This window comes from Anoplopoma fimbria, chromosome 5 (genome assembly GCF_027596085.1).
Source record: "Anoplopoma fimbria isolate UVic2021 breed Golden Eagle Sablefish chromosome 5, Afim_UVic_2022, whole genome shotgun sequence".
Lineage (NCBI taxonomy): Eukaryota > Metazoa > Chordata > Actinopteri > Perciformes > Anoplopomatidae > Anoplopoma > Anoplopoma fimbria.
In genome coordinates, this window is record NC_072453.1 from 5,656,873 (window position 1) to 5,728,961 (window position 72,089).

A 72,089-nucleotide genomic window follows, 5' to 3' on the forward strand; every position below is an offset into this window, starting at 1 on the left:
TTGTTCTAAAATTAGATTTCATGCCAGAGAGTAAAAGCTACAGCAGGAAAATGTGTTCTTTGTCTTTTGTCTACAAGAGTTTACTTGATATGCTGCAGTTTAGCCAAGTGCCAAGGAACAGCTAATGTATGATAGTTAAAATCACAGTGGCTAAAATAATAATAAAGCTGCGTTTTATTGGTGTTACTGTACGCATGTGCAGCAGGGGGTTTGCACAAATGTGCGTATGTTTCTGTTAATTCCTGGTTCAGTGGACAGGGCCGAGTAGATCATGTTTTATGTCCGTGAAAGGTCATCTGAACCCAGCAAGGCTCCTGGTTGGATTTTAAACAGACCAAACTGTCTTCCTCAGAACATACTGGCTTCATAGCAACTCCAAGCTCCATGGCAACGGCTGGCTCTGTCGTCGCTGTGCAGCGAGGGCACGGTGTTAGAGCGTGCTGTGTTTCATATTCAACCAATGTCCTGCTCTGTATGTTGGATTAATATTCATGGAAATTCAACACAAGGCTGACATCTAGTTATTTTGAGGCCACTGATGTTTTTTTATTTTTTATATCTTGTGTATTTCCATGTTCACAAGGCTGTTTCTGTAGTTCTCATATTGTTTTCCTCAGTATTTTCCAACTATTGCAGACAGAAAGCCTATTGAGTCAATACAGAATACAGTAACCAGAGATAAGTGTAATGGGACTATAATGGAGCATACTGATGCACTCGCTCTTTACGTTTGCTCTGCTCTACAACAGCCACTCCATTTCTATTATCACACATTCACATCAGGAACTCCACATAGCATCCCACTCACCAACCCCGTCCCATCAGCTCTCAGCATTGTTTCAAAGGACGCCTTTAGAAGACTCTGTGGAACCATTCAAACCACGAAAAAGAGTTGAGCTCGAAGATGTTATAAGTATGTAGGATTAACTTCCTCAATAAAATGGATATTATGAGGCAGAAGAAAAAACATAGTGTTAATGAGAAAAGTGGAATAAAGTGGGGGAAAATCTGGGTTTTTTTCTGGGACAGCATGGTAAGGAAACAAACAGGAAACTGGGAGATAAATTGCAAATTACATTCCATGTGTGTTGTGTGGGTTAAGACTGGGGGGTTGTAGAGCAGAGGACTCTGGGGGCAGCAGCAACTGCATTTGGGTCTTTGTCCTCATAGTTCACAGAGACTGGTGTAGGCTTACAGTCGGGTCTGGGGAAAACACATTGAAAGGCTGGGAAGGCTTATTTTTTTTCTACTGTAACGCTGGGGCAGGGACAGAAAATAAAGTACTCTGCTGGTAAAAAAAAAAAAAAATCAGATACAACTTTTTGAGCATTTAAAATTTTCATCACTTGGCAACTCTAGTATGAGTATAGAGTCAGCCGTAATAGTTATAAGATAAGATAAGATAAGATAATCCTTTATTAGTCCCGCAGCGGGGAAATTTGCAGGCTTACAGCAGCATAGAGTTAAAGTGCACACAAGAGACATAGTAAAGAAAGACAAGGTAAAAATAAAAATAAAAAAAAAGTATTATAAATAAGCAATAAAAACAGTAGAAAAACACAATAACTGAAATATAATATTTACAGACAGAAAAAAACTATTATCAGCAGTTACCTGTCAGTTCAATAACACATAACTCAGTATCAACTGTCACTTTTCCAGAGTGACACTTTTCAGATGTCAAAAGAGTGGGTCTAAGACCCACTCTTTTGGATCAGGTGCTCTCTAGCCCTTTTGCTTGGGAATTGATCACATAGAGCAAAAAAAGGGGGAGTTCAGATTGCTTGTCGGTTGTTGGTTGGTTGCTTTAAATTCCTCTCTGCTAAAATCTCTCTCAGGACGTTTGTCTTGCGTGGAGTCAGGCCAGTCAAGCTGGGTCTCGATCGCATGGATCTGTTCCACGTCAGTGTCTGTGCAAGATGCTTGTCTTGATAAGGCAACAACAGGATGTTGACACTGTATACACTGGCATGTTGTGCGCTCACCTTTGGGCTGGAAAGCACTAACTTACTAGATAATATGAAAATGCTAACACAAAGTTTAAGCCTGGATTAACTCTGGGAACATGTGAGTTTCCAAATGTACGGGCCAGCGTTGTTAGAGTGACAGACGGAGATGTGACCTTCAACTGAGATAATGAGTGCTGCATTGCCATCCTTGGAAGCCACCTTAAAGGCTCAATGTGCAAGATATTACCAGAAGTTTAGTTTAAAACATTCAAAAAATGAACTAACATATAAAGAGAGGTTACAATTTCACTAAGTGACGTCTATGTGTTGTGTTGCAGAGATATACACTGAAATGAGCCTGCTAACCAACTAGCCACGGCTCACACTGTCTTGCCCAGACTCACCACCGATTTAATCTATGCACAAACTATCAAAATGTACACGGACCATACAGCCAGTTTGTGTACACACAGATGGCTAATGTCAACTATAGGCCAACCCCACCCGTGAAGATTATAGGTAGCAGTGTTATGTTTTGGATCGTTTTGGCCATTATTCTCAGCAGTTTTGTTGAACGTTGCATATTTTTGCTGTTAGTTCGTAGTTTTCTTTTTTTTTATAGCTGATGACTGTACATTTAGATTGCATGGTTTGTATTGACTGGAGTAGTAGAGGTCAAATGCTGACTCCCATTTGTTTGAGCATATAGCAACATCTTACAGATTGCACCTTTAACCTGTTGATTGTAATGCGTGTTCTCTGTTATGTTAGATACTTCCTATTTACTGGTATCAAAAAGGAAGTTACATGTGGTGTAAAAGTGGTATATGGTTTCATTTGACAAAAAACAGGCACACAAATACCTGTGGACACTTGAAATGAAAGTTGGAAAGAACATCAACACCTCTAAATTCATGTTTTTTCTTAAGGCCCACAGAAAGCTTTCACAGTTGGCCAGTGGAATGTGCACAGTGAACTCCATTCCCCACATTATTTCACTTGGGATTGGAGGAGAGATTACCTCTGGGTGAGAGAAACTCCTGGAGCGTGAGGAGATGCAGAGTGGGAGCCCGGCTCATCAATTAGAGGAGGTCAGTGATGCCAGATGTAAGCCAGGAGTCAGCCAATAAAGCAGAGACGATGAAAGATCGCACATTGCTGTGAAGACACGAGCAAAACGGAGAGGAGATGGAGCTGCAGCTGGTCTCTCGACACCAGGGGGTTCCTAAGAGAGACAACCAAAAAAAAGGGGGAAAGTGGGTGGAGGGGGATTCATGCAAAGGACAGGATGCTTTAAAAAACTCTGGCTTGTTCCGTGAACTCTCTAAGGGGTTTAAGGGTTTAATGAATCGCCTATTGGGAGCCATAAGTCTGAGTGAAAGGCATTGGAGCGAGGGAAGGGGTGGCTGTCACAAGAGTGCTCACGTGAGGGCGGTCCATGCGTCTATTAGTTGGCCTGGAGGAGTATTGACAGGAGGCCTGACTCTCAGAATATAGTCGATCCTACACAGAATATCTGTGGAGAGCTATTGCAATACATACATTTAATTTATAGAGTTAACCAGCTTGAAAATGCTTTTATATTCTCTTTCTTGCAGGTGATAAGTTCAAAAACTTTACACAAGGACCATGCAGTGCTGATGTTTATTGAGTAAGCCCTTCCGCTAACTTACATATAATATAAATAGGGTGCATTTGGAACTAATGGCTGTCTTTTGTGATTTTCTTTCATGCTCTTAAATGGAAAATAAAATACTGAAAGTAATTTATTAATAAACTCATTTAATTGTTGTTTAGAATGAGATTAAAAAGAAATGGGGTTTTTTTTAATACTGAACTTTAATTTAAAAAATGATTTATATATGAAAGTGTTGATGGAGGTATTGATCAAAATATATACTGTAACATTGTAATATTGTATGAACGTTTTACAAAGGTATGGATGAAAACAAAAGTCACATACATCAACTCTATATTGCACACAAACCAAACTTTTTTTTTCTGACTCGTGGAACTCAGATTTTTATCAGAGAGAGAGAGAGAGAGAGAGAAACCGAGACAGGGAGGGGGGGGAAGCGAGATACTGAGGTTTCACACAGCTAACCACACTCTGCTGTGTCTGAATTCACGTTGTGCACTTGTTTCAAATGTGTGTGTGGAGGGCAGAAAGAAGGGGAAGGGAGGGCGGCAGAGGGAGGCAGAGGGAGGCAGACACCGACACCTAGGCAGTCACACTGAGGGGGGGGGAGACAGCCGGCTCTCAATGGGCAGGTCTCTATGAAGCGCAGCTATACCTGTCGGAGCTCATTGCCGGAGACTGCAGTGCCGGACCCACGCTGATCGTGGATCTGCGGGAAAACACACTGCTTTTGCGAGGCATAAACAGCCCAAACATGTCTCCCAGACTATTGCTCTGCGTCGTTTTGGCTGTGTACCACGGGACGCGAACCTGCAGTGGATTTAACATAGATGAACGGTTCCCTGTGATCAAAGAGGGGAAAACCAAAGGGAGCTTCTTTGGATTCTCAGTAGCTCTGCATCAACAGACGGTGGGCTCCAGAAAGTACCTGTAAGTTATCAAGCTATGCATGTCCAACAAAGTACTTCCACTTCTTTCTCCTTTTGGGGTTAATATTCGCAGACTACGCACCTGCTTCAGACCAGGTGTCGTGGCGAAAAAAACAACCTATTATCCGACTCAGAGGAGCATATTGCGCCCACGTACTGCGCAAAAGCCCCGATGAAGCTTTGGAGTCTAGTTTATTGCGTTTAACACCTGTGGCCCGTCTGTAAACTGCGCTTTATTGCTAAATGGTTTTCTTCGCAAGACACACTTCCCTTTTTACTACACGCGAAGTAGTTCCTCTCAAGGCAACCACCTGTTAATCGGCAGCTAATGTAGACTATTTAGGCCTTTGGACATTTTTTAGACCAATGGTGGGGACATATTTGTGCCCCTGTCTTATTTGATGAAAGTCATCGCGGCGGAAGTTGGTACCTGGGTCTGATTTTTTTTTTTTTTTTTTTGGGGCATAGCAGTCAACGTAGCATCAAACAGGGATCTGAGTTACCACAACAAATATGAATATGAAACAGAGTTATCTCTTATAACACACACATTCTAGTGTTCTTTATTTTTCTGGCTGTCATGTAACTGTAATACCTGTAATCATCCAATGATTGCAAGTGCAATTCTCAAATTTAAACTGAATCCTATGGTTGAAAACGCCGAATTGACTAAATTGTATATTATGTATACTTATATTTATCTATATCCATAATCCCTGTTCTTTGTGAGGAACTTTAGCTGCAGGTGAAAAAAATCTGATCAGTTTATGGGTTCCCATATTTGACTCATCTCGGTCTCCTTCAGTACATATTCATTAACGAATACACAGGAAGCTGTGACCACGCCTGCTCTACTTTCTTTTCACCTATACTGGTGCTGTAACGTTCAGCTGAGACACAAGTGGGATTGTGTTTCGCAATAAAGGTAGTCATTGGGCTGTAACACTTTTTTATTACAGAGATATAAATGCTCTTGAAGATTTACATGAAAGAACATGCTTCTTGTTTAGGATTAGTTGATGTTCCGGGACAAGAATGTATGTGAAACATCTTTCTAATGTAAGATACTCGAACTGTTTCATAGTTGAGTGAAGGAATTCCCTAGGCCAATTAAAGTGGCCTCCTCATCCTTCCGCATCCATGATCACACAACGTGACCATAACTTGCTGTTATCTGTGTCCTCAGGGCACACTTCCCATGTGTCGTCACCAGTGGAGTCAGTCAGAACTCAGTTTGTCAACCAAATCCCTGCAGAGATTTTTCACGTAGTTTATAGAATAGTTAGCAGTGTGTCCCGTTGACACTTGATCAATGTGCCATCTTGGCCCTGTCCCCAGGGGGATGGAGTCACTGTCCACAGACTGCAACCTTAGAAGGGGACCACATGGCCTTTGGTAAAGAGGCTGGAGGCCTGTGGGGACAAGGAGGCTGTAAAAAGTCTCATCAGTTCACAGCTGGAGGTGCAAGTAAATGTGTGCTTAATTCTACATTGCAGCTTTTCATTTGGTAATTAATGATTCATTTCAGTAATAAATGCTGCAAACATCCCCTAGATGAAGTTAATAAGGAAACGTGTAATACATTTCGTGAAGTACTTTCTTAGTTAGATGAGAAGATCAATACAACTCACAAAGCACTTAGCTTGTTTTAGCAAAAAGACTGGAAACAGGGAACAGCTAGCTGGCCCTGTCTAACAACAAAATCCACCGACTAGCATGTCTAATGCTGCTTTCCACGAAAAGTCTGAGTTTCTATTTGTAGACTCAAGGCAAATCCATGTACTTAACTTCACATAGAAGCTGTTGTCTGACGTCACACAATATTCTGTATGTAAATTGATGTCAAAATATGTCGTCAATATTATTGGGTAGCTGGTTACATTAAACAATCTCTGAAAGTGTTTCATTTATATTTGCAAGGAGGCTGTAACTGCTGAGAGTTCAATTGTTTGTAGGCCTACACTTGTCAAAGAAACATCAGTTTGTCACGGTAAGCCATGTTTTTGATTAGCATCATGCACCTCAGCTCAACTAAAACGCATAGCAGTGACTTCATATTTAGCATTCAGACATAAGTGTGGTATCTATCTTCTCATCTAACTCTCGGGGGGTATTTTTTTTTTAATGCAAGGAGTAGTATATTAATTTCTTACAATGTTACTGTGTCTCCCATCTCAACAGCTCATTTGTCTGTGAAACCACCGCTGAGTAAAGACAGTCCTCCAGTACTCAGACCTAGTTGTGTACATACTCTGTGATTCTGTAAAGACACATCACAATGTGCTGATGGTGTGTCTCATGTTTGACTTGGAGTTGGTTTTACAATGCTGGCTGTTTCCTCTGTGTTGTCTGGCCTCTTTTGTGGCCTTATGTCTGTCTCACCGCATTACAGAGATGTCACATGTTTCCTCTTCATGTTGCAAGCCAGAGTGTGAATGTTTGAAAAAATTCAAGAATTTAAACCAGTCATGACATGTACGATGTTTAAATTGGCCATTCTTTGCTCACGCATGAGTCAAACAGAGTCCAGGATAAAAGTCAACACAGAGGGCCTCCACTCCCAGTTCTGCAATAAAGGGAGAGCAATAAAGTTTTTCCTTAACCTCTTAAGTTGAAAGCGGTTATCTAATTAGTCTGAATCTAGCAGTGCATATTGGCTCGACTGAAGCAATTTAAAAAATGTTTTTCTTTTAATTCAGGGGGGTCATGACCATTAAGTGGGCCAACATTGCTTCTTCTTGGGGAAGGGCTGCACCTGAGCTATCTAAAAGCTACCTGAGGCCAATTTGTACGGGGCATTCACCTCTCCACTCCACCCTTCCCTTTGACTCACCCATTTATTTATTTCCTGTGAGGGCTTTTTTTTGTTCTCTGTTGTAGCTGGGAGGAAGGACCGGGTAGTCAGCTGGCCACCTATTGGCTCTTCCAGTCCCCTGACCCTATGGTATGCTTGGAATGTATTACCCTTCTCTGCACAGTCACAACCTGCCAGGTTTCAGGTTGAGACAAGACTGGACTGAGTGATTCTTGGGACTATTGTGGAACACACACAAATCCTCCAAAATATAAAATCCTTCTGTTCATCCTTCAGCAGACAAAGATTCCTAAATTGTACGGTTGGGAACCTCCGCGACCCCAGAGGAAGAATTTAATTACTCTAAATGATAAATATATCTAATCAGAGTCGACAAGCTTTTCTAGCTCATCTCTGTCTGAGTGCAGTTCCCCGAGGCCATGAAAGTCAGCCATTTAATTTGACGGGGCCTTCCCCTTTCTGCTGTAAACTGCAGATTAAACTTGCCGACCAGCTGTAAGGTTTATAGACACACAGTCTGATGTTTGGTTTGAACATGCATGAGTACATGCTCTGCTTTCCTTTCAACCACCTAAAGTTTGACAGAATTGAACACCTGATTCCTAAAATCAAATTTCTGTTTTGTAAAGTTAATGTGAGGAAGAGCAGCAGATGACGATGGTCTGTTGTACAGAACCTGCATATTTAACTTCAGCTTAATTCTCTCAAAGACATAACTACTGGAAAGACATTTGAGTGCACAGTGAACAATCACCCCATGTTACAATGGACTCAGATAGTGACTGAGTGCAATAGTATCACTAAAATTGAATGCTCCAATGTGTGACATAACATGCTGTTGCACAGGCTAGTGTAAGTGATGCAGGTGGGTATGTCCAACTTGGCTTTGATCCAACATTCCCCCTCACAGAAATTCTAGTGGTCTTTGTCTCTGAATTGGACCTATCAGAGCTCTAGTGTCTTGCCACAGTGAAACAATTCCAAATAACAATCTTGTGTTGTTAATGAGAACCTCATACATGTTTTACATGAGAGCCAGCTGGGAGTTGTACCTGATGTGTCTCTGTGAAAAAGGGGTCATAGCCTCTGAAAGAATGTGCTATTACATAGACATGAACGTACTTTTATTTTATGTCTATTCGAGATGTACCCGTAGCTAACTGAAGTAAAAGCGTAAACTGTTTTCACTATGTTAATACATTGTGAGCTTCATGGAATACGATATAGTGAATATGATTTGCTAAACCCTCCTTAGTCACGTGATATGAATATAATGATTCTATTTTATAGCATTGAATTACATAGAAATTGATGATCCAGTAAAAAACTGTAGGATTTAAAAGAAAGAACAAAGATTCAAAAAATGTTACCACTTTCTGATAAGGCAGTCAGTTTATTTTTAATTCATGTTATATTTTATTGTTGGTTACCTTTTTCTAATACGATGCCCTCTACACAGGGATTATAAAATCATCTTAATTGATGTTGAATAAATCATTTACTAATTGATAAGGACAACTTTTTGGTTGCCAGGTTGTAAAAACTCACTATGATTGGTTCGACCATTTGACCAATGATTTATAAAAAACATGACGTGATTGTCCAATCGGGAAATATATTCATGAACAACTTATTAACACTGCAGTCTTGATTATTAAAACTCTTTATTAAAGACTAATTGACACTTTTAACCACAAACATAATGGCCTATTACTTGGTAACCCAAAATTAGCGGTAATGGCTTATAGCTATGAAACATTAGTCATGGTTTATTAACCATTAATACGATTAAAAAGTGGTCTCCAACAATAAAAACAATGAAAACCAGAAAATGTGTGATAAGTCTGTGTTGGTAGTTATTTATACATAGTTTTAAGTACTTTCTAATTTAATAGAGGCCAAGCCACTGCAACTGTTCAGGACCTCACCAAAGTTAAGTGCAAGTGTGTCCATAGTGACTGGTCCTAATCTGTATGGTATTTATTGGCTGTGTCCAATCAGTTGGTAATGGCATGGGCTGCATTTTGTGTAGCAGCCGAATGAATGACGCCTTCTAATAACATGTTGAAATGGATCCCAGCAGGACATCAGGGCTCCTGCTGATCTCCACAGAGGAGATTCTCTATGGTGGGGCTTTCATTGGAAATACCTGCAGTGAAGACTGCTTCTATCCAAACAGAACTGTAAGAGATACCCCTTTCCTCCCCTGCTTGTACTAATGCCCTCAAACAGCATGGAAAAGAAGCTGGTGTCGCTGGCCTCCGGGCTAATGAGGGCTACCTGCAGCTAGGAAAACTATATGCTTCAATACCTTTCCCTCTTCATGCCATTTTTCATCTTTGAAGGCTAAACGATCCTGAAGTATAGGTTTACACTTAGTATTCTTATGTGGCTGTCAGTGAATGCGGCAGTTCGTTGTCAGTCCTTAACAATACAAGATGTGCTGAAGATATGGTATTAAATGCCTCCCATTATATCATTTATTGGTAAATAAAAATAGTAGAATTAAATAGATTAGGCAAATATCTGTTCCACTGGTGTTTTGTGGCCATTTTTGTTCAAGCCTCAACAGGTTAACCAGATGTTTCATGCAAGCACCTGCTCTGCTTTCATATAAGATTAGTAATATCTGAGTGAAAACTTGGCACTACGCAGACACGCTAACAGCGCTGCTGTCTGCTTCATTACAGCTGTGCGGTAGTCTACCTGTAAACCCCATGCTCCCCCACCCTCTCCCCCCTTAACGTACAGCTGGGGTCAAAATGTTAATGGAAATGCTGTTACTGATACTGCAAGTCTCTAGTCAATTCTGCTATGGCTGCATGATGTGTCTGCTGGTGTCACTAAGAAACATGTGTCCAGGCTCAGTCCAGCTCTGTGTGTTCGTTCCTGTTTGCATGCATACATTTGTGTGTATTATTTCCTGTCAGTTTAGTTGGGTGTATGTTTGTGTGTGTTTGTTAATCATGTGCAGCAGTGCTGTGCTGTCTGCATCTGCAGCAGTGGGGGTTGCCAGTCTGACATCATTCATCCAGCGACACTAGACTCCGGGTCAGGCATAGTTAGCAGATCAACCTGCAGACATAAGCCAAAATAACATTGGCTTTGTCAGACAAGGTTTTACTCGTTACTAATGAAAAGCGAGTTAGTTTATTATCAGGGAATGACCTGCCATGTTTAATTTGTCACACTGGGTCGAAATGAGTTTGCTCTCTTGTTACTGTTTCACCATTGGCAGATGGTGGTCTTCAAACAGGATGTTTGTCCAGCTGAGATTAGACTGGTGTGTGTGTGTTTGTAAGGAATGCAGGTGCAGACTGATATTTTATTTTATTTAACACTCGTCAATTGTTTCATTTCTTTTTTGATCAACAGTAATGTTTGCATTGCATTTCATTTTTATCAAATGTCTTCCCCTTTTGACTAAATTATGATGCCAGGATTTAATTTCCTCTAATTGTCATGCATACGCAGTCTGCTTCTTTGTTTAAAACATCTCACATCACCATCAGCACCATACACTATGAAAGTGTCATTTTTACTTGACATTTTGGCTAAATTGTCACTGTTACATTCATGCTTATAGAGCATATTAAATTGTCTCACAGATTGACAGGGAAGAGAGGGTTTTTCACCTTAGCACTGAACTCGGTGAGCTCAAAGAAGTGTGACTGAGAAACAAACGTTTCAAGGCTTTTAGACAAACAGATGAAAAAGGATTCAGTATTCTGACTGTATCCCACCAGGCGGACAGCTGTTTTCGTAAAATCACAGTTTAACACGAGTGACATGGTTTACCGGGTGTGCATACAGTTATTCACCACTGACTTCCTTTCCATCTGTTTTGCTAATAATTAACACCCTCTGACAGTTATACGGAAGGATTTGTCTTAATATAAGCTCCTTGTTTTACACCAATGAAAGTTTGGCCTTGGATACATTTGCCGTGTTGTGTTGTGGGAAAGTATCCAAATTATTATCTTATAATTGAAATATAGAGAACATGTTGAGGTACTCAGTTTCAAAGATGCTGTTATGGCAAGTCTGTTTTCACCACGTTTCTACTTGCAGCAGGTTGATGTATCACTGTTTGTCCAGAGAGGACTCATCTATTAGCCATGTTTTGTACGTGCAGACACACATAGTCAGTGTGTTAACAACTAGGCGTGCTTTCTGTGAATAATCTGATAGCAACGTCCTTGCCCACCCCCACCTACGGCTTTGTGAGTGTTTCCTGAAAGTACAAAGAACTGGATTTATCAGAATGCTATTGTAATACAGTGAAACCACACACACACACACACACACACACACACACACACACACACACACACACACACATCACGTGACTTATTTCCCCCTATAGGCAGCACAGTAATGGTGGACCAAGACGTAACACACCATGTCTCTCGTCTTTCAGTGCAGTCATTACAAGAGCATTAAATGATTTAGACCTGGTCTGCTGTTGTCCTAGTGCTTAATTCAATCTGCGGATATAATTGCTCCATTCAATATTATCTCCATTTTATTTGCTAAGTGGCAATGTTTCCGTGGAATCGATATGAGTCACCTGTAGTGCACTAGCTTCATACCATCCTGAAAAATATTGAGGTTGCCACATGGGTGTCTGTGTTTGTGTGTCTGTTTAATGGATTTGGGAGTAAGAGTGAGGATTAATAGCATTTTTGTGCGCCTGTTCCTTGCTTGTACTTGTTCGGCAATTTGGTGACCAGCCATGTGCTACAGTGTCGAACGGAGAGGGGTTAAACAATTTAAGTGGTACGCTGGTGCTGAGTATGATATGTGCTGTCTTGGACCAGGCCCCATCAGCATGTGATAGTTTTGTTACTTAAAATGGTGGAAGCATAACCCTGCATACCTCTTTTACTCATAGTCTGCTTGTTTGTTTCACTTATGATCTTCAGCAAGCAGAAATATCGAATTACATAGAAAAAGAGCACATTACAGCAGTGATGCCAGTAGATAGAGGAATTCATCATCCCCAGCAACTTGCACATATGCCTGTTGCAAAATAACAAGCCATATTTTGCACAGTCTGCCAGTTAGTGCAGTGAAAATTACCAAGATCGTTTGATATGGTAACATTGGCACACATTTGACCCTCACGGTTCTCTTAAACTTCTTTCTCCTCTTCACAACGCTGGACTTCCTCTGCACTGTTCTACCAATCCAACAACACCTTGTTACCAGGGCGAACATCTGCGTGTGTCTACTTGTTTCCAGTGGGTCTGACAGTTACCAGACAAATCATTTTTAAAAGCAGAAGAGGTAGAGCTGTGGATTTGCCTCGATTCACAAAGTACGTACATTTTGATAGAGGAATTACACTTATCATGATTTCTTCTGTCATGTGTGAGAATGTGCCGTTTATCTCAGTAGTTCTTAAAAGAGTTGCATGGCTGATAGTGAAAAACAGGCCCTGAGGTGTTCTAACATGAAGCTGAAGCTTTTTTCTTTTTTCTTCGCCCTGAGGGCCACAGCCACACCCTGTGACAAACAGGTTGCCCTGAGCCTTATCTGGAGAGGTGAGCCATCACTTGTGTAAGGCTTAAAAAACACCCCCACAGCAGTTATAAGTACTTGGTCTCTTTGTCAACCACTTTCTCTTACTTACCCGTTTTATTATACCTTTGACATTCAAGGCAAGGGCCTCAAATGTCACGGTCAAAACTTGTGAGCCATTTTTTGACATATATTGTCTCATCACCCTCGTGTTCAGACTGGACCCAGGTGAAGATGAATGTAATCTAAACAGGATATTTCTGCTCCGCTGTAAACACGACTGACTGGCCCTGCACATTGTCTCTTCTTGTTAATCTTGCAAAGGCCTGTGAGATGGAGAGAAAATATCATCCAAAAGGGGTTTAGTCATCTTTAATTAAGTTGTGTTTCCTGGTTTCAGTGCTGTTCATGTTATTCTGAGTCAGGAGCCGTCAGTTGGGGGGGGGGGCTTGAGAGACTATGGCTTAGTTTTAATTACCTACCAGAGAGCAACATGTGCTTTGTTAAGTGTCTTATAGACAGATGTCTGTTTACCAAACTGACCTTGTCGTGTTTTCTCTTTTTCTCTCCTGTGAGACAAGGAGCAATCACCCTTTTTGCTCTCCACTCCCTTCCATCACTCCCTCGCTTTTTCAACACCTCCTCCCCCTCCTTTGTTATTGGTGCTGTCAGGAGCAGTCGGGATTAAAATGGCTTAATAAATGGACCTCTGTTTTTTTAACTAAACACTAATGATATGATCATATAGTAGTTTATCCAACTCCCTTCCTCTGTGTATTTCTTAATTCTCGGTGTTAAGAATCCAGGGCGCGCTCACCTTGGCTGGGTGTGTTCCTATCACTTCTGAGGAAGAGGGGGTGCATTTTAACATGTCCTCAGAGTAGGAATGTAGCTCCAGGTTACCCCTCCTTCCTTTCACTGGGCCTTTGACAGCCTGTTTATGAGTAGGTGATGAGCAGGGAGGGAGGTAGGAGGAGAGCACTCAGGACAGGATATGAGGTGTGTTTTCAAAGAAGAGTCAACTCTTTGTGACTCATGTTTTGGTGATTTTTACATGTGATGATTCAAATCCCCACACATAAAGTGACAAAATTGATGTCTTCAATTTGTTGAAATTAAAAGAGGTTTTCATCTTTCATCTCATAATAAGTGATATGACAGATTACACTTTGGCTTTTGTGCTGAGTAAACAAACAATATACAGTATAAGTATTCAATTAGAAAGCTTTCGAGGTGCCTTAACCTACCCATGCTAGCTGTTTCCCCCTGTTTTCTAGCCATTGTGCTAAGCTAAGCTAATAGTTGGCTGGCTACAGCAACATATTAACCTCACTGACATGAGAGTGGTATCAATTTTCACTTCTAATTCTCTCCAAGAAAGTGAATATTCCCAAAATGTCAAACTGTTCCTTTAATTCTATGTTACCTTCATGAAAATACCACATCCAAGGTTTTGGAGCTGTGTCGTCACTGTATGTCAAACCTGATGCGTCAATCAGCAGTGTTGAATTTCCACAACAAACAAAGGTGACCCACGTGGCTCTGATGAGACGGTGAGACAGTGAGTATGTTTATGAGATCGAGCTGGATCGAGTATTTGTCTCCGGTTTGCTGCAAAAACCACGCTGACAGCCAAGATTACCCAAGCCTCCCTAAAGCATGTGTGATTAGCGCTGGACTCTGTGCCTCAATAAGTCCTTTTTTTCTGTGTGTTCAAAGTTCACACTTACTGCCCTCTGTGTTTTATAACAGTCTTGCTTATTCTCTGGGTTGACCCTGTTTCTTTCCTGTTCCCTCTAAATGCGTTGGATGTCTTGCTTGGTTTTTCCCACAAGGATTGCTGACCTTGTAAGTCAATGTTTTGAGACACTGTGCCCTTTTACAGCTGAAAAACATTTTAGGTGGCCATGACTTCTGATTTAAAGGCTATTGAAAAAGACAAGCGAGTCGTGTATGCAGAAAACACACACACCTAACTGCTGACATTTTCTGTTGTATGGGAGCCCACACACACATGTAGGGTAGATTATGGAAGGGGTTCTGCACACTGATTCTCCACATATCAGTCATTCCCACTAACTACTACAAACCTCTGTGGAATCTCCACTGCTGTCTACATTACTGAATGATAGTCTGAACCAAGGACTCTTCCTCCCAGTCAACTGTAAACTGTTGGCTCTCAGAGGTCATCTTTAGCTCTAGCTGTTTGTCATCACTGTGGCAAGATAATTGATTCATTGCTAATAATGCCCATCTTGTAGCAGATCACTTGTCTTGGTGACCACATTGGTCTTGGTCTACTGTGTCTTGGTCTACTTTTCAACGGATAAGTAATATGCCTGCCACAGCTCCTGAACTAAGAATAGAATCAGAATCAGCTTTATTGGCCATATATGCGTACGCATAGATGGAATTTGAATCCGGTTACTTGCGCTCACTAATACACAGAAACAGACAAATAAACAAAAAATCAAGGAGGTCCAAGAAAACTATTTTGTACACAGAAATATAAAATGCAAAAGTGTATATATATCAACATAAAAACACAAAAAGCAACGACAATGAAGTGTAGCTAAAAGTGCAAATATGCAGAGTGCAAGGCTGCTTGAATAAATATGTAAACAATTTGGATTTAAAGTTACCGGGTTATTGCACATGGATTTGTACCACACAGAGAATGATTGATTAATTGTTCATGAGAGTGACGGCCATAGGAAAAAAGCTGTTCTGGTGTCTGGTAGTTATGGTGTTCAGTGCTCTGTAGCACCTACCAGAGGGGAAGAGTTGGAACTGGTTGTGTCCAGGGTGTAATGGGTCTGCAGAAATGCTGGTCCAAAAAATGGTCAAGTTTTAAATCGTAATGGGGTAATTCGATCTAAGCTCAGCGGTGGAAGCAAACTCACATGACTGATTTCCATGCAAAGCCAAACTTTCTTGCATCTTGTCAGGTTCAGGTGACACATCAAAGAGAAAATATTTGTGTCTGGAGATGTTCTCATGATTAGATTGCAAGTATTTATGGGGGCATTATGTCTATTCATGTGAGTGTAGATACAGAAGGCTATGGTGGAGTGGTACAGCCTGGAACACACTTTTACTATGTTTATGAAAACCAACCACATAACCCGCGAGTAATGTGTGAGCGAGGGCACTGCTCACTACGAGAAATATGTTACTTAATCTATGGAATATTTTTTATCATCTTGCTCAGACATCAAGTAGTTCAGTATGCCTCGTCCTTCTGTCATGTTTTGCCTCCGAGAACATAATAATCAAGTTGGAACTATGAAGGGTTGGCTCATGAAAGACATTTTTGATTTGAAGGCACAATGACCATACTGTAGGTGTATCTTTAAGTATACACCCATTACCTGTATTAAAACTGTCTTATCTGTGCGTGTAAGGGTCGGCCCACAAGCTTGACTCAACACTTTCCCCTGTTCACCACTGCCAGCACCATGTCAGCATCCAACCAACATTGCGTGAACACATCCAGAAAGTTTGAATGAAAAGAACACACTTTATACGGCTCTATGCTTTTGTTCCCACATAGTACAGCAGGCCATCTGTCACACACACACACCGTAAACAAGATTGTCGGAGTACCCCGCCCTCAAAGTGGAGCTAATAAATCTTGTGCTGACAGTAAATAGTGTGTCCAAGCGCAGAGCCTTGTGGAGGGAGTAATCCCTCTACTTCAAAGTTCTGTGGTTTGTTAAAAGGTGCTGATGTAGGGAGTGTCTGGGTTGAGTGGACAAAAAGACCAGGTCCATCACCAACATGCTAGTCTGTGTGTGTGTGTGTGTGTGTGTGTGTGTGTGTGTGTGTGTGTGTGTGTGTGGTGCCCAGACTTGTCACGGGTCATGCTCTGACTGCTCCACTCTTCCCACTATTAATTCATAGGTCACGTGAACTGGGTCACTCTTTGCGCGTGTGTGTGTGTGTGTGTGTGTGTGTGTGTGTGTGTGTGTGTGTGTGTGTGTGTGTGTGTGTGTGTGTGTGTGTGTGTGTGTGTGTGTGTGTGTGTGTGTGTGTGTGGAAACTGAATACATACTACTGTGTCTAAGGTGAAAGATGGAAGCAAGATGCTCACATTCAAATGTACTGCAACTCAAACCTTTTGGATTTTCTGTGTTTAAACTACAGGAATTATCCGGGGAATCATCTAGCTTTTTTCTTTGCTGCTGTTGCAATATTTTGTATTTTCTAACAAAATGACAAAGGTCTGATATCATCTAATAATATGTCTCTGTCTTTCTGTCCAGGCTTCTTACAGGAGCACCCAAAGAGAAAGCTGAATCTCTACCAAATGTCAATGAAACAGGTGCCGTCTACTCTTGTCCCATTACAACAGACACCACCGACTGCACCAGAATGGACCTGGTCAGCACAAGTAAGCATGACGCATAGCTCTCCGATGTGATTCTTCATTTTGACATTTGACAGGGGAATGGAGTATTGTAACAGAGTTTCTGTACAGGTCCAGTTAGTGATTTAAATGAGCCTGAGTCACACAGTGAAGGTTTTCGGCTGCAGTCCGCACCTGATCCGACTCCCAAGATGAGGGAGAGCGTTAGCATTGATGCCAAAACAAGACAAAGTCTAAAGCCATGCTCGCTGCTCTGTGAGGCTACACAGCAGTGAGCTAAGTTTCAAAATGCTCAAAGTGACAATGTTAACATGCCAATGTTTATTAGGTATGAACTTGACCTTGTTCACTAGCTCAAATGAAAAAAGTAGAGCTGAACTCCTACAAGTCCTATAATTGAAACCAACAGAATCTTTTGTATTTTTTACTTTTCCCTGTCTGGTTGACACATCTTTCAAACTCCATGACCCCAATTTATAATTCATGCTTTCTGTTAATTAAAATTTGATCCCTAAAACCAAGCCAAGATAGCTCTGAGGAGGTCATCAGGGGTCACTTTCTCAGACTTGTCAACGCTTCCCTCAGAGCAACAAAAGACATTATACAAGAGTTTTCACAGGCTGATCATGATGAGTAAACTTTATGTGTAAAATCAATGGAGTTTCCTTTTAACAAAGAGGTTACTGTAGGAGATATCCCTGATTGCAAAAGGAGGAACTGTAAATAATCAGCCAGTTTCAAACAATCTCAGTGTCTAATCCCCGGCAACTCCTGAAGTATTCACTATTCATTTGCTGCACCTACACGATGAGCTTGAGGATATGAAACTCTGAAAGCGCATCTTTTCTTAATTGAAGGTTATGAACTGATAGACTTACCGCTCTACTACCTGGAGGTGAGTAGGCCCCCAGGAGGCTACAAGTAAGAACCATAATAAAAGGATTCCTCACCACTTTTGATGTTGAAGTTGCAGTGACTGTTGCTGCAGTCACAGCACATTTTTGTGGTTATATTTGTCAGGGCATGATCCAGGCTGAATGAAGCTTGACTGTTTGGGTTGGCATTCCTGCTACTATATTCACCATAATCATGTTGAATGATTTTTTTTTCTATATAAGGGATTATATGATTAAGGTTATGTATGATTTGTTTGGTTAAAATATGACACTGAACATTAACAGTATGAACCTGGTTTTTAAATTCAGGACCAACCATTTTAATAATCTGAAAGTGAAATGGTATTTCTACACTTTATTTCCACTTTCATAGTAACATTAAAAACCCTTTAATGTAATTCCCACCTCTGACCTATACACAGCAAATCCATCTGAGACAGTGGAGGGCATGTGGCTGGGTGTGACAGTGGCCAGTCAGAGAAACCTGCCAGAGGGACGCGTGCTGGTGAGATGACATCCTGTTTACTCTATTAGTCAGTGTGGCAGGTGGAATATTATATATATGGTAACATTTACTGCAGCACTGAGAGGACATGGGCTTGATATAACCCTTGTATAAACCCCTCCATAATGGAATCTTGGTCATACGTAAGATATTATAATTCTCCCAAAAGATCTTTCCTTTTTATAATGATAGGGAAAAAATATTTATTTTCACGAAAAAATATTCTTGAAATATATATAGGTATATTGGTATAAATATAACCATTTTACCCTTTCCATTTCTTTAATGTTAAATTGTAATGTAGTGGACCTCACATCTGACACTTCCTTTATTGCTGGAAACTGCAAGGAGGGCTCCATTGTCTTATTTAAAATCAATTTATCCATTGTTAGATTTAAAAAAATTGATTAGATGGTGTATGTTTAGCGTATTTTGTATTTATTTCCTATTATATAGGAGCAATGTTCTAAAAAAACAATACATGGCTCACAAAAACAGACCTCATCCTACTACTGCACGCTAAGTGTGTAATGCAAAAAGATGCAATACTATCGTAATGAGCAGGGATTTATATGCTTTTTGTTATTTTAATTCCAGCTCAGATTCAATCATATGTGTACATTATAAGAAGTGATCGCCAGATTTCACACGTAGTAAGTTAGAGCAATTACACAGTCCATAATGTCCCAGAATACACACTCTTCTCTGGTGTCCAGGCATGCGGGCATCGCTATGTGAAGATTATCGCCGGAGAGGACCAGCGACGGATGATAGGAAAGTGCTATGTCAGGAGCAACAACCTGACCTTTGACTCCAGTGATTATTGGCAGATTGAGCCATATGAGCTCTGCCCCACGGTTGGCGACTTGGAGACTGAAGTTTTGTGCAACATGGGCATCTCCGCCGGCATAACAGACAATGATGTCTACTTTGGAGCCACAGGCAGCTATGCGTGGCAAGGTGGGCACTGAAGAGTTAACCCCAAAAAGAGTGTGTTTTGTTACTTAACACTGAAATAATGGGCTGGTTTCACAGACAGCGATTAAACCCTTTGCAAGTCTGCTAATTCTAGTGTTAGTCTAAAACTGGGATTATTCTCTGTCTGGGAAACCTGTCCTTTGTGCATGAAGCAGACATAACATTGTAGTTTAATCCCGCTTTTTTATAAAGGAAATGTTCATGTAATGCGGAGAGATCCAGATCCAACGCAATTCTGGGACACTATACACACAAACTTTGGACAATTTGGACAGCCGAAAAGCCGATACAGTTATATTGGTAAATATACAGTACAATATACATGTTTTTGAATCATATAAATATATAAATTCATGGACTTTCCCATCCTGCAAAGGCATCTTACCCCTCCCACTGATGTCAGTTTACCAATGAATCTTAAATGCTTTCTTACGCAGGTTACTCAGTTCTTGAAGAGAGGAAGCTGCTAAGCCGTGACACCTACACAGTGGTGACAGGGGCTCCCAGATATGAGTCCAAGGGCTCTGTGATGTTGGGGAGAATGACTCGAGAGAAAAAAAACATCGAGCCGGTGCTCATCATCCCTGGGGAACAAGTGGGTTCGTACTTTGGTAACAGCCTGGCTGTCACCGACCTCAACAATGACGAGTGAGTCTCTGAACACCACACTGAAAATTGACACTTTCTTTAGCTTCTTGTTTAAAATATAGTACTTTTAGAAATTGTCCATGCTGGGAATCAATTAGACTTTCTTCTTTTAAATTAATTGGACTCAGATCAGTCTCAATATTAGAAGGATTCACAATGTATTTTGTGATACATTTATCTAAATATAAAAATATATACAAAAATAGCTGTCATTTAAATAATGTAAAATATCCACTTTTATAAAATACAAGGTTAATAAATGTATATCTGATGCATTCACAAAAATGGAAAATCCACAAATATTTGTATTTGAAATTTTCATCAGGAAATTATTTGTAGGCAATCAGATGTCTACTTCCATGTCATCCAATCACGTAAGCGTAGCTTTGAGGGTTAGATTCAATTTAATCGTTGCATATGCGCAGTCTTCATTCATGAACAGAAAGGTGGACAACAAACCTACTACATCCAGCTGCCCGGGGAGAGTGTATGGAAGTACCGGTCAGTCTTTGCGAGCATTATTTTTTATGTTTGAATAATTGATGCTTATGTTAATGATTTGGCATTCAACACCAGCGTTAGCTAACAAGTTGTCTATATAATGCTAATAGACAACCTAGGAGATAGCTATACATAAATCTAGTAACGTTAACGTAATTGCATATTTTCACCAGGTAAGCTATTTGCACTGCAAGTGAGTTAGCACCCCGTATGGTTATGTCGTATAACGTCACTAGTTTTATATTATGGCTAGCTAGCTAATGATCCTAGGTTGTCGGTTGTCTATTGGCATTATCTAGCTAAGTTGTTAGCCAATGCTTGTCAAATGCCCCATCACCAACGTTGCAAGCATTCATAACTCAAACATATTTAATCATCCACGCCGAGAGGGTTAATACTTGCACTTGGAGCAGACGCCATGTTGAGGTTGACCTCTGACCTCCAGGCAGCTGGATGTAGCAGAGACGCTGTCTGAACTGCCTCTGGTTGTAGTTAGGCCGCTATGTGACCACATTCAATCTTACCCTCGAATCTACACTTATGGGAATGGCTGAGTCGGAACAACTGATTAACCACAGATAATTCCCTATTGAAAAAATGCAGGGGAGTCTCTAAATGCTCCCAACACAAGTACAGGGAAGTCGACACAAGACAAGCAGTTTATTAATGTAGGTTCAACAGTCTGTATTTTAATGTAACAACATCCAAATATGTTTTTGATGAAAATTGCAAATACTTTTAAATAAAAGAAATTGTGGATTCTATCACATTTATTAAAAACAAGCAATACATTTGTGATATTATTTTTTTTGATTTGTGGATTTTCCTACATTTATATACAATGATAACTGTTTTTGTGGAGATAGTCATTTATATACAAATCACAAAATACATCTGTAAACCCTTGTGTGTGCATTCATTCATATTTAGATGGATCTGACTCCTTGGGAGAAGAACAAAAGCAAAGATGTTATATTTGCATGTGTAAATGGATCGTCTGTAACTCTATCGTGTCCTTTTAAGCTGCCTCATGCTCGAATGCTTTGTAGCTATGATCTGCCTTATTATGCGGCGGATGCATAACACTCATGTTGGTAGTACAGTAGAAAAGCTGTCCTGTGTTTGTCATGATGGTGAAATCATGGGTGTCCCTAACTGCACAAGTGAAACCTTGTTTGGGCTGTAAGATTTTAGGGAATACAAACATTTGAGATCCAAAGAATATACTATTTAGGATGTCATCTTCTGGTATATATGTGTATGACCGCAGGTATTTGCATATTAAAGAATATTTTTGGACATTTTCTTTGCTTATTACAGCTGGAATGACTTGATTGTGGGAGCCCCATTTTACTTTGATCGCATGAAGGATCAGGGAGGAGCAGTGTATATCTTCATGAATGAGAATGGATCGTTCCAAAAGACTGCAAGCATGGTGCTGAAGGGTCTCTCGGCCTCTGCATTTGGCTTTGCAGTGGCTCCCATCGGTGATGTCAATCAAGATGGATTCCAAGGTATGACTCTAAATGCAATATTTGTTTTACACTTACTAGACTAGCAAAATAAAGTGAACAGGTAACTGAAAAGTTGAAAAAAGGCTAAATAATTGCTCACAAGTTTATTGATTTAAAACAACTACAAAAATGCAGATATTTGTTAATTCATAGGTCAAGTTTGTTAAAAATGTAGTTTTAAAAAAATGACTATTATTTTGTCTACCCCTGTGGATACTACTGTGTATTAAAAGGTGGTGATCTAACTGTTCTGCTATAAAAAGTATGGTAAAGAGGAAGCATTCAGTTCACCATTGAGACTTTGTGTGATTGTTAATTATCCCAGCAGCGAAAGGAAATGTAGCCTACTGTGTTGCAGTTTGGACTTAAAAGTTTTACAATTAAGCAGTACTATGCTACCACCTAGAGGGCAATTATATTCCATACACAGACCTCCCTTAGCCTCTACTCAGCATAATGCCTTTGCATTTTATCTTTTAATGTTTACCTCCATTGTTTTATGTCTGCAGACTTTGCAGTGGGAGCTCCATTCCAGGACACAGGAAAGGTTTACATATGGATGGGAAGCAAAAAGGGAATCTCGAAGGAGCCCAGTCAGGTTATATTCGATTAAATGCCACGGATGCCCTTCAGACATGCTCTGAAAGCTGCAGGTTTATTGTGTTGACCTCCTATTTGCACTCTGTAGGTTATTGAGGGTAAGTCAGTGGGAAATGGAGGATTCAACACATTTGGCTACTCCATCAATGGAGGGATGGACATGGATGAGAACAGTTATCCTGACATCTTAGTTGGCTCTCTGGACGACCGCATGGCTCTGCTCAGGTACAAATAAGAGAGATACTAAACAGAATATCGAATTATTCTTTTTTTTCTTTCTCTTGTTGAAATTGATGGCGTGTGTCTGATTGTAAATGATAATGATATATGATATAAATTGACACAGTTTTATTATTCTTTCCCTTCTTTTCAGGGCTCGTCCAGTCCTCCACTTAACTAAAACCTTCACGGTCGAGCCAAAGATTGTGGACCCTAATAATTGTCCTGAAAGTGCACCATGGTGAGATGTCTCCTCAGAATATCTCATTCTGAAACAGGCAAATTTGATTTAGTTTGAAAATACATTCATTTTTCTTTGTGTTTTACAGCATCACAGCGACTCTGTGTTTGTCTTTCACTCCAAGCAATGGAAACAAAGACTTCAAAAAAAATATCAGTAAGCAGTCTTCCTTTACTTAAATCACAGATTGTTTTCCAATTACAAATCATGTAATGTTAAGTGCATGAAAAACTGGAATTTGCATAAAACATAGGCTGCAATTTTTAATCTACATGTTTATTTATAGTTACAAACTGTGGAGATACTGGCTTGCTGTGTGCTTGTTATAGTGTCTGCTGTAGTGTTCTATAACGGACTGTGTGTTTTTCTACTTTGTAAAGCGGTGAATTACACGGTGCAGGCCGACGTGGAGAGGAGAAGAAGCCCTCGTGTTCGTTTTCAGGAAAAAAATGTTGACACATATACCGGCCTCCTGATCCTGCCATCTCCCAAAACCAAGTGTCATGTTCTGAAACTGTTTGTGGTGGTAAATCATCAATACAAATGCACCTAATTGTGATTGTATGTGTGTGTGTGTGTGTGTGTGTGTGTGTGTGTGTGTGTGTGTGTGTGTGTGTGTGTGTGTGTGTGTGTGTGTGTGTGTGTGTGTGTGTGTGTGTGTGTGTGTTAATTGATATGCCTGTTCATGCATTTGTAAATGTGTGCTTTATTTACAGCTATGGACAGGGTGCTGTTGCCCAATAACCATGTGATAATTAATATATGACTCTTGATTCTCCAGGCACCTGTGAGAGACAAACTGGAACCGGTGGTCTTTTCCCTCAGCATGTCCTTGCATGAACAGAAACCTAAAACCAGACGTTCCCTGCAGAACCTTGACTCCTACCCAATTTTCAGTCAAGAGCAGAAACTCACTCAAAGAACTGAGGTATGGCGTGGTACATCCACTGCATTCGTAAGTCACTATGTATAGCCTATGTGACACTCCCCCGGCATGTATGATGCAATATTATGTGTTCCATTTCCTGCAGATTAACTTTGAGAAGGCCTGTGGCTCGGACAACAAATGTAGCAGTAACCTGCAGCTAACAGCCAAGTTTGTTGACGAAAATGATAAGCCTTACCTCAGGTGAAATGGAATTCTCAATTATTAAGCCCTCTTTGGCTGATATGGGTTTTTAAAGCTGTTACACAAATAGCCTTTTGGGGACATTTGTGGAAATATCTTAAGATTCTTCCTTGTCAAGATTTAGATGAGAAGATTGATACCACTACCGTAAATATCAAGCAAGCACAAGCAGCAGTGATAGCCTATAACAACTGGAAAGAAGAATATTACATGTTATATATGTTTTTTTTGTATTTCATGCAGTTAACTTTGGACAGTGCAAGGCTAGCTGTCTCCACTTGTTTCAAGTCTTTATGCTAAGCTAAGCTACTGACTCCTGGCTGTGGCTTCATATTTAGTTCACAGACATAAGAGTGCTATTGAGCTTTTCATTAATGCTCTGCAAGACAGTGAATAAGTATAATTCCCAAAATGTCAAACTATTCCTTTCAATGTCAATGCATAGTGTCTTTATTAGAATTTGCCCTTTTGATATGTGTAACAATCACAAAACGTATGCAAAACGTATGCACTATCACAGTTAATTAGCTGTCACCGCCAAATCCTGACTGTAGCAAGCAGTACCTGGAAGTTAATAGGGCCATTAATGTATTTATTAGCAAAATGATTGTAAAAAATGTAGTGAAGAAATAATACACATAACAAATGTATCCCTGTGTTCAGACATGGCAAATTCCAGATGCTTCAGTTCAACAGCAGTATAAAGATAATATCGCTGATGGTGGAGGTCACCAACTTGCATGGTGAAGACGCCCACCAGGCAGAGATCAACATCACCGTCCCTGATGCACTGAGTTACGCTGGCGTCAGGTCGCCGGTACGTCCACTGGAGGGCAGCAGATGACTAACAAATGTCGAATTTATTACTCATTTCTTCATAGCATGTGTTTTATTACACTGTTATATCTTTATGTATGTGTGTCATCAGAATGTAATTATTTGTTCACTTTCTCAATATGCAGATTTCTTTGGCTCAGGAACACAAAGTACCATGCTCTGTGGATACTGTGTATGGTACAGTGATTTGTGAGCTGGGGAATCCAATTAAAGGCAATAAAACGGTACGTTTGAATTGATTTTTCTCTCATACATGTTTTTCCTCCTCTGACACCTCTCATTCTCTTGCAACCATTATCAGGTGTCACTTGTCGTCAAGTTTGAGACCTTAAGGATCAATTTGTACACACAAGAGATTGAATCTCAGCTCCATCTGTCCACGTAAGTGTTTAACATTGATGCATGATTTTGTTCCTTTATATTGAAGGCTTGCGTCCCAGTTTAGATTTCACAGTTCAGCATTTTGCAGCTGTTTTTTTTTTTTAATGTAGTGTAAAATGTAAAGGTGCATTTTGGCTCTTGCGGCTCTAACATACAGTAAATAAAACACTGGCACACAGTGTAGTAATAAGGGTTGTTTCTTTAGTCTTAGTGAGCAGAGTGACCTGAAGCCTGTGCCTGTGGCCCTGCTGATTGAAAACACCATCCTCCCCTCCTTCCTCATGTGAGTCCCATTACCTAACATGACTTCCTGTTTATACAGTAGAGACCACAGAAAGGCCATGGACACTGAAGTAGTTAATGTCACAGCACTACATTTTCACTTGAACAGTGTACAATCATTTTTAACTCTCACCCTGTCCAGAGAGAACGCGCTGGTAAAAACAGAATTCAGTGGGACGGTGATGGGCGAGTCAGCCATGGTGAACACCAGTGACGTGGGCAGTCTGGTGGAGTTCACCTTCAATGTGAGTCACCATCACCACTCAGACTATATTAGACCTCCAGGATTGTATATTGCATCTATAATATGTGTGCTACCCACAGCTCCCTCTTCTCCACCCTGTCTTCGAAGCCAAAACTTTAATTCTTCAGAACTTTAATATTGTTCGGGGAAGGGATTGTTGTGTTGTGTGAGCCTTGGTTTGTGGTTTAAGCATGACCAGGGGTGGTTACTATTTAGGGGTTACAAAGTGAAGCCCTCTTATTCCACACCATATTGTTATTTTATTGTTATTTCTCACCATCTGTTGAGGGTTTTTACTGAAGTTTCCATTTTTTTGTGCTGCTGATTTTTTCACCACTAGGTGAACATGAGGGGAAAGCCCCTGGGAGACCTGGGGACCCTGGCTGTGGATTTTGAGTGGCCCTTTGAGGCAGCCAACGGCAAGTGGTTGCTGTACCTGACGAAGATTTCTGTTAAAGGGGAATCAGAGGTGGAATGTAACCCTCCTGGAGCAGTTGTCAACCCACGTAACCTAACTGTAAGGCTCTTTTTATGCCTGTGCTCTGGCGACCGCCTTGGAAAGAGGCATTGTCTTTTCAATTTGTCCGTCCGACCATCTGTATGCACGTACACGATATGTCAGGAACACCTTGGGGAATTTCCTCAAATTTGGCAATAGGCATGGATATAAAAAGAGCAAAACTTTCGCACACCAATAAGATGACAGGCGCGTAATGTAACCTGATGAAGGTCTGTGTACCGAAACATTGTAACTAAATATATCTATATGCAAGTGAAGAAGACAGTGTGCGGGAGTTGTTTTGTTCTAACAGGCATGGATATGAAAAATAAATTATGAAAATATCATGTCAGGATTATCCTGGCCAAAATATGTGAGATTCACAACATTAACCTGATAATCATCAAAAGTGGCACTTAAACATACTGGAATCACTTTACCTCACATGTTGTTTAAAAATATTTATTATTATATATTTAATATTTTTATTGCATTACTATAAGATTTTATCGCAATCCTCGCAACCTCCTGAAACCTCCTGGGTTCATATTCACCTTTGATACATGCTATTCTCATCTAATCTTTCCTATCTCTGATTTACTGTCAGCTTTGCAAAAGCTTTTCTGTTCTTGTATTTTTTTATAGCTTACTCCTGCCCTCACCCAAGACATATGCACATCCCAAATATCCCATTACTGAAAAGCCACAAACACAGTTACATATAAACAGAGAGGTGGCTTCAATAAAATGCGTAAAACAAATAACAAGACAATGTGTCTACAGACATGCTAGCATCTCAGTGAGGCTGGCAAAGCAGCACTTTAGCAAAATGCTAATGCCAGCATGCTAACATGCTCCTAATAACAATACTGATGTTTAGTAGGTTTTCTGTTCACAATGTTCACCATCTCAGTTTAGCATTTTAACATGCCAACACTTGCTACTTAACAAAAAAGACAGCATGGGCGACTGTGAACGTGAGACTGACGTTGCCACGCTGCTAGGCGTCAAAACTATGTGACAGTTAATCACAGTTTAATTTTGTTTGTTTGCTGCCATTGTGCTTCTCACAGGCTTGTTGCGTGAACTGTAATTCATCCTGACGTGAGTGAACTGAAGCAGCCTGAGCTGTATTAGTAAAAGTCAGTAGTGGAAAAGGGTGTGAAAATGGTCTCAAAACCAAACCACAGATGTTCAGAAATACATTTTGAAAAATGTTTGTGTCGCCACATCCAGACCTCACAGAGCCTCAAATAGAAAGTTATAATGCGTGCACCCTGGAAATAGACAATACAATTGACGGTGCTATTCTAAGAAGATTTTGGTAATGTCTATATCAAAACCAGTAATTACCAAAAGCCCTCTTATGTCATGTCTCTGTCTCATCTGCTTCCTTATTTAATTTTCCCTTCCCACTCTTTTGTCTTCCAGTTGTCAGGGAGCGGACGGAAGCGCACTAAACGACAGATCGCGGTGGATGATAATGATACACCAAAGCCAAATGCTATTGAGCCACAGGCAGCCATCACATTGCTCACTCCTCGCAAAGAGGAATTCCTGTTGGTAAGAAATGGATCTGGCTTGTCAAGAACAGGCTTTCATGTGTCATTTGAAGTACATATATTATATATGATCAAAGACATTGGATATCTGCACAATATTGCTGAATGGACCAGGAAAAAGTCTGGGGATCACCAAAATCAGTAGAATTCATTCCCTATGAATGATTTATATTTTTAACCAAATGTCATGACAATCTTCATGATTGTTGCTGAGATGTTTCAGTCTGGTAGGCCGCTAGTGTGGCTGGAAACCTCTAGCAACGACCTACTTTTACTCAACATATTCTTTGGTAAAGAACGTATCACTGAGTGCACAAGTGAATCTTGTACTGTACTGGCTGGGCTGTCCTCCAAAACCTTTAACCCCTATAACAATATAATTTACTAAAAACACAAGGGCTTCTAGACATGAAATAGAAATTTCTAAACTGTCAAAGTCTTTTTGAGATTGTGTACATCCTGAAAATCTGCAAAAGCAAAAATTGTGTCACTGTCCATGTTTGTGTAATCGTTGTTCTTTGTCCTTATGTGTTGAAGGAATGCTCAAAAGGTACAGCGCGATGCGTGAAGTTCACCTGTCCACTGCTCAACGTGACGGATTCAGCCAAAATTTATGTTCGGTCCCGTTTGTGGAACAGTACGATGCTAGAGGTCAGCTCTCCAGTTTTACACACAGACACACACACATACATGATCAATCATTTAATAAAATTAGCCATGGCGTCCTTTGACTTCTTTTTAAAAATGTTTTCTTGCCGTTTGTGTGTGTGTTCCTGCAGGACTATCCCAACGCTCTGAGAATTAAGGTCAGAGGTCAAGCCACTCTAAAGCTCATTACAGATAAACCAACCCTCAAGATGGACAGTCAGACCAACATGGTGTGTGATCATGATGATGACGATGATGATACTTGTTATGATATTGATGATGATAATGATTTCACTTTACTCTCGCCACCTTTCTTGTAGTTCACAGTAGAAATAGAACCCCTGGAGGGCGTGGAGGCACCCTATGAGCTCCCGCTGTGGATCATCATCTCTGCAGCTGTAGCTGGAATTGTCCTCCTGGGAATAATCATTATTATACTATGGAAGGTGAGCCTGCAAATCACTACTGCACTGATTACAGTTGTACAAATGTTGTATTTCTGCAGACACAGACACCAAATAGCCCCGAATCTCTCAACATTTACTTTTTTCATTTATTTTTTTCATCAATAATCCTTTTTGGATTATATGAGAGCTGTTGACCCATTTTTTCTTAATGATTTATCAACTCCATATTGAGCCTTTAGTCTAACCTTTGACATGAACCCTCCTCCTCCACCCCCAGTGTGGCTTCTTCCAGAGGGCCAGCAGGAGGGAGATGTATGAGGCCAAAGCCCAGAAGGCTGAGATGAAGATCCAGCCCTCTGAGACAGAGAGGCTCACTGAGGACTACTGAGGCCCCCATGGGTCCCCAAACAGAACACACCAGTGGGGCTTTTGGGTAACGACGCCCATACAAATGGATTTTTCTATGGATACTCTTACTTAAGCTTGGGGTGTTATTTGACTTTCTTATGACTTAACTTTCTATTTAATGTCCGCTCCTTGTGTCTGCCTAACTTCGCTTCTGTTTCCCTTTCAGGCTATTAGTGTGCGCTGCTGATCATTTTATTTCATGTTTGTCTTTACTACTTTGATCGCCCTCTCCATCTTACTCAGCATGGGTCTAACTTTACTTCACTTGGTTTTCCTCAGACTATGAATCCTTAATCTCATTCTCAATTTGTCATCAATCCCAGCTCTCCTGCTGTTTAAGTGTATCCTCTTTAATTTCACCTCCCTCTCTCTCTGTCTCTCTCCCCACTAGCTTGGATTCTTCAAGCGAGCCATCTACTATCGGATAATGCCAAAGCACCAGGGTGTGAAAATTCGAAAAGCTGAGCGGTATCAGTTCAATCTTGGATTTCAGCCTGAGGAGCCACAGAAAAAGTATTGGATCACCAACTGGACAGAGATGCAGCATTGCTACTACTGAGGCCTTCACTTTGGGCCCCAAACCACTCACCGTCACACTGGGTTGACACGGGTCAAACAAAGAACATTCGGCTTGGTCAAGACACGTGCATCGACCAATTGTAGATAGTACAGTCACATTTTTTTATGATAATTAGATTTTATTTCATCTTTTTTCAGTGCAATATCTTGAACAGTTTATTTTAGAGATTGTAATTTGGTAAGTATTTTTGATGATTGCATTGTTGGAATTAGGGTTGCATTCCAGAGCAAATTGTAAATTTAATTGATTATTGTGTTTGCATATATGTTTCCATTTGATTTTTTTTTAATCCTCCAAGCCAAGTTGATGGTCATTCAGTATGTTTATTTCCACCATGTCTTGTTTCCCTCACAGGACTGATCTTCTCTGTGATTGTGTATGTTTTCCTGCTCAGTCCCCGGGTATCATGTGAATGTCCATGTCAGTGTTTTGCAAGCATTACATAGACTAGCATCTAAAATACAGTTATGGTTGTGGCACTGCCCTTTCAAAAAGTGCCTTTGCGATTTTTAGGCTATGTAGAAAAAATATTTCCTGGTTTCAGGGAATAAAAAAACAGAGAGGTAAGGAGAAAAAAATGGAACTTATCATTGTTGAATAACATTTAGCCCAGCTTGACATGAAAAGAGTCATCCAAGCACCCCTGCAACAAGTTGAAAAGCAATAGCTTCTTGTCTGTATGTAAAATAATCAAACATGTGTTGATATGATGATGGGAAAACAGATTATTATTTATTACACTGTCTTGTGTTATTACAGTAAAGAACTTATCTTTAAAAAATATCACAATAGGGAGTCATGACACTGGAGTAAATAATACATGATGTTGTATTATGTCTAGAGACTGTAAGCTCTAGCATAGTTATGTTTTAAATTGTACATAGAGACAGGTTAGCAAGGAATTGACTATTTGAATGAATGCATACGTCATTGGCCTTTTTTGTTTCACTGTGCCTAAGCTTTTAATTGTTGTATGAAACAGTAAGCGGACACTCGTATTGTTTCCAAGCCTTTGTGATCCGCATTGAGGTCAACCTGCAGCACTGAAAGTAAACTGGACCAGGAAAAGACTGTCACTGAGCAGTTACTGATGGGACTAAGTGTTGCGTTACCACTCTATTCTGTGTTACTTGAGAGCCCACAGGCTGTGACTGTGTTTGTTACAGAGGCTCCATTGACTCTGTAAGTATAGAGGGAAGGGCTGACACCAATGCACAATCTCTGTCATGCAGTTGTTTTTTTACTGTGTAGTTTTACTGTAATTAAATTGTTTTTAACAAACTTTGCAATTCAGTTGCTGCCATAATATCTTGTTTTGAATGAAGGCAGAATAAAGATTTAATGTCTTTATTGTAGAAATGCAGATTCAACAAAACAAAAAATCTACAACATAGAAACAAAATACAATATTCAAAAATATAAATTCATGATAATCATATTCTTCTCTAAAAATAAAAAAATGTTAGTATAGTATGTCTTACAAAAGTCGTATGTTAAAAAACACTTAGTTTAAATGATAAAAGTCTTATAATGACATGCTATACTAAAATTATGTTTTATAAAAATGTAGTATTTTCTTTCATATAAAATATCATATAATCTTAAAGTATAGTATGCAAACAAAATCCTCATCAAAGATGTCATTGTATAATTCATAAAAGGTCATTCTATAGTGTTTTAAAAAAGGCATTCAAAAGTCATAGTATGTTGAAAAGAAATCGTGAATAAGTAATAGTGTAAAATGTTGAAAAAAGTCATGACATAGTCAAGGTATGGCATTTTGGGATAAAAAACTGGTCATAGTATAGCATGTCAAAGAAAGTCATTAAAAAGCCATAGCATAGTATGTTGGAAAAAGACGTGAAAGTGTCAAAGTATTGTATCTTGGAAAAAGTCATAAAATGGTCTTAGTATAATATTTTAAAAAAGTCATTAAAAAGTCATAGCTTTGTATGTTGAAAAAAGTTGTTAAAATTATGTCAAAAAAGTTAAAAAAAAAAAAAAGTCAATAAAAATGCATAGTATAGTATTTCTAAAAATGTAATAAAAAATTCATAGTATATTAAGGCTAAAAAAAGTCCTGTAACAGTCGTAGTATAGCATGTCAAAAAAAGTCATACTATAGCATGTTGAAAAAAGACATTCAAAAGTCATAGAATAGTATGTCGAAAAAGGTCATTAAAAAGTCATAGTGTACAATGCGAAAAAAGTCAAGAAAAAGTCATAGTATATTATGTCAAAAACAGTCACAAAACTGGACGTAGTCACACGTCCCTTACTGTCAGCTTGATCTGGTCTGTTTTTAATACATTTATTGTCTGCTGATTCGACCCAAACAATATAAGTTATATGAGAAAACGACCTTTTGTTTTCTTGTGATAACAAAATTAAAAAGAAAAAGTCTGAATTGTGTCCGTTTTGTACGGATAGGACAACTCTGCATAACCAGTCTGTGTTATCTGAGTGCCCAGGTTGTGACTGTGGCTGTAACGGAGGCCTCCTCGACTGTGTGAGTAAAGAGGGAGGGGCAAAAACCAATACAAAGATTCTGTTCTCTGTTGAACTTTTGTTCTTTTACTGTGCAGTTTATATGTAATTAAATTGTTTTAACCAACCTTTGTAGTTCAATTAATACCATGATTATTGTGTATGATCCAAAATATCTTGTTTGAACACATAGGCAGAATTAATATGTAATGTCTTTATTGTAGAAATGCAGATTCAACAACAAAAGAAACAAAATCAAATAATTAAAAATGTAATCAATGACTTTAAAAACATTATTTTAAAACATTTCTTCTCTAAACATTCAAGTATTTCAAATAAATTACAAAACTGCAATGTTCTTTTGCATAGGCAAAAATATAATTTGACTCCAAGTGTATACAACAAATATACAAGACTAGATAAGGAGGCAGACCAAAAAATCAGATGTACTATACAGCACAAAAAACACTGACGTTCATGGTGAACATGGTATAGGTGCTAGCTGCTGTTAGCGGCACTGATGACTAGTCCTTTTGCTTGAGCTCCATCGTTGATAAGGACTTTTCAGGCTTTTTTGACCTCCTGTACTTATAGGCCAATAGGATGGTGGCCACCAAGAGGACCACACCAAGGACCAACAGGACCCACTGGCCAGCTACGGCAGCTGCGCTGTCCACACTCATACCCAGGAAGTCCACTTCCTGGATTCGAGCCTCAGCTTCACCTGGAGAACAAAAATAAAAAGTAAGTTTTGACGGTTTTTCACTCACTTACAAACTCACTTATTCACATTTAACAAGCTGCAATTCTCCACAAGGGGATACTGTTCAGTCATTTTAGACCAGTTATACATAGTCCTACTTGGGAAGAAAAGTAAGAGCGGGAGCAGTTCCAGGTTAATTGCAGGAATCCTTTTGTTGAATTCAATAGCTTTTAAAAGTGTCATAGTATAGTAAGACTAAATATGTAAGCAAAAGGACATAGTATAGTATGTCATAAAATATGTCAGAGTATAGTAGGCCATAAAAATGTTATTATAATATGTCACAAAAATTTGATAAAGGATGATAGTATAGTTTGCCATTACACATAAATAATGCAGTACGTCATAGAAAATGTCTTAAAAAATGTAATCCTAAATATACCATAACATTTTTTTAAATGTCATGGTATATACAAAAGAAAAGTCATAACAATTTTCATAGTGTATAAGGTGAAAAAATGTCCTAAAAAGTAACAGTATCAAAAAGTCGACAATTTAGAAAGTAATAAAATGTCTTATAAATATAAAATTTGTAGTTTGTAGTTTAATAGTCATAGCATAGTATGCCAGTAAAAATGTCATAGTTAAGTCTGTAATAAAAAGAAATCATAGAATAGGATGCCATCATTATTAAAAATAGTATGCCCTAGAAAATAGCACAGGAAAAGTCATAGTACAGTATGTCATAGAAAAAGACACAAAAAATGTAATTAAAAAAATATATAAGTACAGTATAAGTAAGAAAATGTCTTAAAGTTTTGAATGTCAAACCATTTCTTAAAAATATCACACTATAATTTTTCATATAGTTCATTTCATAGTTTAGTAAGTCAAAAAAATAATATAAAAGTCATAGTACAGTATGGCATAATTCTTTTTAATATAGTATGCAATAGAAAGTGTCATATAATATGTCAAAGTAGAGTATGCCATAATGTTAAATACTGTATGTCTTAGTATATATATATTTATAACTTACATTATACTTGTTACATTATACTTTTTTATGGCATATATATATATATATATATATATATAAATATATATTTATAATACAGTATGCCATATATATATGTATATATATATACATATATATATATACATTGAATTGTCTTAGTATAGTGTGTCATAAAATGTATGCCATAAAATAATTTTGTAAATTTCCCCGCTGCAGGACTAATAAAGGATTATCTTATCTTATCTTGTCTTAAATGCAATAAAATATGTGATAGACTATGTTCTAGTATAGTATGCCATTTTTTTTATAAAAATATATTATTTCACAAAAAGGTCCTTAAAGTCATTGAAAGTGTGCCATATCAATGTCATTAAAATATGTTATACTATATTATACTACTATACAAAAAATAAAAACAAAACGTCAACATTTGCAGCTTTAAAATCTAAAAACTACACAAAAAAGCAAAAACAAAAGAGAAATTTATGCTGAAATACGGCTTGCAAAAGTAGAAAAATTGCATAGATATTACTCTTCCTAGATGGCGCTCTTCAACATGTTTATATTCTTAAACTTCTGCGTATTTTGTATTAATGACAATGTTGTTGTTGACCCTCAAATTACCTTCACAAAACAACTCCAACTTGACTGTATGTTCTCCAAATTTCTGTGTTGGTATAAATTCCACATACTAGTAATCAAAAAGGTGAAAGGCAGGGTAACTTACTCCTCGTTGAAACAGCATAAGCTAAGGAAACAAAATCACTTTAATTGACCTACACTATATTCTTTTGTTCATTGTTCATTTTTGTATCTAAATTATTTTTTTCTCTCTTGATCTGCATAACAGTTGTGTTCTCTTCATAGCCCTCTCTTTTACTCTGTTGCTAAGAATCTAATCAATCTAATATGTACACATCCTTTCAGTAGGATCTCATCAGGAGGACAAGAGGAGCAGAAGATTGATTTCACTGTAAGCCGCAGAAGAGGAGAAAAACTAAAATAATGCCTCTGTGTCAAAACATTGTGCTATTTTTTTCCTGGGATGGAGTTCAAAAAAACATTTGGCATGGTGATTGGAAAACTCATTGTAATAATGAGCTTTTTGTACACAAAGCGAAAGGCTTGCCTGCATGCGTGTGTTTTATTCATGAAGTATCAAAGTATGTTGATGCACGACGTTTTGGACGTACTTGAAGGTTTCCAGTCGTACTCAGGCCACCCTCGAACATCATTGTTCTTGTTGTTTTCTTCCTCCAGCCACTGAATGAGAGGTTTGAAATACTCCATGAGAGGCTGGACACTCATTTTGGGCTGGCCGGTGATCATGGTCATAGCCTCGGGCCAGGGCTTACTGAAGCCAAGCTTCATCACATCACTGCAAACAACAACACGATAAGGGTCAGAGAGGAGGTCGGAGGTGACAAGGATCAGTAGCAAGAGTGTGTTCTAGACATAATTACACACATTTGACTTTTAGGATATTTTTATGGAAACACTTTAAGTGGGTACTAACCCCAGCAGCTTCCCAGCTTCTTTAGACTTGTAGATATCGCAGGTATGTAGAGGCCCAACATGCTTGGCAGCATCACACAGAGACTTGTGGAACTGAAACTGGATGACGAAGCTAACGAAGTACCTGATTGAAGATCATTAAACATGTACTGTCATGACTTTGCTTTAATGTCAGGAGGAAACAGAAAATCTCAAAACAAACTGGCTCTGTCACCTCAAACCCTGGTAATTCATTTTATTTTTTGCCATGTTTATCTTATCTTTCCATAGTTCATTAGAGTGTGTTTAAGCTGTTATCAATCTATAGTGCTCAATTATCAGGTGCCCTGTTTGTTCTGCCAAAAAAGGGAAACTTTACCTCACGTATGGCACATTAGCAGGGATGTGGAACTTTGCACCTGGGTCAAAGTCATCCTCAGTACGGGTTACAGGTGGACACAGTCCCTGGTACTTCATTCTGCAATGCAATAAAGTTTAATCTAGTTTTTATTTAAGTATATCATTTACAAGTGTATTAATCTATGACACAATCTTTATAACGCATACTGATTAACTTCAGTTAAAATGCTGGTGAACTTTACCTGAGGTTCCACCATTCTTTATTGTACTCATCCGATGGGATGCGCCCGTCAAATACTTTCCATCTCCACTGATCCATCAGGTAGCCAAAAGGTAGGAAGGCGATCTTGTCAAGCGCCATGCTCATGAGGAAGTTGATATCACTCTCTACAGGAGGAGACAAAAACACCAGGATCATGAGCTGTTTTATAACATCACATGCTTTCTACAGAACTATACAATACTCATAGTCACTCACCATCGTTGTTCTCAACTTTGTCCAGGAGGCCGATGCTCTGCAGATGTTTGGGCGTGGACACTGACAGGGCTAACACATCGCCAATGGCCTCATGGAAGCCTGGGTTCGCTCCATCACGGAAGGACACGGGCTGATCTTTGTACTGCAGGAAGTACTGGACGTGGCCCATCTCATGATGCACCGTGATCAGGTCATCCATAGTCACAACTGTGCACTGTTTGATCCTGATGACAAAAACAAGGCCATCAATTTCACATCTTATTGGTTTCCATGCACTTAATGGCTGAAAATGTCTATTTATATATATATATATATTTATTTTGACCGGGACAGTTCATAGCTTCTTGGCTGTAACAGCTGTAGCTAGGTTTTGGAAAGCACACTTTTTTTTTTGACGGCAGAAAAAAAAATCTGTTAAGTTCTGGAAAAAAATGAACCTGAAGTCTTTTTTGTTATAGAAGTCCCATGCAGAGGCGTGGCACACCACCTGGCGTCCGTCAGACGGCTTCTCCAGCATGGATTTGTCCCAGAACTCTTGTGGCATTGGCAACAGACCCAGAGAGGTGAAAAATTTGTCTGATTCCTGGAACATTCTGGTGGCGTTCCAGCCCTGTACAGGAAAATAATTTGTGGATGTAAGTGAGTAAATATGAACAGTTTTTCAGGCAATGAGATATTTGTAAAGTGCAGTGTAAACATATAGTGGTTCTAAAAGGATCAGAGGTAACATACCCTTGAAAATATGTATTCACTGTCTCCATCTATAATGCACACTTCATGTCAGTTATGGATGTTTGCTGCTGTTATTGGGCGCACTTAAAAGTCTCTGTATTCATCCTCATTCTGCTTGAACCTCCACTTTGGTCTGCATCCGAGTCTCATTTCACTGAAACAAACTGATCCTTGACCTCTGAAGTGGTGGAAGTGTGCAAATGCGCGCGAGTGTGTATGTGTGTTCTTTGGGTGTGTCCTCTTGGATTCATGTGTGCAGGCTGGCTGTGATCGTAATGCAACAGCTAGCTCATGTGTTTATTCACCTGTGAAACCATAGCAGGAGTGGCGTCAACCTGCGTGGCATCTGGGTAAGGCATGGCCAAATCCATTATGCCAGACCACGTCTGTGCCCACATGTTGCCTGAAAGGACAGAAGACAGCATTCCTATATTTTTTTTCCAAGTGATTGGGCAAGTCATCCTCTGCTCTGCTGTTATTATACCAAGTGGGATTTGTGGCTGTGAATCGGTCCAATCGCTAACCGCGAGGAACTGTCACACAAAATCTCACGCTTGACGCCTCTGAAAGCAAATTAAATCTGTCCTAAATCCAAATGCATCTACAGCCAACCAGAATATCAATGGGGTATGCTTCCACACAAAAGGAGAGTTTAGGCTAGAGTAATCCTGTAAATTCCAAAGAGAAATACTGACTGAAGTGTGGTTTTGACCTATGAACTTAGCCTTAACTCCAGAAAGCCTGATATAATCAATGGAAAGTTTCTGAAGGCCGGTAGCCCTGAATATTGTACTTAAACACAGTGTAGCATTTCGAGAACCAGTCTCAAAACTTCCCTCATGTTACCTACCCAGCAAATGAGCAGGAATGGGTCCCTTCAGGTTGATGTGCTTGGAACCATACTTTTTGTACAGAGCCCTGCGGACATAGGCGTGCACATTCTGATAGAGTGGTTCCAGCTCCCTCCACAGAGCCTCCAGGTCTTCCTCGAAGCTGGGGGTTTCATACAGGGAGCGCCAGAAAGCCCCATTGTCAGAGTGACCTACAGACAGTACCATTAAACATAATAAACATTACATTAGTTTTATGCAAACTTTTGAAGCTGCTCCTGAAGCAAAAAAAAATCCTAAATGGTGAGTTTAACAATAATAGGGGAACTTTTGTTGTTTATGTTGTGCCAGTGGGCAACAAAACTTACTAACTAAATCAAACAGTAAGAAATAGCAGAGACTCCAGGAAGGTACTGGTCCTGACCAGGAATCAAAGTTTTGGGATTTAAGTTTTTTTTACTGATTAAATATACAAAATATAACTTGCTCTAAAGATGCTGGTAGGTGCAGTTTTAACAGCCCCACTCGGAAAAGAGAAATTCTCTAACCGAATCTCGAGGTAGATGTATAATTACTCTTTAAGGTCATACCATTGAGTTTGGCAGCTTCGTTGGCCAGTTCAACATATTTCTTGTAGTCCTGGCGAAGCACTTTGCCAGCAGCATCTCTCCATCCTTTCCAAGCAAACAACAGTTCGTCATAATCCCTGGACTCTGCCATGATCTTCTGGAGATCTGAAACGGATGATTCATTGTTTCTTGTGAAATACTTAAGGGCAAGGTGATATTTATTGCACCTTTTACAGTAGTTCTATTATTTTAAAGCAGCTAAATGTTATTACATGCATCAGTAACCAATTATCAATAATCAATTTGCCATGTCTTGTAAATATTAAGCAATTACTGCATGGTTTGCCCTTATGCTACATTTTCTTCATTATATATTATATTATTATATTATATCATTGTCATTTCTATTTTTTTTCCAAGATAAACTCTTCATACTAGGATTGGTAATTATTTCATAGTCTTACCTGGATCCAGCGGATGGCATTTCCCATTCTCTTTGCACACCTGAGCCACACTGTACTTGGTCTCCATGTTGGATAGGAGAGTGTTATACTGAAAAGGTAAAGGCATCCACCAAGCATTAGATCCCACAGAAAACATCATCAATTATCTGGTTTGGATATTTGGCAAATACATTTCTAAAGGTTGCTCAGGTGGAGGGAAGGTGATATGAGCATGTAAGGGAGACAAATTACTCTAAAAAATGAATAATAGTATCACTTCACAATTATGTTTAATAAATATATCGATATTAGCTGCAGTTACTTCTTTTTTTGAGTTCTTGAGTTGGCTGGTACTTGTTTGATGTATGTGTACAGATTCTACAGCTCTGTGTCTGGTCCCTTCACTACAACACTACAGTTTGCAAATATGACACACAAGTAAATAAGTTCATGACAGCTGGCTCAAACCTTTTGTCCATCTTAAATAATCAGAGAACAACAGTTAAATATTGCAAATAAAGAACTTTAAGGACCATTATTGTCCTGGGACATACAGCTAATTTAACTACCTGTAAGCTCTAACTGTGTATTCTGGGTTAGCATCATTTCTGCTTCTGGCTCCCTAGTCTTTAGTTAGCTAGATAATGTTAGCTAGATTGATCCAACGGACGTCTTTCAACATGAGAAAGTGCCACGAACAAAATAGCCTTTAACAAAGCAACGTCACTGGTTTCCAGCGAGTGGCTGTTCTTTCTCAATATATTCCACACATGAGCTCATTGTGGCAGTGTACTTTCTGTATCCCTGTTGCATTTGCATTGCCGATCGTTTGCTTTGGCAAACATCTCTTAGTTTTCTGCGTCTGGTTTTCTGTCCATTGTTGTCAACAAAGAGCAACTTTCCAATTCAACTCTACCAATTTATCTGCCTTTTGGAGCAGCTCTGTCTTGAATAACTAATTGTAAAACTAAAACCAAATGCTCCACACCTCTTCCAGTTTTGCCGTGGACAGTGCAGCCCTCTCAATGTCGCTGAGTTTATTGATGATGCGTTTGACCGAGCCGTCCTGGAAGTCAGTGGTGTCGTACTGACGGGCCTTCTGTCCATACTTCAGGGTGTGGGCTGACATCTCAAGGTTCTTCTCAAGCTAGAGAGGAATGATTAAACACTATTTGAATTTTCTATTTTTACGTTAAGTGTCAGTGGAAACAGGTGATTGGTTGGATGGATGGATGGATCGGTTAAAAATGCACAAATGGTTACATGGGTAATTACGTACATAGATACAGGCATACATGGGTTAATTACTAACTTTTTTAAGCAATCAATTGATGCCTCGAATTAATGCACAAAATCAACATAAGATGCAAAACTCCTTCACATTTGATTGATGATACATGATGCTTGAACAATGTTAAGGTGATCTCCGTGGAGTCATTTTGTTAGAGGCAGAGGGGCTCACCATTGCCTGCTTATTGGCTTCGTTGATGTCTGTGTTGTACTTCCAGGAGGCCTCAGTGTAGGCGTTCCACACCACCTCAGCTGTGCTGTTGTACTCATTCAGAATTTTCTTTGCATCAAGCTCATCCGTGTTTTTGTCTGGGTAAACAAAAAGAGAAACATGCTAGCTGAACTATTGTAAAAAAATCCATGTAATCAGGTTTGGAAATTTCAGCTAATTTACAATGTGTGAATTATGATTATGATTATGATGTGTAAATGTCTTGGCTTTCTTACGTGTTGATTTATTTAGAATAGTTCTTATATTATATTATTTCCTTTAAGATTATGTTAATGTATATCACCCTCTGGTTCTGATTCTGCTATTCATTCTGAGCAGTACACTTACCTATATCTTCAGGGTAGCCCTCAGGGATGGGTGGGACCCAGTTAAAGTCAGGCCATCCCAATGTCTCACCCACATTTTGCTTTTCCAGCCATGTAATTATGGGTTGAAAGTATTTCATCAGTGAGGTGGCATCCATCTTTCTGGTCCCAATAGCCTCCTGAAGCACATCAGGCCAAGGTTTAGAAGAGCCAGCCTCGAGAATTTTCCTGGACGGGGTAGAGGTAATAGTTTTACACCTTCACCGCTTCCCTAAATCCATTGTCTATGTACTGTGTAATAAACAATGGAGACCCAAGCAGGTGACGTACTTTAAAATGGCCCCAGCTTCTGCGGAGCCGTAGATGTCGCATGTGTGCAAGGGACCCGTGTGTTTGGCTGCCGCGCACAGTTTTTCATGAAGCTGGAACTGCAGGACGAAGCTGACAAAATACCTGCAGGGAAAATACTTGATGTCATCTCTTCAGTGCATTATATTTACAATACTACAAACAAAAAGTCAAAAAAGACAGAAATCATAATAAGACTTGACATGATAGTCCCTGCCTTTTGGTTTAAATCTTTCCTACTTTGATATACTGACTAGACTAGTACAAAACTAAAAACGACCCCTTTAGGTTTAGATGATAAGACTGCTATAAGCATGTGTTTCTGCTGCAACAACACAAAATGTGTTTTTTTCTTTTTAAGTGGGTGTTTGACAACTTGTCAGTCCTCACATTGTTAAAAAAAACTGCTAGGGTCAGAAGCTTTGCCTTTAGAGGCTTCCTGTTATTGTAGGGTTATTGCACCGTTTAAAACCACACTCAAGTGCCAGTAATTTTGTCCACATTACAGCAAACAATACCTTAATTCCCTGATCACCAGTCATTCCTGCATGTCCATTCACTTTCCATAATTGACATGTTTCCCTGGTGCCTTCATATGTGAGCACAGGCACGTACACAAATATACTCACACAGTTAGGATTGTGCACTAAAAAGGCTAAATGTTATGTTTTTTTTAAATCTGTACAAGTTCAGCTAATCAGACATCTAGAAATATACTAAATACAATTCATGAAAATATCAATAGCCCAAGCTGATTGTGTGTAAACTATTACATAGTGGTGTGGCTGGACCAGGAGGATACCTGATGTATGGCGTGTTTCCAGGGATGTGGTATTTGGCCCCAGGATCAAAGTGCTCCTCTGTACGTCTGGTGGGTGGGCAGATGCCTTGATATTTTGTCCTTTAAAATGAAAGAAGAGATGTATTTAACAAAGAAATTTGTTCTGGAAAGTTATTCTGCCTATAATGATTGTTTTTAATCACACACGCACACAGTGTGAATGCCAGCCAGTACAACCGAAGTATTCTTTTGTAACTAAGGAGCAGGTTCATAGCATGTTTGTGGCTGCAGCAGGCGGCACATGAGGTAGAGCGCTTGTCCCGTAACCACAAGGTTGGTGGTTCAAACCCCTCTACCAGCAACATGCTGAGGTGTCCTTGAGCAAGACACCTAACCCCAAGTTGCTCTCCGGGCGCTTCATTGCAGCCCACTGCTCCTCTGGGATGGGTTAAATGCAGAGAAATAATTTCACCATTGTGGGACTAATAAAGGCTTTATTATTATTATTATTATTATTTTCAGCGAAAAAGCTGAAAAAGACGTACACAAAAACTGTATACTACCTACTAAGCACCAAACAGCAGGCAGACAAAGGCAACTGGGGAATATTGTGGAGCATTTAGAAGCTACAGAGACAGATATCAGGAGGAGGTAGAGACCAAAAACAAAGCAAAACTAGAAAGGTGCACTTAGTAGAGTGAGGATCACACAACTCTCATTTTAATCTAGGCAGATGTCTGCAACGGGTCTGTGCAAGCAGCTGTCAGGTCCGTTTCACAGTCGTAACTGCAAATTGAAGAGTGTATTTAGGCCCTGAGTCAATGTTTATGATATGCGAGTAAACGTGAGGTTGATGCCCAATAAAAAGGCACAGAATTACAGTATTTCTGGCTACAGAGTAGCGGCAGGGGATCGGCTGAGTTATTACTTGTGGGGCCGGTTAAGAGTAGTGAGTGAGGTGAGAGTTTAAGTCATTTTCCCATCACATCTGAAGATTCAAACAAACGACTTTATCTAACAGGTTGGCTTAGCTTAGCATAAAGACTAGGATCAGTAGAAAACAGCTACTAGCAATAGCTTCATATTGAGTGTAAATATTGTATTATCAATCTTCTCATCTGACACTCAGCAAGAAAGTGAATAATCACACTTCCAAAAAATATAACTATTCGTTTTACATAGAATATGTTGTAAGTTTATTAAGCCTGTGCATAAAGGTCTACCTGAGGTACCACCAGTCAGCGTTGTACCGCTCTGGTGGTGTGTTTTGACTAAACACACCCCATCTCCACTGGTCGATGAGGTAGCCAAAGGGAAGGAAGGCTATCTTCTCCAGGGCCATCTTTAACAGGTAGTTGGTATCAGTTTCTGGAGAAAAACAATAATGAAACACATTTTTAAAAACATTTACTGACGAATAAGATATATAAGAATTCATGTTGAAAGTCATCCACATCTGTTTCATGGGAGAGTATTTCAGTGGCTGGGATTTTATTAATTCTATCTCCTTACCAGGGTCAGAGGTCACATTTTTCAGAAGTTTAATGGCTTGCAGATGTTTGGGTGTAGAAACAGAAAGAGACAAAACATCGCCAATAGCCTCGTGAAAACCAGGGTTGGCTCCACGACGGTAGCCCACAGGCTGGTCTTTGTACTGCAGGTAATATTGGATGTGCCCCATCTCATGGTGTACGGTAAAGAGCTGCTCCATCGTTACTGTGGTGCACTGCTTGATCCTAAAGAGAGAAATGACTTTCTATTATCAAGTTTTATCAACAAAATGAGCAATGAAGTTCATATGGTGGAGTAATGTCTACCACAGCAAATAATAAAACCACTCTCCCTCTGTTTGTGTTGTGATACAAACTTCTCCTTGCTTTCTTGACATATAGCGGGACAGCATTGTTTCTGTAGTTTGCTCTGTTAGCTGTTAGCACAGTTAGCTGGGAGCCGCAGTCTCAGCCACTCTATGTTGAGGGCAGTGAGGAGGCAATAGATATGCTCTGAATTTCTAATGATATATTATAATTATATATTAATTATCTAACTATAATTCACTTAATAGTTCACTTATAGCTTGATTTGTTAATTTTACCTGAAGTCTTTGCGGTTGTAAAAGTCCCAGGCAGACGCATGGCACACCACCTCGCGACCATCAGGCTTCACCAGCATGGATTCGGCCCAGAACTCCTCAGGCATCTTCTCTAAATTCAGAGACGTGAAGAACTCCTCAGCCACACGAAACATGTGCGTGGCATTATAGCCCTGTGGAGAGGAAACAAGACACAATTCAGCTCAATCCTATCTGACAAAACTATAACTGCCTAAAGGTATATTGAGATTAATGAGATTTATCCGTTTAGGTCACTGTCTGCAAGACAAACAGTAAAATTATTTTACACAATCCATATCTGTGGCACAAAATCTTTCCCCCTCACTTACTTGATTGACCATTTCATCAGTCACATCCAAGTTGGGTTTGTCAGGAAATGGGATCATCATACCATAAATATTGTTCCAGGTCTGGGCCCACATATTTCCTGAGGATGAGGAAGAAAACACACTTAAGCAACAATCATGACTTGTTATGCGATACTCCGCCCAGTGGCACTGTAGGAAATACCTCATTCACAGTAATTTGATAAGCACACAAAGTGACTTGGCCTGGTTAGTCTGCATCTTAATACAGCATTGTGTATGGAATGTGTGATCAAGTCTTTGGTGACTTTCTATGCTTTTATTAAGTAATGACTCTTCACGTTAGGGACTGTCGGAAAGTTTTTGGAGTATGTGGTTAAAGCCCTACACACTTTTAGCACAGTAGATTCTCAGAGATGGTGGATAATTCTACTTTAAGAGATCTACTCATTTACCAAACCTCATCTCTAACTATATTATAGGTTCATTTTATATTATACATTTAACTTAACATTGTTCTGCTGCAGGTAATAATTAAGAATAAAATGAAGTAAACTTTTTGCCAGTGAAAAATATGCACTCTTCAGAGAGATAATGTTCAATCCATATTATCTAGAAAGATCCACATTAAGTGTTCCTTATAACTGACGTATTGGTCCCACAGCTACAAAAAAAAAACATGATAAAAAAGAAAATAAGGTTTGCTGTGTATGGAAAAATGCATCCATTGTGCACACAAGGCCTTTATTTCACACAACAATCTTGATGCAACCGTCCAACTTTAAAGTAACTTCCTCAGATTCAATAATGGTGGTGCCGGCGGAACCGCCTCCAGATCAACTCTGGTAAAACCAAAGAGCTGGTGGTGGACTTCCGCCGGGGTAAACACTGTCCTCCGGAACCAGTGAACATCCAGGGACAGGACATTGAGATTGTGAAATCTTATAAGTACCTGGGTGTTCACTTGAACAATAAACTGGACTGGACTAATCATACAAATGCACTATACAAAAAGGGTCAGAGCAGACTGTATCTGCTGAGGAGACTAAGGTCCTTTGGAGTGCAGGGAGCACTCCTGAGGACCTTTTTCAACTCTGTGGTGGCATCTTATCTTATCTTATCTTATCCCTTTAGTACATTACCCCTGTGACCCAGCACATATTCAGAGCTCTTGTCAGCATTTAACATATGTTGGCAACATAAAAATGTTAGGTTGTACCTAGCAGGTGGGCAGGGATGGGTCCTTTAAGGTTGATGTACTTGGGACCGTACTGGTTGTAGAGCTTGCGGCGCACAAAGGCATGCAGGTTCTTGTAGAGGGGTTCAATGGTCCTATAGAGTTCCTCTATATCGTTCTCAAAGGTCGTAGATTCGTACCAAGAGCGCCAGTCAGCTCCAGTGTCTTCAAACCCTAAACAGGACAAAATGGTAATGTCATTTCTACTCCTTTACTCTCCTTGTTCTATCGTTATGTCAGTCCCATTGAATGTATAACTTATTTGAACCTGAGTGTTCTCAATGACAACGACAATATCAAAAGACAAAGAGTTCTTACCATCAGCTTGAGAACCTTTATTGCTGAGCTCCACAAATTTGGGGTAGTACTGCCTGAGAGGTACACCTGATGCATTGTGCCAGCCCTCCCACACGTACAGCAGCCTCTTGTAGCTCCTGGAGTTGGCCATGATATCTGTGAGATCTGCAAAATGAAAAAAATCTCAAGTTAAGTCATGGAGAAAACGATGGAATATAAAGGGAGGGTGACCTTATCTGGTGCACAGACAAACAATTATTACTCAAAAGCAAAACTTGAAATTTTCTGGCTAAAACAATGAAGATATATTGCCACTTTAATTACTTCATGCTCTTTCAGCAGGACAAGGCCAGAACAGATGCATTACCCAAGAGATTAGGTTTGAGTTATGACAACTGCATGATATCTTGAGCGTAATGCAAAACTACATTTATCTTTAAAATGCCAGAAATAGGAAATGAAAGGGAAAAAAAGGAAAAAAGTTGAAGAACACAGAAGGTGGTTGAAATGGTGGAAAAAGTGATTGCTGACGGTCTATTTGTTATTGTAAGACACCATGTTTTTTGTGAAGGGATGTACCACATCCTTTGAATAACCCTGTTCCACCTTAGATTGTTTCCAAGAATAAGAAACTAGAAATACCACAATTGTAAATTGCCATATTTATGTTTATGAGTAACAGTTTTCAGTAGAAAGTAATATTTAAGTTGTACTGTGTGTGTTTTGCAAGCATTTCCCACAATTAGTATTGGCAGCTGTTGCTGACAAAACATACAGCCAATTTTCACAATACATGCCGGCAGCTTTAAAAGCCACTGGCTTGATGTTTCTACACTTAAGGGCACATTCATAACACTTCCTTTGGAACCTCTCTGTAGTAATTTTGCCCATCCTGTTACTTTTCCAAGAGCAGATAAGATCTTGACCACTTACAACTGTCTTTTTTCCTCTAGACTTCCCCTCCTTATTGTTGTGTGTTTCATAATCCTCATGTTTTGGACCCTGTTTCTTTCAAATAACTCCTAAGCATCTGTATCATATAATCCATGCATTTTGAGCCACAAACTGAGCTTTTGTTCTATATTTACTTACGTGGTTCCAGGCTCCAGCTTATGTTCGGTTCTGGATGCACCTTGGCCGTTGAATAAATATTGTCCATGGTACTAAGAATTGTGTTATACTGGAGACAAGGGAAAAAAACAGCTCTGATGTCAGTCATAGAGTTCAGCACTAATACAGTGTTAAAAAATGTAATTACAAGGACAAATTTCTTATTAGAAACAAACCTCCTCTCTTTCTTTCGGTAGCAGGTTGGCAACTCCCAGTATCATGATCTTTTCCATCAGTTTCTTGTCTGAAGGGTCAGGGAGAGAGTTGAGAAGATCACTACTGAAGACCTGCTTGGCCTTCAACCCCCACGCTGAGGCGAAGGCCTGCTCCTCAAGGGATGCATTTACCTAAAAACGATAGGAAGTTAATGATCACTATATGGTGATTACTGAGACACAACAATCTAAAACTTTAAGCCATGCCAAGAAGGACTAAAGAACATGTAGCATCAGTCATTTGGTTTCTTCACTTCCAAAAGCAGTTTTATTTTGACCAAGCAAGGGTTATTTTCGTTATTTTCCTGTGTAGTCACAATTTTTGCAGCATTGATGTGTTTCAGGAGTAGAAGGTGGGCAGGAATGAGAGCACATTTGGACATGGTGGACACCTTTTGTAGAGTGTTGTGGGAGGAACTACATGCAGCTTAGTGTGGCCACATGACAGTGGACATGAAGAGAACCAAGATACATTTACATTTGATTATTTACGGGCACTAAAGAACATGGAACATAAAAATTGATGATTCTACTTTTTGAGAAAGCTCAGTTTCTTTGTTTGCATATCAGTTTGTCATTACCCATAGCATGTTTTTACTATTGGATGGACTGCATTATATTAGTGGTGCACAATGGATGAATCCCATGGACCTCTGTGATCCCCTGACTTGCAATTGGTGTCATTTGTTGCAGGCATTCGGTGACCCCCCTGACTCACACCATCATCAGGTCAAAATTTAAATTTGAGCAATGCTTTGGTTTACATAGCTAATAGTTTTTATAGGTCAATGACTAATAGCTGCTAGCATGGCTGGACACTTTTATTCAACTCATTTATGCTGCAACATGTCTTCATCTGTGCCTTTATGTTTTCCTTGACAGCTGTACCAACACATCTTTCTTCTGGGATCAATAAAGTGATCTGTCTATTGGGAGCAAGAACAGAACAGCATAAAAACCCTAGCTCAAGGATAATACTTTTGAAAAATGTCAATGCTCAGGTACTCATTCTTGTATATTGCGTCACTGAATCTCACAAGCTTTTCTTTATGGCACTCTGGAAGGTCAGGGACGTGGTGTTTTCAGATTGTAATCACAGTGCTGGTAGAAATGGATTGAGTCAAGGCTGCTGTGGAATATTGCATGGATAGTTTATGCGTGTCACATTGCTTTGCTCCTATTGAAAATGATGAACTAGTGATGTATTGTTACAGCACTATGCTGCACCTTTGATATTTTGTTTTCCTAAGAAAAAATATGTTGCTTACTGTGTTGCAACCTTTACTGTGTCATGTGAACATCAGTGTGTGTGTGCAGCTATTTCCCACTAGTGTGACTAAAAGCTAGCTTAATTAACAGTGTGATTTATGAACTTTGAGGTAACCACACCCTGTTATCACTGACCAAACAGTAGCTTCATTCCAGTAATGTTGTCTTTGTCGCCATTCTTATCCGTCTTTCTCACAGCCTTCACTAGAATAACAGGCTGCAGGAGGGAAAACTGGTGACAGTGAGTTGAAGTATTAACTCTGACCTTTGTGCTCATCCTCTCAACCTCTGTCTTTTACTCAATCGTTTTTTCCAGCCTGCCTACACCCGTCCATCCACCCAGATAATCATTCTCAACCGAGGAAACACAAAGATACTGTAAGGCTGAAATGGCCTTTTTTTTGGCTGATTTTTTCCCTGAAGGTCTTTTCATTTTACAAGCTGCAATGAGTGCTGTAATTGGTAAAGAGGTTTATTTAACAAATCTTTATACTCATTCGCCCTTTTGAAAATATAACCTGGATGTGGTCAAAGGATAACTGGACTTGAATGCTTCTGTAAGAGTTAATTTCCAAATGAAAACACATGCCCTTTGGTTGTTAACTTTTAGAGGTAAGTATTTAGGTAAACATTTATTGGAAGGCCTTTGTGTCTGAAATACTTGAATTCTTAGAAAGAAAACAATTTTGCTTGGGCGACAAAATGCTTCCAAAAGAAATTGCACTATTTCAAAACAAAAATCTTCACTTGAAGGTAGTTCTCAAACTTAACATTCAAATCACATAAATAAGCTGCCAGTATGAAGTGAAATGAGCCTCAGGTCTGATTGAGACACTTGAAGGCAGCTGGTATTTCATTCTGGGGTTCAAAGGACCTCAGCCATTGATATCCACTCTCATCAGTTTTTATTCAGCATGATTAGAAGCTTGTGAACTGATCCTCATTCCGTTTGATCTTCCACACGTCTAACATGTGCCTTATTTGCACCCAGACCAAATCACTCTCACCTCCTTAGCTGAGGAGGAAGCGTGTGTGTGTGTGTGTATGTGTGTGTGTGTGTGTGTGTGTGTGTGTGTGTGTGTGTGTGTGTGTGTGTGTGTGTGTGTGTGTGTGTGTGTGTGTGTGTGTGTGTGTGTGTGTGTGTGTATATGTGTGTATATGTGTGTATATGTGTGTATATGTGTGTAACTGTGCACATGTTGTAATTTAATCTGCCTTTATTATAACAATTCCAATTTAATCAATAGATTTGCAAGGCAGCGTAAGAGAAACGGCAACACTGGAACATTTCTCTCTCAGGCTTAACTGCCGTGCTCTCCCCTTGCTGCCAGTTTAGATGGCGCTCAGCTCTTTGATCCGCTTTGATCCCATCTCAGAACTCCACAATCCTGCAATCACCTTACATTTTGGCCACATTCTAGAGAGCAGAACACATTCTGCAGCCTGACCCTGTTGACACTGGTGTGGTGGGGGCTGCATCTACACCTGTTCAATGTGTGAGGAGACCAAAGCTTGGATAGTGTACAGAAATCCTGTTGTTACAGCTGTTCAAGCACACACGGGGAAAAAATTCAGAGTGTACTGGTTGGACAATTTTCATTAACAATTCTTTTTAAATGACAGAATAAGCTGGTGTTTTTTGCAGTACCCATGAATATGGGTGCATGGAAGGCAAGAAAACAATGCTTCACACCTCTACAGTTTCACTGTCTCTTCTCCTGCTTTATTTGCTGTATCTCCCCTTCCCTTGTCTATAACATTTATGCAAATGTTTCTCAGGCATATGCTGAGAAGAGACTGTGAAGCCATTCACATCTGCGAGTAATGTAATGTCTCATAGCTGACCTCTTAAAAGCCCCAAATTCCTGCAAAGGTCAGGCATTTTATTGGCTTCTAATATTGGACTATTAGTGGGTAAAACTGCATCCATCTGGAGAAACTGTTTTGAGCAGAAAATATCATAAAACAAACAGTTAAGCAAATGAATAGCCAACCCCCTAGCAAGACCCCCTAGAATGTATTCAAAACTTGGAGACGTTGGCACCACAGGCATTCAGATCTGTTTTATATTTGCAGTAATACACAAGCTGAGTTGGTTGCGTTGGGAGGAAACTGAGCATGCCATTTTGGAGAGAAATGAATAGGGGTGATATCCAAATCAAGCAGGGTCAGTTCCACAGAAACCCTTGATCATGCATGAATTCTGGTTATGAGGTGCCAGATCTAAATGGGCCAATTTCATAACAGCATGAGAGAAAGGATCTGCTAATATGTCACCCTCTAAGCTCAAGACTCCAGAAGTTGTCCTACCTGAAGCTGGGAGTTGTGGTCTGTGATGTTGGTGTTGTAGTTCCAGCTGGCCAAGACGCTGGTGTATAACACCTCCTCAGCAGTGCTGTTGTAGTCGCTTAGGAACTTCAGTGCATCAGCTGTGGTGTTCTGATATTCTCCTGGCTGCAAGCTTGCTGGCAGAGCCTCAGAGAGTCCCAACACTGGCAGCAGCAGCAGCACTGACCACAGAAACCAATCCACGCCATTGCCCATGGCTAGCCTCCACCAAAGAGAGAGTGGAGAAGAAAAACTGTAAAGTGAAAGAGTTGGAAGGAAGAGCTAAAAATACACTTGCTCCAGTGAATTGAGAGTACACCTTCCCCCCGGAGCTGTTGTCTCCTCTACTCCCTCACTGCTCCCTTCTTAGCATCCCAGCTTGCCTGCTGGTGAAATGCACAGAAGCCGAAGAGAGCTTCTTTTTAAGTGTCGGTTTAACCCAGCCCACACTTCTCTGCAGCCTTCCCTCTTACCTCTTTACAGCACTGGAAACATTTCCCCCTCAATTCCCTCCCTTACCACTATCTTTTTCTCCCTCCCTTCTTTTTCTGTTTAGCAGCCAGGATTCAGATGGATGGCAGTATCTTTGATCAGGTCCCAGTTTCTATAACTGTACGAGATGAGAGATAAGATATGACACACCAGTGCAGTGTGTCTGCCTGACTGCCTGCCTGCCTGCCTGTAGAGTGGCAGATCCTCGATAACCAGCACTGGAGTGTCTGGGAGGGACTCCACATACTTTGCTCTCAGTTCCCTCCTTCAGCTTAGTGACAACAGAGGGAGGTGGCTGGGGGGGTTGAAAAGACTGTAAGAGATTGGCAGAAAAAGTGAGATGGAGGCACAAAACGGTGAAAGGGGCTAACAGTTTTGTCTTTTTTGCAGAACCTGAGTTTATGCAGTACAGCTTTCTCCCCCTTATCAGAAGACAGAATGCAAATATCAAATTGTTAAAAATGGAAACATTTTTGTTTCTCACGTGGTACTGATTCCCGCACTAAATTAACCAAGTACCCATTTAGCAATCAATAGTCTGCAAAAAAGGAGACAGTTAATACAGTAGACTTCTTTAAGGCCAAGGTAGTTCACAGTTGTCAAGCAGGGGAGGGATTTTCAATCTGTCTCCATTCTTGGCATCTTTATAGTAAAATTCAAAGTGTATATTCCCACTTTAATAATAATAATAATAATAATAATAATAATAATAATCAATCCTTTATTAGTCCCACAATGGGGAAATTATTTCTCTGCATTTAACCCATCCCGGAGGAGCAGTGGGCTGCAATGAAGCGCCCGGGGAAGCATATAATAAGCCCTATTTCATTGGCATCGGCAACTGTCAGTGCAAGTAACACATCCTATATCAGTCACTGCCTGAGAAACTATTGCAAAAATGCATTCAGATTAGCACTAAAGTATTCATTAGAGAAAGCGAGAACATACTCCACACAGCTGTTTATTTCCTCCATTTCAGGGAATAAGAAACAGATGTGAACTTTATTCCCATAATTACCAAGTTCACTGTGTTGTTCCTAATTTGAAATTGAGCTGTTTAACTAGTTCATTGCCCTGGAATCCTCTGAGAGAGCAGACTGAACAAAGTCATATTACACAATGTTCAGTGCAGACACAATTCAGGAGAACTAACGTTATGCTTTTTGTAAAAAAAAATTGGGGCAGTGGAAACAAACTGTAAACATAAATCATAGGTATATTTTGACCTTTAGAAGTAATAATCCTTCATATTTTTAAATAGATAATCAAATTCCATTTTGATACTATAAAGAGTTGCCTATTCTTTTTGCAAAAGCCATTCAATGCATTTACTTTCAGTAATTTCCAATCTTTATAGTATTTTTTATTGTTAGTGACTGTGTCCACCACTTCCAAGGTTGCCAAAAAAACAAATGAGAAATTTACAGGAAAACAATGCATGCAAGTAATTCAATGCATTGATTGATTACAGCCTCTGCTTACTTTGACGAAGCGATATTTAGATTGCATTATTGCTAATGCAAAACAAAATATGTCTTGCTGCTTCACATTAACAGCATTCAACTGATGAAACAAGTTGGCTTTTATTGTGAAATACAGCCACAGGAAAAACTATGTATTGACACCGTGGTTAGCGCTGACCACTATCATTTAACAAAAATAAGTCTAAAACAACAGTCACTTTCTGCATTTTTTTTTGTCTTTGTATCTTCCATTAGCTCCATTTTGGTCTCCACCAACTCCTGAGGGAAGCATGTGACTATGCTAAATGCTCCACTTTCTTTACCAGCTAGTTGCTAGCTTACAGTTGGATTATAGAGCTGCCATCTGCAACTATAAACAACGCTGATGAGAGCAATGACAGTTTGCCTTGAGTTTTTCTCATTTATTTTCTTTGAGTTACCAGTTGTGGCGGTGCCATTGCTGGTTGCTTCTTGGTGGCAGGCTGCTGCAAAAGATTCTGCCCCCAAAACAGAGGAATTAAATACAGGAAGTGGTAATTTGGAATGTTGTCATTTATAGTTTATCTGTTTTGTCTTTCTTTAGAGTGTATTGGTTGGTTTGTTCTTTTGTTTTAGTTGAGTCCTGAAATTTTTGTATTGAGACTAATAATCTTGTTTTTTGACTGTTTTGTTTTATCTATAGTTTAGGTGGTAGTGTTTGTTTTTGTGTTGTTTTAAGAATGATCTGATCAGTCATTTTATATTGCCCATTTTGTTCTGTTCGTTGGGTCAGATTTAGTTCAGTTAGATCAGTGTAGTCTGTTCAGTTCTATTCAGGTATTGTTGGGTAACCCAGAACTTTGTTGTTCATTTTGAAAATCGTTTGATCATTCACCCAACCCTGGACCCTGAATGGACTTGACGGTCAGATGACTGGAATTGGTTACACTTTGAACAATAATTAAAGATAAACTATTGTAAATCCACTGAAAATATGTGCCTGGTTTGTTTTATCTTGCCAATATTTGCATTGTTCAGTAACTTTTTCCTCAAATAATACAATATTTAATATTTCTGGGGAAAACCGCCATATAGAAATTAGAATATACAAAATTAAAACTTTCACTGATTACTCTAGACATTATTACACAGTCTATTTGAGTTTTGTGGTAGAAGATACAAATGTTATTCATATAAGAAGACCACCCGTATTCAAGATTACACTCTCTGATTTTGTTACGGCCAAAAAACAAACCCAAATTGCCCCACTAGCTCACTGTTGATATTCAAATCTCAAGTGTGAACTGTGTTGAGTTCGAAAACATTCACAGTTAGCTGAAAGGAAATTTTAAGGTTTTTAAGCACTGTAACAAAACAAAGTCGTTAGCCTTTAAGCTGCTCAATGAGGCCCTTCAGAATGAGGCAGTGACTGAATAAGGCCATTAAACATGATAATGTTCAAAAGAGTGATCTAATATTCCACATTAAGTATGGATCATAAATCTTTATGACTTAGATAGCTGAAAAACGTTTTTTCTTAAGAATTTTGTGTTCTTTTTCAGTAAGAGTTCGATTTGAAGTGTGAATGGTTCACATTTCTTTTTTTCCAACAATCAACATGTCTTATTGTTTGACAGTTTAATTCACAATTGGAGCTCATAATTCCCTGTTTAATTAAAAACAACGGGTATCTGGCATGTTGATTTATAGTGGTGGGTTAAAGATATGAGTGAATCAAATCATCTATTAACTTTGATATAGCCATGTGACGACAATAAATTTATAATTATCTCTTTATAATAATAAAATAATTTAACAAAGGTCAATTAATTGAACTCTCGTCTAAAACAGAATGCCTTTGATGGTGGAATAAACGGTGTTGATAAGGAGTTTTCCTCTGCAACAAATAAAGATGTGATTTTAATTATGCTGACATTTTACTTTTGAGGTCAATTAACTTAGTCCAACTTCCATGGTTGAGCCTGTAAAATGAAGTGAATTCACACTGTAATGGTCCATGTGATGTCATCATTACATCACTATCACCACTACAGTGTTGATTCACTGTGAAGTGTGTGTGTGTGTGTGTGTGTGTGTGTGTGTGTGTGTGTGTGTGTGTGTGTGTGTGTGTGTGTGTGTGTGTGTGTGTGTGTGTGTGTGTGTGTGTGTGTGTGTGTGTGTGTGTTGACAATTCTTAATAGAATAACACTGATTGAATCTGAACTCTTGTTTGTCAGGTCAAGGCAGAGGGAGTCATTATCACCTCACAATGAGACAGCGATAGCTATTCCATGAGTGCTTCAGGGTCACAAAGAGTTTAGCCTTGGATCACAGGATTAATATCACACTGTCCCGCAGATGATTCTCTGTGCAGAGATCTGCCTTGATTGGGTAAAGAGAAGTCATCCTAGAAACTGTTGAGTCATGTAGCAGATAACTTAAAAGAGATAACAGATCTCGAAATATCTCCAATGTTCCTGTACAGACAATCGAGTGCTGATGTCTTTCAAAATGTGGGACACATGTCCAACATGTGAGCCACCTTGAGTGGGCAGGATACTTATCGACAGAGTACATCCTAGCCGCGCTTATAGGGACAAATGGAGCAGTGATAATGCAGTGGTGGTCCTGTGAAGTTGCATCTCTAGGCTGTTGACATCTGGTCATAACAGTGTTAATTCAGAAAAAGGCAATGTGCATTAAGAAAAATGTCATATGTCAAAAATTGTGTCATACCTTTGATTTGAAAAGAAAAGGGCAGCAGGTGCCTGGAGACTAATGGAATTGAGTTCACAATGTTCACAGTGAGTGCAGAGTGTTAACTGCTGCCTTATTGTGTGTGTGTGTGTGTGTGTGTGTGTGTGTGTGTGTGTGTGTGTGTGTGTGTGTGTGTGTGTGTGTGTGTGTGTGTGTGTGTGTGTGTGTGTGTGTGTGTGTGTGTGTGTGTGTGTGTGTGTGTGTGGTGACCTGACAATGAAGTCTCTGGCACAATAATTGAATTTTGCTTTTCCTTTAATGGAAGTCTGTGAAGTGTGGAGAGTCTGTGATAGAGCCAGAACATCCAATCTCCACAAACAGGCATATGTTGCACACCATTGGACATGGGTGCTGCAGCGCAGTATATGTGTGTTTGTTTACTCTAGGGTATAAGATGGCATTTTAACTCTTTCAGTAGCTTCTTCACCAACATTTTGAATAACTTCGAAACATTAATCAAATATCATTCCAGTTCAGATTCATCCTGCATAATGCATCTGTCCTGTTCTGCAAACTGCCAATCTGATATTTCCAAAATTGTCATCAGTTCATAATACAAAGAAATAATTTTAAATCATAATGCACACATCCTGTTAGAAGAAGCCGACTGTTTCATTGTTTGATAAATCATTAAGCCATAAATTGACTGTGGGAAGCTCGCGATTTTGTTATCATTAAGGTATTAAAGATGAATAATTGTTGTGTGTTCTTGTTTGTTAAAATAATAATTAGATTCCCAAACATATTAAACAAGGTCTGGTTTAATATGGATATTAATGGTACTCTGTGTTTATTTTTTTAGCACTAGCAGCGCTATTCAGGCGTTGTTATTTTATGAGAACCCTTCCCAGTATTGCCAATTCTTTCCCAATAAAGGTAGCTAACAGCACTAGCTGCAAAACTTGCTAAATCTAGCAAGAACGTCGCCAAGTCAGCAACAACACTGACAGCCCTTCCTGTCAGGCTTCAGTCCAAAGCCACTCCCCCTATCATTGTGATCTTAACAAGTAGCATAGCTATTGTGAGTACTCACAGATTTTCAGATAGCATTTCATTGGAATCAAATGATTGGATGGGCTTCTTACAATCCTGCAACAGCATTTAATTCAATGATTGCTCCCAGGATATAATGATGATTTCAACAAGTAAAGTATAAAAAAATATGTCTTTGAAGAACCCTAGCTTTAACAATGTATCTGTTTCATATCAGCGTCCCAGTAAGCCATAACAGTTTGACAGTGAACCAGCATGCACAATACCAGACCGTCAACTAAACCATAACTTTATTTGAGGATAAATTAATGTTTCACAGCTAGCAACCTTGGCTGGTTTCACACTTGGACAGTTTGTCCGCGTAAACAAGACCATAAAACAGCAGTGTGCTGTCTATGCTGCTCTGACTGATAAGAATGGTGAATTTTGATTTCAATGCGGCTTATCTGTAGCGGGAGGGGGCCCGGTAATTAACTAGCTTTGTTAGACGGTTCAGGATAAACATACGGAATTTGTTTATAGTGAACACTTTATACAAATGTGACATTTCAAACACTGGAATTCCAAAGGATTAAAAAGTGTATCATAGATGTAAGCGTGGAAAAATGACTGAACGGGTAATTGAGGGTTACAAAACCCTGGTTGCGCATTTGAGGCTCAGAAATAAAATGACATAATGTCTGAGGTCAGTGAGAGGGCAGGAAGGTAAGTATAGAGTGTTCTCCCTCTCCTCCCCCGCAGTGGGTTCTTGTGTCTCTACAGTATATCCTTAGGCCATGTATTTTGTCTAGGTGTAGTGTGTAGTGAATTACTACAAAGCAAGGGACAGTCTCACAGCTATTTGTCATTACCAGAGACTGAGAAAATCTATAGGTGCACAATACAACACACACGATACAGATTTTTTGTCGACATGCACAAAAATAAATTTAGCTTTCCAGCAATTTTCTTAATTCTGATAAATGTAGGGTTTGTTCAATTAAAGCAAAAGGCAGCAAAAAGCCATAATTATTAAAACAGAAATCAGTATTATTATTGTTAACAGTAAATCTCTATCTGCAAGCAATACTTTCTTTGCAAACAAATTACATGGTGGCTGAATAATTAAAAAATTAACATTTTATGACTCTAGAGTTTGCTGAATAATGAGAAAAGGAATGTTCAATAAAGGAATAAAGTTATCCATAAGCTCTTATCAGTAGATAACGATCCTGATGACTCTGTAATACAAGCTCCAACAAACCGATGATAACAGTGTATGCTGTTGCAGAGAGCTGTTACACTATCAATCATATCAAACGTTGCAAAACTTTGGATTACTTTCAAAGGAGGACTAAGGCACATGTGAATAATTATCTGATTTTCTTAAGAGAACATTAGCTAATTATTAGTTCGTTGTTAGAATTAGAAATATATAAAAAATGTTGACCTGATGATGGAGCTTGATGAGTAAAGGGATCGTCAAAGATATTCAACCTGTATAGGGGAAAAAATATATTTGACAAACTGAAAACTGAAAACTCCAACCTGCTGGTGTTGCTTGATGGAAGGTGAGGGGATCATTAGGATTCATCCTCTGGGGACCATGAATGTCTGTATAAAAATTCATGGCAATGCATCCAATAGTTGCATACATGTAAGGTTTTAGACCAACAGACCAACCAACTTACAGAACAACATCAAACAATGTAATTGAGGGGTTGCCAGTTGCAGACAAACTGCAACATGCTTGGTCCTTTGTTGCCTGTCATTACCCATCCCTTTCCCCTCATTTCATGTCATCTCTTTACTGTCATCAATCTTACAAAGCCATAAAATGCACCCCAAGATATGTAGCTGAGGTCAGTGTACAAAAGTCTGTAGAGCTGCAACATGTAAACCATTGGTGTCCAAACATTTTAATTGGCCCGCTACAAATTCTAAAAACATAATGGAATATGTTCCACACATGAAACTTGCACTTAATGCTGCGTTCACACCAAAAGCGAAGCGAATATTTCGCGCGTCTAGTTTACATGTAAAGTCAATGCACAGAATCTTCGCGAATCAGGTGAATCATGAAATATTCGCGGGACGCTGTGTTGCGACAGCCAATCAGCGTTGAGCTTCTCCTCCTGTCACTCTGTCATCGATCAGCCAATCAGCGTTGAGCTTCTCCTCCTGTCACTCTGTCATCGATCAGCCAATCAGCGTTGAGCTTCTCCTCCTGTCACTCTGTCATCGATCAGCCAATCAGCGTTGAGCTTCTCCTCCTGTCACTCTGCCATCGATCCGAGCTCCGTTCACAAAACAGGCATTTTAAAAGTGATTTCCTTCTCCTCCTGCAGAGAGGACGAACAAAACATGAATTCTGACTTTTTACAAACCACCATCATTATGTTGTTATTTCAGCGTCCCTTTTTGTACATTTATTGCAATTAAATCACAGTAAAATTGTTTATTTTCGGTTCATACGGCTCGAATAAATCCACAGATGATGTTATGAACTCAGACAAGACGGCGTTTAGTTTCCCAGGATATCTGGGACTGCCACAACAAGTATAAAGCAGAAATAGTATTTATTTATTGCATGGTTGATGGTGAAATAAATGGATTTGTTGACAGAGGTTTCCATGGAGATAAGCCCCGCCCCCTCTCCTCTAGTGAGTGGCCCAGCCTTTCGTATATTTTTCTATATGTGGCCCTCAGTGAAAAAAGTTTGCACACCCCTGATGTAAACAGTCAAAATGCCCTTTGTCAGACATCTTTAACCACCTGATAGTCAGGTATCTACCCTAAACTATATCCAAATAAAATGTTATTGTGGTTTGTCACATGGCTCAATAAGGTGTAATAAGGTGATAAACTGGCACATGGCAAAACATGCCAACAGAAATCTTTTAAAAACTGGAGCTGGGCCACCGTGAACTCCTGCACACATGCAAACACAATCAAGGAAGCTGGGGAATTTAAGTTGTTTATAGGCCTACAGGAAATCCTGAACAATACAGTGTATTTTGACTTTGAGGCTGAGCATTTTGTCATCATGAAATCACTTAGAAGTGAAACATCATCCGGTCCTTCTGGTTCTGATTTATTTATCTAATGCTTAAATTTACGTGTGTTTCTCAGTGCTTGGGTTTTACTGTCTGTGGCATAATTTATCATCGTCATCATCATCATCATCATCATCATCATCATCGTAATCATCATCCATAATGCAAAGACCAGAAAACAGGGTTGCTTGTCACCCATTTTACTTTCATTTTAATCCCTCAAAAACTGCATCCTTAATAGAGACCCTTTAAATCTGTACTTAAAGCCTAAAGTGTCATATTGGAATGGAGTGGCCTTTATCTCCTTAAGCTTATTTTTTTCAAAAGATATTGAATGTCAAATACGCCATGTGAAGATTCATTTTACAGGGAAGAATAAAAGCAACCTTAAAATTGAATTTAAAACGTTTTAATTGAATAAAATGTAGCAACCTAACACATCTCCAACATCCATTTTTATGCCTGCATTTTTTATCCTTATGTAATGAAACTCAACTCATTCTCATGTCAGTGTGACAACCAACCCTGAGGAGAATGTGGTAAGCATCTCCAACTGGGATTTGCTCTAAGCTAAAAACACATGTTCTATCTAAACTATAGCTCTCCCTTCACACTTTTTAATGCCAACCATTATTTTATAATAAACCCATTGTGTGAACACCTCAAATGGAATCACAGAATAGCTAGTTATTTAAATTTCAACATGAAAAAACACAAAAACTCCTCTCACCTCAATGTCAAGTGTCTTACTCCTGAAAGTACCCTTTAAATTGAACTCTGACCCCAATTCTTAAAATTGGGTTTCAACATATGTAACAGCGCCCTCTAGGGAGCTAAATCTTATGAACGTGACAACCAACCCCGCTCTCCTCTACAGCAGGCATCAGACCCTTGAGAGCACTTTTCTCAATACTGCACTGACCTCTAGCGGATTTTATAAACAACACATAGAAAGATGTGACATACACCTGGTATCACATAATTATATACAGTATGTTATAATACACAAAATATTATTGCCTCTCTAAAAAATATTATAAAAATATATGTACAAGGCACATCATGGATGCTTCTTGATCATCTGTTTCCATTGGTATGTACCTTGTGCAGGGAGCCCTACCCTGAGACCAGCTGTCTGGAAATCTTTACCCTGCGGTGATTCCGCGTTCACCGCCGACCTAACAACTCCCCTGCCTTGGCTGACTGTTGCCAAAAAGGGTCAACATCCTCTTCAAATAGCGAATATATATATATGTTTAAGGGCTTTGTTAGAAGGCAGAGCCAAATGGGGGAAATGACAGAGCAAAATAACTTTTCTGAAGTTATTAGTCGGATATTTAAAGAAGCGCCAGCCGCCAGGAAAGATCTTGTTGATAACCACAGCAACCTCCTCCGCGTCGCAGATTACTGCGAGAACAATTTTCTCCAGGTGAGTTATGCTCATAAAAAAAAGTCCCATTAAAACTATAACTATGGCATAGTTTCAGATATTTTTGAGAAGCCTTTTAAGCATTTAAAAACATATCGCTGTAAAAGTATATCTAAAATATTTCGTTCAGTCAGATGATTCAACCAAAGCTGTAGAGGAGGCCAAGGGCTTGGCTGCTCAGGCTCTGGCCAGTGTGTCGTACCAGATCAACAGTCTGGCCAGCGCCCTGCTGAGGCTGCTGGACACCCAGGCCATGCAGATCAAAGATATGGAGTCCTCTGTCAACCTGCTGTCACTGGTGAGTAGCACATTTTACTTTAAATACTCCACACCTGAGGTCTGCCCAATGAAGTGATGTGACCTCTGCATAGCCGGAGAATTAACTATTAAAGGGATAGTTCATAGAAGGTCGGACCATTCTGCTATTCGTTTGTTGAAATGAAAAATAAAAAAATAAAAGTTGTATTCACTGCGCAAAGTGACAAATTTCATTTGAAATAACCATGGTTTTATTTTTGTTTTCATAAATTAGTGATCTGCATTTTGTTTTGCATTAAAAGCATTACTTTCAGGAACACAAACTAAAATACAATATATATAGATATATATAGATATCTCTCTCTATATATATATATATATATATATATATAGATAGATAGATAGATAGATAGATAGATAGATAGATAGATAGATAGATAGATAGATATAGATCTAGAGTCTTACTATTGGTTGTATGGCTAGGAACCAAGTATAGTGCCAGTCGTGGTATTTGTTCTACTTGCAGGTCACCTATTGATCCTTTTATCTGGGGTCTGTTTGGTCACTGTGATCAGTTTGTTCTATTGTTGAGAAACAAGAAAGTGGTGTGAAAGTAGAGTTATTGTGTTCACACTGTGATCTGGTCCAGGCTGCTGCTATCCACATCGAGACGGTGGCCAGGAGAGAGATTGGGGATTTCACTACACCCAAAGACAGGAGTCGCTCCAAGCTTTTGACCCCACCGACTTCAGGCAAGGAGCCAGAGAGTAGTTACACAAGAGTGCCAATCTCATACTCCATCTTTGACTCCACTGGACACTGTTTTGAGGTAAATTTGACAACTAAATTGAAAGGCTGAATTGAACAGTGTTTGAATCAACACACCTTTAATTATTTTCCATTAGATTAAGGACTCCTAGCACAATGCATTCCCTGTTTTCCATAGTGTAGTCCCAGTGGATGTGTTGGTGTGTCTGTGGTGTAGAGATGTTTTATTTCACCTTCATTGTTCTTCTCCTCACAGTTCCCTGAGCAGCAGCCCAGAAAGAGAGCAGAGACAACAGAGAGCATACACGCTACTGCAGAGTACTCTGTGTACGTAGATAAAGTCCTCCATTTACCTGTTATTAGCAACACTACAATTAAACACAACGCTACAATACTGATTATTATAATATAGGCATAACATGACCTGTATAAAATATGATCACATCTGAAAGGTTTCTCTATTATGAACTAAAGAAGCAAATTAATTTGTCTGCAGAGTGTTAGATGAGAAGATCGATGCCACATTCATGTCTGTCTGTTAAATATAAGGCTACAATCTACTAACCATGATAGCTCTTTCCAGTCTTTATGCTAAGCTAGCATAAAGACTGAAAAAAGCTATCATGGCTCTGTCCTAAGAAAAAATAAACACCTATGGCAACACCTCTAAAGCACACTAATTAACATGTTATATCTCTTTTGTTTAGTCAGCAAAAATAACGATTTCCCCAACATTTGGAACTATTCCTTTAAGAAACTGAAGTTGTATGATCGCTCACAGTAGCTGAAGGTCTATTTTTTGTATTCAGATCCAGTCTTGGCATCGCTGTGCCCCCACCATCAGTCCCCACCTTGCAAACTGCCTCCAACTCCACCGACGGCAGCCCGCCTCCCCCGCCTCCTCCCACTGCTGATTTGAACCCCAATCTGCCCGCTCCCCCTCCACCACCACCACCCCCTCCTTCCTCCATGGACACTGGAGTGCCCCGACCTCCGCCCTTCTCGACCTCACCCACATGTCTCCCCCACCTCCTGCTCCTCCGCCAATATGGTCGTCAAATGGCTCCTACCCGCCTCCGCCTCCGCCTCCTTCTGTGGCAGGAGCTGTGCCCCCTCCTCCTCCTCCTCCACCACCTTTTAACCCTGGCACCTTTGGTATGGTGCCACCACCCCCTCCGCCACCTCCTCCAGGATCAGGAGCTGCATCCCCCCTCCTCCTCCTCCTCCTCTCCCTCACACTGGCACCTTTGGTATGTTGCCACCACCCCCTCCGCCACCTCCTACAGGATCAGGAGCTTCACCCCCTCCTCCACCACCCCCTCCACCTCCACCTCCCCCTGTCATTCGCTAATGAACATTATGTTACCGGATGATTTTATTCTAACTCGCAGGCATGCTGGGTTTTGCCATTAGATGCGTTAAACATAGAGCTGCATGAAAATATTTCTGGGCCTTCTCGTGAGATCAACGTTCAGCATAAATAAAAAGCTTGAAAAAGTGTGTGTAGTGGTTTAACCTCGAGCTGTTTCATGTGTGTTGAATGGCTCAGTGTGAGCCTGAAATGATATTTTTCTCTGTGACAGAAAATGCTGCTTCAAAGTGAAACATTGTGCTGCGCAGAGAGATGCAGTGGAGATACCTCCAACATGTTTCAACAATACCTTGACTGCATTCCAAAGGAACAAGCTGAGACTCTTGTGTTTTCCTTTAAAGAGATTTCCCCCTCCTTATTACCTTCTTGTGTTGCATAACTCAGTGTAATCAGTAAGAATCACGTTAACATTCAGCGGCCTTCAGCCCACTGTCACTCTACTGTGTGGTGAGAGCAGTGTCAATGATGATAAGTAGTTTACGTCACTGGCTGTAACCTCGGTGAGATCTGCTACTTTAAACAGGTCAATAAGGCTATAAAAATGTCTGTTGCAACTCAACACTCTACTTACCTTGCTCTGCATGGCTTGTACTGGAAGGTAAGATTTGTTTTCAGCATATAAACAATTCAAATTAGTCAGAAACAGCTTATCCAAACTTGTTAAATCATTTTCTTTGTTTTGTTTTATACTTGCCTTTTTCAGTAAGGCCTGAAACCGTGGAAACAGTCTCACTGTACAAGGCCAATTCTTTTATATTCATCAACAATGGAAAGGAAATTGCCACCGCCTTTAACTGCTGATTACTTTTACTTTAATCGACCCAACTTCAAGTCTATTATCTTTCATGTGGCAACATGCCATAAAAGCTACGCATGCTGTACAGTTTTAACTTTGAGCTATATGTAGACAGAGTGTCTGTGTAAAAACTAATTCTACTGTGTAAGCACTGTGTTGGATAAACATTCCAGGATTGTGCAGCTTTGGCAGTAATTATTTCTTCTAAAGACTTTTGTTGATGTCGGTGTGATTTAAGGATACTAAGAGATAAAGAGCTACCTTTGACCTGTATAACTGTTGCAAAACAACATTAAATTGCATGGCAAACAGTAAAATACAGTTACAGTCTTCAACTTTAAAACTAGATGTGTCATTTTCTATTTTAATTTTCCTCAGGTGTGAAGCCTGATTTGGAATCTAAAACGGCCATGGTCATTTTTTATCCTGTGATTGAGTAAGTAATCCTTAAGATACATTTGTCTCATTTATACTTCATTGTATGCCTGCTGCTCCTATTAGCTGTCCTTTATTCCAGGATCCCCATGTTGTGCGCTGGTATCGTTCTTTGGGTTTTTTGTTGCCATTATGCAAAGAAGCACAGTGGAGCAGCAGGCTGGCCCCCGAGGCCCACTAACTCTTCATCCGTGTACGTCATCCCCATATTTGAGGAGGAGCGGGTGGAAGAAGAAAACGAGGAAGTGATGGACATATATGAAGCATATTTTCAACCTCCTTACAGAAACCCTCCCATGTACTGCTCAAGAGATGTCAGTCCACCTCCTCCATACAGGGTACAGCGCTGTGTGCATCTTCTTAGCATTCATAAATTCATCATTCAATGATGAGGATGATTTTTAAACTGTTTTACAAGATTTTCTAATTAGATGTCTCCGTTTCTCTTTTGCAGCTTGACCCACCATCCTATCCAGACCCCCCACCGTCATACACAGATCCTCCAGCTTACTCAGAGCAATCGTGAACTTCCTCTTCTTCCTCTTTCTCCACTTCAAACACCTTCTAGCTTTAACAAACTGTATGTACCTTTTTATCACATGGTGGGTCTATGGAATCAAATAAGAGTCAATACAATGCTGACAGTATGAAATTATGTTCTTAAATGATTTCATAACATAACTACTTTTAAAGCTGAAATCAGGGCCAGTTTTTGCAATTTAAATGTACCTTTATTATATCTGCTTTGATATGTACCCAGAATTTTGAAGAAACTTCACAGTTGATATTTATTAACAGGTCTCTTCTTGAACTTAATTTGCAAAGTTGTGCCACAACTTTATAAACAGTGGTTTGTTTTTTTATGAGCAACATCTCAATCTTGTTTACCCTTATTTGACTCCAGTAACCTTTCGTCTTTGTATGTGATATAACTTTCATTTGGGACGTATTTGTGTGGGATTTATCTACCTGTAAGTAGTGTGCTTGATGGAAAGAGTAATCTTTTTTTGACTGATAAACGCCCCCATATGTACAGTATGTATGTTTTCTCTAAAGAGGTAAAATATTTGAGTCAAGGCCCTTATTGTTTAAATGTTTTAATAGTATTGTGGTTACTTTTTGTATTTAATTTACAAAATAAATGTATACTTGTGAATAAAATTTATTTAAGTTTTCAAACTTGAAATTGATAATTAATTTTTAATGTTCATTTTGGTTTTCCAAAAAACAAAGTATCAAGGTGAGTTTCAGTCCACATAGTGCTATGAATACAGCCTTAAGTACTTTGTTGCTATTATGACAAAGTTTGTCTACCGTGAGTAGAAACAGAACAAGAGTGGTCTAATAAATGACCCCTGAGGAATGCCATAGTTCTTGGTTTGCTGCAATAAATAGCAATCATTCATCAATTCATCATTTTGTTATTGCACACACAAGAAATAGACAAGACACATGAGCACACCTCTAAGTCCTGTGTCTTTAAAAAAGACAATAATGCTGTAAAAGCTCCTCAGGTTGTGCACTTCCCTAAGTGACACATAATCCTTTTATAGCAACCCTGAGGGCAGGACAGTTTCTGTATGTTTTGGATTCTCAAAAAGGGTAAGGACTCATCCCACTGTAAAATAATGATCCGACTATCTTCTATTTCTGTGTCGTTAAGGTAACATATGTTAGAAATGTGTGAATTCTACAGTTACAATGAGCAATAGATTTATAGGATGAAGGTCCACTGTCAGTTGTTAAAGTCAGACATTATAAAGTCTAACAGTATGCTGCTCATTGTTAAACTCCTACCGTCTTCATTTAACTTTTCCAGTAGTACAGTGCTGAACAGTTTTCAAAGGGTTTTAAAGTGGAATTATTGTTGGTGAAAAGCTGCAGGATCACTTTAGGTCACAACTCTGTGATTGGACAGTTAGTCTCATACAATTGTTCATGAGGGATTGAAGATGTACAGGCTGATACGTTTTCATATCCTGTGATGACAGTTCATGCCCACTCAACAATTTTTGTCAGTTGACTTATCAGTCAGGACACATTGCTTATATCGTTCTCTGTGCATTCTGTTTCTATTTAATACTAATTAAAACTGTTGTTGTATTTCAGAACAGATAATGGATGTAATTATATATTCAATCTAAATTATTGTCATTTCAAAGATAAGTCACACTGTAATTGAATGTCAATTTCCACAGAATTGTATTGTTGATTCAATTTTTCCCCCCTCACAGTAATGTCAGCAATTTGACATAAATTCCCACCATGACTGTGGTAGAGAATATCTTCCGATATCTGTAAGTAGTTGAATAAAGCCAAGAATGTATCCCCCCATACAGGAAGGGACTTTTTGACTTCTTGAAATTATGGAAATGTGCTCCTAGATTCCCAGCCCTGGTGGTGTCCATAGCAGTGGTACTCCTCTGCTTCTATCTGCACGCAAAAAAGAAACGAGCAGAATATGACATCACCATACCAACACCGCAAAATGAACGCTCATCTTCAGTGCTCTATACAGTTTCTTGCCCTGAAGACCGGGCAGAAGAGGACAGACATTGTGCCAGATTCCCTCCGCGGTACAGCACTGTGGATCACCCACCACCATACTCACTGGTGAGTTAGCCCTCAATACAGCCACCCACAATCACTGGGTCACTCAAAACTGATTTAAAATACTTGTCTATTATTCATTTATATTCCTAACATATAGGGGCACCTAGGTAGTCCAGAAAGAGACATATTGTGGTTCTGAAAGTTGATCCTCAAATTAATATTTTTAAACTCCAATAAAATGCATCTGAAAAATCAACACTTGATAAAAGGTATACATTTTGGGAAATATGCTTAACTGCTTGCGAAAAAAATAGAAGATTGGTCTCTAAAGTCATGAGCATGTATCAATCTTCTCATCTTACTCTCAGGCAAGAAAGCCAATAAGCATATTTCTCAAAATGAACTGTTCCCTTTACTCTGAAAAATGCTGTGTTGTTTCTAAGGTTAGTAATCGAGATCTTCAGTCGCATACCTTCTTTATTATTATATGAGAAATAAGTTAAAGACACAGTAACCATTTTAAAATGAAATGTGTTACTACAGTACAATTTTACTTTCTTTCATGCAGTTTGACCCCAAGCTGACAAGTGTTTGGCCAGGGGGCTCGCCACCTGCCTACGAGATGTATCCAATAACGCTGCCTCTGGCTCCTCATCACTGGATGACATCCACAGGACCTCTGCATCCAACCCCACCATCCTCATCCAGCACCCAAAACCACCCACAGCCACAGAGGCTACACCAGGCATCCACCAGTTAAACTCCATTTTAAGTGACAGCTAATGCTGACGCACCTTTCGTTGTATCTGTGTACTTTTAAGAATAGTATTGTCATTTATTTTATGCTGTGATTTTAACTTTAAAATAAATTACATTAATATTATTTGTAACAGTACAGCAATATTCTCAATTTTAATACATTTTATATGATCATCAAAACTACAGTGTAGTTAGCAGAATCATCAAAGCACCAAGTGTTTCTGGATGTTATACTATATACTCTTTATTACAATACAGTACTTACAAGTTTGAGGGAAAATAAAATAAATATTTAATGAGTTGCCAGTATTATTTTTCTCTAAATTCTAAGGAACATGTACAGTGATAAGAGTGTTTCCTTGGCTTTTGAACCATGTTAAGGCAAAAGTCAGTATGAATTTGAAGCCACTGATAAATATTTTACTTTTTGTACATCAAAAACAAACAAAAAACAGAACAACTTTCATTAATTGTCCAACCTGTAATTTTAAGTAATTTGCCTTCATCATACAATCTGTGCATACTTTAGGCTACTTCATCATTTTTTTTCTTCATTTTTTTGTTGTTGTTCTCAGTGCTACAAAGACAACTCCAACAGGATCAAGCAGGCAGTAGTTGGACACTGTGATCCATTCACTGGGTCTTCTCACTGTCAAACAAACCAGACACTTTTACCAGCACAGGAAAACAAATGTCAAATGTAATCGACATTTAAACGGAAACCAAACAAGTCGAGACTGCAAATCAACTCAAAATGTGCTAATGTGTATGTAGAGTAGGTGTATTGCACGTATATGTCTTTGTTTAAAATGATCTATTGCTGTTTGTTTTTCAAACTAGTGGCGACATAGTATAAAGCACACTTATGAACACATACAATCATATTGTAATGATCAAATGGTAAAATATTGAGTTTTTATCACAAACATTTGGTATCTTTCCTTCACAAATCTGTCCTACAATCCAATGTAAACATTACACTACATAAAGTAGGAAAAGCTAAAAAGTTCAATATCCTTCAACAAAAAAAAACCTCAATAGAGCGCTGTTATCTGCCAACAATTTCTTTACTCTAAGTCTATTTTCACGTTTATGATAACATACGTACACTCACTCACACTATTGCACTAAACCTCATAACCAATCTAAATCCCTCTGAACAAATATCAATTAAATTATCCCAATTCTGACAAATAAAGAACAACTTGACGTTAGGCTCAACAGAGGAACACTAAGTTTGTACAAAAACGCTCTACATGAGGCTGGTCATTTGCGCTGATTCATGACGCTTGGCGCTTCACTACAGAAATCCACCACCAATGACTGCATGGACACAGCCCCTCTGGAGCTACCAATTCGTCCTCTGACCTTCGACCTGTGGACCTGTGGACTTTGCTGGCGGGCTCTTTGTGACTTTCAGAAGACCCAGCTGACAGGAACCCACTGCTGCTCCGTTGACAGTTTGTCCAGTGCCAACCGTAGACTTCGGAACGCCGCTTCGAGGCCGTCGTTTATGATGAAGAGATCAAAGTAATGTCCATAGGCCCGCTTAATGCGCTCGCTCTCGTCCACCGTCCTCTTTAATTCAGAGTCCTGTAGGGAGCATCTCAGGGAGAGGCATGGGACAGCGAGACGATTAGGTAAAAATAAATACAATGAGCAGACAATTACTTGAATGGAAGAACCGAGTAAACAGTGACAGTGGTGGGCAACAGAAATCTATTTAGTTTAAATTTTCCTGTTTGCTATGCTGAATAAATCAAACACATTAAGTATTCCAATTACTAATCCATAATATTTCATGTGATGCATTTCAGTCTATCTTATTTAGGGTCCAACATGTAACTGTTTGGTTTATTCTAATGTTTGGACCACTGACTTTTAAAGTCGCATAAAAACATGGTTTTTAAAAGTATTCCTTTTTTTTTTCTTACATTTTTGTGATTAAATAAGCAACGATCAAAGTCAAAAGTTTTGAAAAAACAACCTTAGATAGCACAGACAGCAATCTCTGATGTGAAATAAACAAACTGTTTCCAAACTGAGTGTTTATGTAATGACCATATTTGTCAAAGTATAACATGAATGAAATAATGGCTTTTCAAGGCCTTTAAGAAAACCCACACTTACCGTTAACTGTTTTGTAACAACTCCTGACTCAATTGCTGTCTTATTCATAGCTTTGAGAACCTCAAAATCCGGGGCTTCAATGAAGACAACATAGGGCAGGAACTCTGACGTCCGCAGGACTTTAAGAGCCTTCAGAGAAAAACATTTACAACCACTGCATCACTGGACAGCAGGCAATGGGAATAGATGAAACACTATTATTAGGTTGAAAATGTGATTTAAATGCAACCGCAGCATCTTCAAGTCTATCAAGCTAATGTGTGCAAATACAATTACTTGAGTGTTTTCAGCTAATGCTGATCATTAAGAGATCCTTTTTGATAAACATTGCTGGTGTGCTTAGCCTGAAAGGACTTCACTAGCTGTACATAATTGGTTTGAATTACAATTTTATAAGAAGTTATTTACATTGGAAAACATAATAATTAATGTATAGAAGTTTAGATGGCAGAGGGACAGAATCTACCTGTGGGTTGACATCCAGGATGCAGATCTTTCCAGTTTCTATCACCTCATGTATAGAGTTGATCTTAGTGCCATACAGGTTCCCGTCATACTCGCCATGCTCCAAGAAACGGGCATTTTTGATGTCGCACTCCATGTCGCTGCGGTTCATGAAGGAGTACATCTGGCCGTCCCTCTCATCCACCTTTGGTTTTCTTGAGGTGACTGAAGGATAAAAAAAAAAAAAAAGAACAAAATAGATAATTGGACACTTAAATACAAGGGTGAAATCAAAAAAAGGAGAAAATATAACAATTAAAAAACATATATATATTTAAAAACACTTCAAAACTTCAACACCAAGGGATAAGATGACAAACTAAGATGCCAAAGAATGTAATTCATTTAAGTGAAAAACAGTAAATGAAAGCAGGCATGCAACAATACAACAAACACTGTAACAACAAAAAACATAAACGAAAGATGGATTTTGTGTCATTGTATGTATGTGTTTTAGTGTGATGATGAATGGCTGCACTCACAGGGGATGGTGGTTCCATACCGCTGGGGATCCGACACCAGCAGCTTGTTTTTCAGACTACGACGGCCGACCCCCTGCGCGCCAATCAGAACCAGCGTCTTCCTCCTGAAGGGTGGGACCTTGGCAACCTCTTCATATATCCGCAGCTCATGACGATCAAATTCTAGTAAGTAATTCTAGTCAGTAATTAGGGAGTACTTGTACATAATAAAAAAGATACTGTGATATTATACTTTGTGAGGTGACTTACCTGCATTCTTGGTAGTCAAATACATCATCTTTTTTTTTTTCTTACCACCCATCCCAGCACATAGAGGACCTGAGACAGACAACATAAAAAAAACAAAAAACCCAATTAAACTTACAACCTCTGCTGCCCACTTCAATAAAGTCAAAATGATTTACTATCAAGGTGAATGTCTGTGAATGCACTGCTGGGTCATAAATCCAAACTCTTTGGAGATTATAGAGAAACAATGCCACTAGATGGCACTGTGCGCCAATATTGATCAGTCTATGCAACCAGTCTGCTGCCAGAGAACACCTGTGACTAGGCGATCTGCTAACGGTCTGTTCAATATGGCAGATTATTCAGCCCGAGGGGGAAAATGTCTTATAAACGGAGACAAGAAAAGAAG

The 72,089-nt window shown here is 39.4% G+C and overlaps 4 protein-coding genes across 4 annotated transcripts in view; 2 read left to right on the forward strand and 2 right to left on the reverse strand.

Annotated features, from left to right (window-relative positions):
- The first annotated feature begins 4,226 nt into the window (after window positions 1-4,226).
- Window positions 4,227-31,527, forward strand: itga3b (integrin, alpha 3b). Its single transcript, XM_054598766.1, has 26 exons — window positions 4,227-4,518; window positions 17,121-17,248; window positions 18,543-18,625; window positions 19,342-19,585; window positions 19,796-19,903; window positions 20,041-20,251; window positions 22,073-22,266; window positions 22,776-22,864; window positions 22,955-23,091; window positions 23,240-23,326; window positions 23,415-23,482; window positions 23,707-23,852; window positions 24,108-24,254; window positions 24,358-24,455; window positions 25,119-25,272; window positions 25,418-25,516; window positions 25,594-25,673; window positions 25,879-25,956; window positions 26,098-26,200; window positions 26,540-26,716; window positions 28,130-28,261; window positions 28,798-28,911; window positions 29,040-29,138; window positions 29,229-29,354; window positions 29,593-29,748; window positions 30,115-31,527. Exons 1-25 carry the CDS (start codon window positions 4,343-4,345, stop codon window positions 29,701-29,703), a joined length of 3,189 nt encoding a protein of 1,062 aa, XP_054454741.1. The 5' UTR covers window positions 4,227-4,342; the 3' UTR covers window positions 29,704-29,748; window positions 30,115-31,527.
- A 1,464-nt stretch (window positions 31,528-32,991) lies between these two features.
- ace (angiotensin I converting enzyme (peptidyl-dipeptidase A) 1) lies at window positions 32,992-51,941 on the reverse strand. The gene is made up of 25 exons (XM_054598553.1): window positions 51,230-51,941; window positions 47,612-47,782; window positions 47,418-47,505; window positions 46,347-46,490; window positions 46,011-46,202; window positions 44,816-44,913; window positions 44,469-44,638; window positions 43,886-44,109; window positions 43,597-43,741; window positions 42,395-42,493; window positions 41,575-41,697; window positions 41,267-41,472; window positions 40,880-41,016; window positions 40,406-40,564; window positions 39,439-39,526; window positions 38,996-39,139; window positions 38,426-38,617; window positions 37,881-37,978; window positions 37,281-37,453; window positions 36,844-37,067; window positions 36,608-36,752; window positions 36,385-36,483; window positions 36,028-36,150; window positions 35,705-35,889; window positions 32,992-33,514 (listed from the first exon to the last, which is right to left on the reverse strand). Exons 1-25 carry the CDS (start codon window positions 51,461-51,463, stop codon window positions 33,315-33,317), a joined length of 3,861 nt encoding a protein of 1,286 aa, XP_054454528.1. The 5' UTR covers window positions 51,464-51,941; the 3' UTR covers window positions 32,992-33,314.
- A 9,202-nt stretch (window positions 51,942-61,143) lies between these two features.
- On the forward strand, window positions 61,144-63,772 carry abi3b (ABI family, member 3b). Its single transcript, XM_054599470.1, is given in 7 exon segments — window positions 61,144-61,395; window positions 61,526-61,693; window positions 62,246-62,482; window positions 62,678-62,748; window positions 63,231-63,567; window positions 63,600-63,626; window positions 63,629-63,772. Coding segments are annotated over 7 exon segments (1,161 nt in total). The 5' UTR covers window positions 61,144-61,218.
- A 4,843-nt stretch (window positions 63,773-68,615) lies between these two features.
- Window positions 68,616-72,089, reverse strand: part of mpp2b (MAGUK p55 scaffold protein 2b) — a 40,036-nt gene continuing 36,562 nt past the window's right edge. The window contains exons 9-13 of the mRNA XM_054598414.1: window positions 71,702-71,770; window positions 71,453-71,614; window positions 70,933-71,135; window positions 70,467-70,595; window positions 68,616-69,929 (exon numbers count right to left, since the gene is read on the reverse strand). Coding sequence (XP_054454389.1) covers window positions 69,753-69,929; window positions 70,467-70,595; window positions 70,933-71,135; window positions 71,453-71,614; window positions 71,702-71,770 — 740 coding nt within the window. The 3' untranslated portion in view covers window positions 68,616-69,752. The remainder of the gene's footprint in view (window positions 69,930-70,466; window positions 70,596-70,932; window positions 71,136-71,452; window positions 71,615-71,701; window positions 71,771-72,089) is intronic.

Bases quoted from the DNA above. Each gene is read 5' to 3' on its own strand.
- ace (XM_054598553.1), bottom strand. From the start codon at position 51,463: ATGGGCAATGGCGTGGATTGGTTTCTGTGGTCAGTGCTGCTGCTGCTG. The intron at 44,639-44,815 runs GTAAGTGAGGGG...TCCTCTCCACAG, and splicing joins CTGATGAAATGGTCAATCAA to GGCTATAATGCCACGCACAT. The intron at 37,068-37,280 runs GTTCATTTTTTT...TTTTGTCATCAG, and splicing joins TATAACAAAAAAGACTTCAG to GATCAAACAGTGCACAGTTG.
- itga3b (XM_054598766.1), top strand. From the start codon at position 4,343: ATGTCTCCCAGACTATTGCTCTGCGTCGTTTTGGCTGTGTACCACGGG. The intron at 23,092-23,239 runs GTACAAATAAGA...CCTTCTTTTCAG, and splicing joins GACCGCATGGCTCTGCTCAG to GGCTCGTCCAGTCCTCCACT. The intron at 24,456-25,118 runs GTGAAATGGAAT...CCCTGTGTTCAG, and splicing joins AATGATAAGCCTTACCTCAG to ACATGGCAAATTCCAGATGC.